This window comes from Rhipicephalus sanguineus, chromosome 1 (assembly GCF_013339695.2).
Source record: "Rhipicephalus sanguineus isolate Rsan-2018 chromosome 1, BIME_Rsan_1.4, whole genome shotgun sequence".
NCBI lineage: Eukaryota > Metazoa > Arthropoda > Arachnida > Ixodida > Ixodidae > Rhipicephalus > Rhipicephalus sanguineus.
In genome coordinates, this window is record NC_051176.1 from 262,960,291 (window position 1) to 263,032,379 (window position 72,089).

The 72,089-nt window shown below is 46.7% G+C and overlaps 3 protein-coding genes and 1 long non-coding RNA gene across 4 annotated transcripts; 3 read left to right on the plus strand and 1 right to left on the minus strand.

The window, feature by feature from the left end:
• Positions 1-26,434: 26,434 nt before the first annotated feature.
• On the plus strand, positions 26,435-26,947 carry LOC119382687 (transcription factor SOX-3-like). The gene has a single exon (XM_037650498.1). It carries the CDS (start codon positions 26,435-26,437, stop codon positions 26,945-26,947), a length of 513 nt encoding a protein of 170 aa, XP_037506426.1.
• Positions 26,948-35,917: 8,970 nt separating this feature from the next.
• On the plus strand, positions 35,918-40,182 carry LOC125757349 (transcription factor SOX-8-like). The gene is made up of 2 exons (XM_049412859.1): positions 35,918-36,364; positions 40,114-40,182. The coding sequence occupies exons 1-2, from the start codon at positions 35,918-35,920 to the stop codon at positions 40,180-40,182; spliced, it is 516 nt and encodes a 171-aa protein (XP_049268816.1).
• Positions 40,183-47,556: 7,374 nt separating this feature from the next.
• On the plus strand, positions 47,557-48,069 carry LOC119382694 (transcription factor SOX-3-like). Its single transcript, XM_037650512.1, has one exon. It carries the CDS (start codon positions 47,557-47,559, stop codon positions 48,067-48,069), a length of 513 nt encoding a protein of 170 aa, XP_037506440.1.
• Positions 48,070-62,274: 14,205 nt separating this feature from the next.
• Positions 62,275-67,322, minus strand: LOC125756702 (uncharacterized). Its single transcript, XR_007414694.1, has 3 exons — positions 66,189-67,322; positions 64,644-65,618; positions 62,275-63,802 (listed from the first exon to the last, which is right to left on the minus strand). It is a non-coding gene; the product is annotated as an uncharacterized LOC125756702 (long non-coding RNA).
• Between the last annotated feature and the right edge of the window lie 4,767 nt (positions 67,323-72,089).

The window sequence follows — 72,089 nt, forward strand, 5'->3', positions numbered from 1 at the left end:
GCACAACGGGTGCATTTAAAAGTCGTCGGCGCGCTCGCTCGCTTCTTCTCATTGCGCAGGGAGAACATTGCCCTTCCGCTGTCTACTCGCGCGGTTTTCTCGCGGTGAGGGGAAGAGTAATGTTTCAAGCTTTTTATAGCAGTCTAAGAAACATCGCATTTGTAATCCTATGATTCAGCAAGCTATATTGAAGTGTTGCTCGACCCTGGAGGAATACATTAACGAAAGTTACGTATGATATTCACATCATCGCACTGTAATGTGCACTTAGTCCGCAAGAACGACGCAGTGTCCTCTTCATTTCTTACGAGGCTGGGCGATGGCCTCATGCTCACCGAGGATGATGCCAGATTGATTGACAGCCGCTTTGCCAATCTACGTAGGCTATATACGCCCAGGTAGTCTACGAATACGACAAGCGCCATCCACTGATGTTGGTCTATGTCGCACTATCCAGGCCTGCGACCCTCGACAGCCTATATCGACAGACAATTTGTCGAAGAAATGACCAAGGCATTCACCATTTCCAACAGCTGTACTATACCTCATACTTCACTACACATGGACCCCTCGTCACCGCTATCACGACCGGATCCGATAACAAGTCGGATCCGATAACAAGTCATGACCAGCTGCTGGTGCTCACTGATCACGGTGATATTTACCTTGTTCAAGAACTGTCAAGAACCTCTTCCACACATGCACACGGGTTCGTGAAACGTGCATGCGTTCTCCATCATAGGGGACAAGTATAAGCACTACATATCAGGTTACCGCCATCTCGTAATACCCCCGTTGACGTTGGCAGCATTACCTAACTGTAAACAACTGGCTATATAACACACATGCGGCTCTTCAGCATATATGTGTGCGTATAATATTTATAGAGACCTTTAGCGTCATTTTGTAACGTTTTGCTCAGTAAAAAAAAAAAAATACGCCAGTCACCTTCCTGCCGCATGCTTCGAATAACATCGACTCCTACGGTACGTGGGATCTGCCGATTTTTTTTTATTTGAAACTTGGAGAGTCGGCTAGAGTTCAGGGATATTTTGGCTGCTGTGGAGAATCTTATTAGTGCTTTATTATTAGTTCACTGTCATTACGACATGCTTGTTTGCTTCCATTTCCGCATTTGTTGCTTTCCTTCTTCATTCCTTCTTATACAGGTTTATCTTCTTTTTCCTTTATTTATTCATTTTGCCTGTTCTTCTCACATCATAACATGGCTTTTGTAATTATTTTTGTTCACGTGTGACATTGAAATTATCCATTTCCTCAAGTCTTTGAAGCAGAAAATAAATTCTATATTCATTAATTTACCACCTATAGAATTTTCTTCAAACTCCGTGGTGGCTATGTGACAAGAGCTAGTGAGGAAAGAAGTAGAAAAAGAAGAAGCTCGTCGTTCGAACGGGGCGGTTTTTACCTCGTGCTCTGCTCTGTAATGGAGTGCACCTGTGAAAATCGGCCATCATCGTCTGCGGCTAATGTCGCTTCAACAGCGGACCACCGGCAAGTATTGGCCGAGTCTCCAGCGCCGTCTGTTACGGACAGCACGCCAGCTACAGCAGCAGGCGGCGACGGCGATGTCTGACGTGAGCTCCGATCCCGGCATGGCGGGTTCATCGATGAGCCGAGGCGTGCAGCCCTGCCAACCGCGGCAGCCGCTCAGTCCGCCACCTCGAAACTCCTTCATGCAGTTCGCTCAGGAGAAGAGGCGATCGCTGGCCGCCGAGAAGGCGAATGAAGCCAACCAGCGAATGTGCAGGCTGTGGCGTTCCCTCAGCGTCGCCGCCAAGAAATCCTACCATCGCAAAGCGGCTGAAGCTGCTGCCGTACACCGAAGGAGATACCCCGACTACGTCTACTGCCATCGTGGGGCCCGCCAGCGCCAGAAGCAGGAGCACAGGCAAGAGGGGCATCTCTGGAGGAAAGCACTGCAGCTGAATTTCCGCGGCCGCTTTGCAGGGTCGCTACATCTGGGAGTTGCAGGAGGCATCTGCCGCCATTTGCGCTGCCGATGTTCTACAAATGGCGTGCAAACTGTTCTGCGCACGGTAGAGCATCGTGCACTGGAAGTGAAACACCGTTTCTTACGCCGTTGTCCTCTGCCGCAAGAACAGCATCGCCTGTGCCTGCGTCGACGATTTGTCGGTGGGCAGTTCGCCATTTAACCAGGGCATAGTTCTAGAGATCCTGGCCACCATTGACGGTGCTGCTTGCTATGGTCAGCCATCATCGTCAGCCGATCGGTACCCCAGCAAGGAAGCAGCATCCGCATGGTGACTTTTGTTAGCGTTAGAATACTGTTTGGCCCAAGGGTTTTATAAGCTTTATTGATGCTATAAAGAGTGCTATGGTGATTCAACAGCTGTTTCGTGTTCTTTATTCATTGAGAAAAGCAGTTACCAGGGGCGTAGCCAGAAATTTTTTCGGGGGGGGGGGGGGGGGGGGTTCAACCATACTTTATGTATGTTCGTGCGTGCGTATGTGTGCGTGTATATATACGCAAGCAAAATTGAAAATTTTCGGGGGGGGGGAGGGTTCAACCCCCCACCCCTGGCTACGCCCCTGGCAGTTACTGCAACTCGAGTGTCACAGGACAGATCAATAACAGTAAGATATGACTCTGTCAGTTTCAGTGAACTGGTCGAGAAGAAACTCTAGTATAAATGCGTAGCTAGGTGAATACGACCCACAATTTGTGTAAACATAGGTGCTAGGCACGGTAAAAATCTCATGTTTCTGTGTCAAACTAGTTATTTGAGAGCCCGTTGCGTTGCCACAGGAAAGCTGATGAAAGAAAGCTATGCCTGGTTCGGTCTGTGCTGTCACCATGACAATAATGAGCAAATAATGAACCACATTTACGAAAGCTCCCCAGTCTTCAGAATTATCTCGTGGGGAGATAAAAAACGCCAGGCCTGCGCGGAAAGCGCAGCACAGTCACAGAAAGCTGGAAGAGCGGCATTTCTAGAGCCCGTTATAAACTCGCTTGGGGCTACTAATACAAGTACACTAGCAAGGTACCCGCTACGCCATAAACCATAATTTTTGTGAAGTTGCGAAGCATCCACCATGACGTTACTCGTCATTCTACGGAGAAGGGACGTACCAGCTACACATCTGTAAGGCATTATGTGCACTTTGTTGATGCGATAGCTGATGAAGATCAAGAATTATTTATGGCCGAGGCCTTTGTAATGGTTTGGAAGCTTTAAAGGATCCTTTAGCTACGTAATTCACATTGTGTAACGCTCGGTCGTTATTTCACTCTCCCACCACACTATATGACATACGGTAAGTGAGAAAGAGAGAGAGAGGGAAAGAACTTTATTGAGACCCTGATTAAATGGATCATGGGGGCGTTATGGGCTTCCTTGACAACCAATAGAAGTGCACTTGTGAGGAACCCATTGCGCTATAAATCATCATAATTACTGGTAGATTGGGCGTACGATTCGTCCGACGTATGAAAGCGTAATATGAGACTCTGATACTCAACTGGTTTTGTATCTGTGAACCGGAACCTGACATTTTTTTGTTAAACGCTTAAATTCATACTGAGGATTTTCTTAGCTAGAAATGGGGCGATGAATTTCATAGGGTACTTATCAGCAGTTTTGTCCTAGCACTTGCGAAAATCAGCGGTGCCCGTAAACATCGAGGTTATTAAATAGCCGTAGATAGATGGACTGGTATAGAAGGAGATGTACTGAGAGAAGTCGTAAGGGGAACACAGGGAGGATAAACAGGATTAACCCTGTTGGCTAGTCTGCATAGCGGAAACATATTTGAAGATGAGGAGGAATTGTGTTCACACTTTGCGCAAAGTTCCGCACACAAATAAAGGATCATCATTATGTTCATAACTAGCTGAGATCCTTGAGGTTGTGGATGTCAAAAGGCGCTTGATGGCTTTTAGTTGCAGTGAACTAGTAAAACTCAAAATATTCATGAAGGTTTTGGAGCCCGAACAGGACGCCTACGTGTCAAAAAACATCTTACTGTGCGCCCATACGCTAATTTTTGCCTCTCTTCCTGTTCCTATATATTTTTTTGCGATAACAATTATATGGATGCTCTCATCGGATTTTCGTCGTCGCCGTTGCCGTCGCCGTCATGTCCCGTAGATGTATATGTATGTATATATACATAAGAAGATCAAATTAAAATTATTCAGAAGAAACATTTTTTGAAGCGCGCAATTAGGGATTAGAACCTGCGACTTCGCGCTCCGCAGTGCGCGGCCTTTGACAATTGCGCCATGCACCATTCGTTATCCAGAATACTGGCGGCAGAATACAAACGCACGCGGGGTTGGGTCAAGCGCACGGGACGCCACACGAGGCGAAATTAAAATGATGCGAGACGCGAGCTATGCTGCATCGTTGCCCGCGTTGCGTTTGCGTCGTATCGCTGGCGACCGACGCTAGTTTTCGATTTTTGGGTTGTAGTGCCGCGCCACTCGTGGCCAGTCGGCCAGGGAAAAAGAAGCGCGTCACGTCGCTCGTGGTGGCGCGAGGTTGTGGGAACACTTTGGCTCTTGTAGGCCGATGCCACAGTAGGGAAGGAATGAAACGGCTGGAAGAGGAGGATAACAACTTTATTGACGCCATTAAATGGGTCAGGTGAGGGGTGGGGGGTTCAGGAAATAGGAAGACGATGGGCCCTCGGGCCGTTCTAGGTGGCCTAAAGTCCTTGCGCTTCAGCGACCCCCATGGCCCAGCACACGATCCGGAGCTGGTCGTCCGGTCGTGGGATGCACAAAACAGCCTCCCATCTCTCCTGTCTCTCAGCCCCCGCAAATGAGGCATTTGGCTTCTTTGGACAATGACGACACACGTGATTAAAGTCGGCTCGTGGACTCGAGCAGAGACGACAATGGGGTATCGCGTCAGCCTGATGAATTTGGGAATTGATGAAATGGTAAATCCAGGTGCCCGTTCGGAGTCTGCGCCAAACGATTTATGGGCTGGTGGGTAGATCATGCGGAAATTGCGGTAATGTAAAATATTTTCATGACAGGTGAGTAGGCATTCCCGCGCTCTGCGAAAGGAAGGCAGACCATTCACTGCCCGGTTGACGAGTGCTCGGGCTTGCTCATGGGCGGCTGTATTCCCCGGATGTCCAGAATGCCCTGGAATCCGCAAAATAGTGATTATTCGTTTAAGGGGTGGAAGGAATTGTAGGTTACTGTAGGCAGTTGCATGAATTCGACGCATAGCAAAATTACGAATGGCCGTTTTTGAGTGAGAATATATACTCCACCTGGGTGTGAGCAATATGTGTCAGTGACCAGAATCGACGCCAGCAGGGAACGCGAGCCATGGCTTCACGTGCCACTACCAAGCGCCATATTTCTTCTGTTGAGGTCGCGCGCTCTCCGGTTTTGTTCGCCGCCCAGAGGAGGGCGCTGCAGTCTTGGGACATAAGTATTGGGACAACGCGAGCGCAAGACTCCTATGGTGAATTCCATTGGAAGATTCGGAGCACTTCCGGTAGCAGATTTTCTGCTCCATTCGGAGCAAGTCTGTTCCATTGGCGGATTGAGAGTGCTCCCTCTATGTTTCATTGGCAGATCTGGAGCAGCTCCAGCGCCAGATTCACTCCACGGAGCAGCTCTCTCTACTCCGTGAAAAGCGGCGGATTCGACCGGAAGTCGCAAGCTCCCCGTGTGTGCGCAGAGCGTGGCGTAGCGCGTGTGCGATGAAATACGCTGTCCGACCGCGCCCGTTCTCTCCGCTCGCGCCCGTGAAAGCTAAAATTGCGCGAACCGCGAGGAATGCTGGGCAAGGGCGTCCGCAGAACTTATTGCAGGGGGGCGCAGGGGGGGGGGGGGAGATCCAGCACTGACAGCTTTCAATGCCGCGACATGACCTGCAAGATTAATCAGTAGTGTGCAACGTGCGAAATTGGTTGGAAATAGAGAAGGCCGGGACCTGAGTGTGCTAATCAAGCTGTGTAGCTCATTGCTACTGCATAGAAAAATATTATCCGAAATTCCAGGGAGGGGCAGCTGCCCCTCCCCCCCCCCTTGCACTCCCCTCCGGACGCCCATGATTCTGGGCGCTTGCGAAGCAGATGTGCGCTAGCGCCCCCTAACGTTTGCTCTGGCGATGGCGCTTGTGTTCCATTGGCAGATTTCCTTCGGATGCTCTCCACGGAGTGGAGTGCTCCGCCGTAGAGTTCGTCGGCCACTCCGAATCCGCCAATGGAATTCACCACTAGAGTGGCTTGCATTCTGCGCATGCGCCTTGGCGGATCGCAAATTCCTTGGGTCCCCTAGCTCATTGGGTTCCTAATTAATAGGCAGAGACTGCTGCGCCGCGCGGTGCACGAGCCGCTCCCACACAGAAACGACTCCTGCACTGCACGGAAGTGGCGTCATGCGTTTTCCGGTTAGGCGCGCCGTTTGAAGATGCCATGCATTCGCCGAGTCGGCAAGCGAGTATGCCTGAGTATGCCTCCCCATCGGCCTCCCGTCAGCCGGACTTTCTGCTGCTGTGCTGCTGATGGTCCTGTCTACAGTCCCTTTGAAATTGGATGTTTGATGACCGTCGCAGAATTGGCTCTATTTACTATAATACGCTGTTTTATGAATCCATGCACTTTCTCAGCGAGACGCAGGAGGACACGCAAAATTGAGATGTATCTGGCTGCATCGGTTTTTCCGGCATCTGCATCAAGAATGTTGATTTTCACGGTTTATCAAGGCCGTGATGACATGAAAGACGCACTGCAACAGACGTGGTCTCAGAACTGAGTCACTGGGCGCCTAGATTTCGCGAACGACTCGTGGTGATGTACTATCGCGATGAAAAGAAACGCGAACAGGTAAAGCGTGGCTTTCGGTACAGTCGAACGTCAACATGATTTGACTAACGCTGGGCGAATCTGTGCGTTCCGCCGGCATCACCTTAGCGCTAGAATTTTGCTCCGGCTGGCGCTATCGCATTGCGTGTGTGTTCTGAGTGCAAGGCCTGACTGGCAGATGATAACCATAACAAATAATTATGTGCAAGTTTCCCACTATCATTTTTTCAGCAGCTAGCAGTCACTGTTTCTTTTCGCCTCTTGTAGTCACGCCGAATATGCAACACGAAACCCTGTTATGAAGCTCAGTGTACCGTCACCGCCTCACGAAGTAATCGGCACACTAAGTCGCTTCAAAATACTGACGTGTCGCAGTGATGCTCTAGGCTACACTGTAACTAGACGATCAGCACTTGATAAACGATACCCAACGGCAACAGCCGACTGCGTTAACCCACCTACCTACAAAACAGTGCCGCACAGTTTGTTTGCCTTGCTGAACAACACAGCCGGTGACAGCACAGCATGATTTACCTAGCAATGGATGGTAACGGCCGATACGTGTTCGCACTTTGCGAAAAACCTGCAGTGCAGGAGCATTCGCCATCGGAGATCACAGGCTTAGTAACAACACTTCGCAGCCGCACTGGGATTTCTTGTGCGTCCTGACGTTCACACGAACTATGCAACAACATTTATTTCATCGTCAACCTTACCCTTCGCGACAAGCAAAATGAGGTACTCGGTTGCAAGGACACTCTCACCCTCGACAACACCACGTCTTTTGATCGCAAACTAGAAAATGCAGTAATTCCAACAGCAACGCAACAATCCGCACATCATAATGAGAAACTCTGCAACACAACGGTTTTCTCGCGGCTGCCATGTTTGCTACTGCTACATTTCGCAGCGCCCCCTGGATTGAAAGTGGTTGTGATATGTCATTAATTAACAAATGTACATTAACTACCCCGTCAAACACTTTTTGTTTAACATTTTGTAGGTTTAACACAATATAAAGTAATAATTTGTCTATTTGAGTTGTTATAAGTTTATTGCATTGACGTGACGTCACTTCCGTGCGGTGCAGGAGCCAGTTCTGTGGGATAAGTGTGGGATCGTCTCGTGCGCCGCGTGGTGCACGAGACGCTACCTAATTATTAAGCTCTTTAGTGATTCGCCGGAGTTGGGATGTGCGCCTCCGACTTGTACTTTGACATACAGGGCGTGGTCGACCGTGCTGGCACGCTTATCTCTTGAAGGCGAGGTTACTACGTCTTGTGCTTTCACAGCAAAGTTTGCGTTCAATCTATAGACTGCACGAAGGTCCCTTCGCTCGCTGCAGCGGCCGCGTTTGCGAAAGGAGTGAGCTGCTAGCTAGAAGAGCCAAAGTATAGGGGCTAGTTGAAGTAACAACTGTGACAGTTAGTTCGCACTCATCCTGTGTATACCTGTGCGTTCTTTTCGTGCGTCCTTCTTTGTGTTTGAGCAGCGTGCTGCAAGTGTCGAGCTTTGAGAATTGTTAGTACACGCTCGACCTGTGTGTGTTCTCCTGCGTCCATTGTGCTTGAAGAGCGCGCAAGTTTCGAGCTGCTTGCCGTTCTTCGCGTGTCATTCCATTTTGGTTGCTACTGCATTCATTGCTTCGCCCTTGAGGCGAAACTGTGACTTTTATTCTCAATTATTTCTGTGTTTGACTGTTCAATGAATGCTCTCTTAATTTATTTTAAGTTTAACCATCCGGTGGTCTCTCGGTACCACTTCGCATTTAGACAATTTTCTTTTATTGAAAGTTATAGATTTTAAAATGAGTTTTTCCCGAACTCATTCTATAGTATGCGCAACCAACAACCACTTGACTTTTCTCGCATCCAACATTCAGGGCATGTGGCAACTTTATAAGATTAATACTACCAGTACTGCTACTACTACTACTACTACTACTACTACTACTACTACTACTACTACTACTACTACTACTACTACTACTACTACTACTACTACTACTACTACTACTAATAATAATAATAATAATAATAATAATAATAATAACAATAACAATACCAACAACAACAACAACAATAATAATAATAATAATAATAATAATAATAATAATAATAATAATAATAATAATAATAATAATAATAATAATAATAATAATCACTATTTGGTCCTTCGATTGAACTTTTCTCTGCCTATATGAATGCTTATCTACTGTCGTGCCAGTGTATTTGGATCCGTCCCTTCTCGGCAACCATGCTGTTGCTACGATAGGGCAGCGTCGTACCCGGACTCCGTTTGGTAGCGTAGTCGAGTCTCCGGGTTGAGGAACTGATGCTATAGCAAGATGGGAAAACAATAACAAGTTTACTGGCACTTTTCGTACACTAAATTACATCGTGACAAGGTCAGAGTTCAGCGACAAGCGAATTGGATGAGCCTGTTACCGAGGGCTCAGCGCCCCATTTCTCACTCAACACCGTCGTTTTAACCCCTCAGTTTGGCTCCTCCTTCTTGATGACCACCAATCACACACACGACACCTCCCACCATGGCACAGTCCATTCCACTGTCGCGGAGGGGTCGTTGCACACTTGAAGCAGCAAGGGTCCGGCGGTTGACGGCACGCAGGTGGGGGAAGCAGGACAACAGGTTCCTCGTGCTTGCCCCTGCAGTTCTTTCCCCGAAGGCAGCAAAAGGTTTGCGGAGACTCCCGTCCAAACATACCCGTCAGGTGGCTTCGGCAGCGTACCAAGCCAAGCCCAGGTGGCCCATTGTCTCCGGCCTGGCCGTCCCAGACTTTGAGGCCGAGATTCTGCCCATTGTTGGTCACTCGCCGTCCCAGGAATTTCGTTTCCAGGAAGGATGCAGGTGTTCTAGCAGTGTGGAAACGCCTCGTCCGCCGATTCTCATGGTCAGCGCTTCGCCACCGACTGCCAGTCATAACACTACATAGTTGGTTGCTACGTTTCTCCAGGTGTACAAAAAGCACGGCGTCGAAGATTTACAGTGCTATGAACTACGTGCACCTATTTCTCATATCACCTTTATTCAACCTTCATCTTCAAGCTCTAATGCGAGTCGTAGGTGACGGCACATCTAACGCACCAGTCCTTTACACTGATGTGGCCCGATATCCAAAGAAACGGGCCATGTGTCTGGTCGTAGTGGACAACACCGATTCTGTAACGGTATCGGCTACGCTTAAAACTCTGGACAGCGGCACGGCAGAGGAGGCTGCTATCGCCCTGGCTATCATACACGCTTCACAAATACCAGCACCGGACGAACCAAACACCGAGGTTACTGATTCCCAAACTGCCTGTCGGAACATAGCGAAAGGAATGGTCACACCATACACACACCGTATCCTGACATCAATACACCCCACTTTGTTACACGAGGTGCGTATGGTCTGGACTCCTGGACACGCCTCTCTCCATGGCAATGAACGCCCTAATGCGGTAGCTCGAGAGCTCACAAACCGGGCGCCATCGGAAGAGCTGTCCAACCCAGACGATGCACCAACAGAACCACTCAACTACACTGAAACACTATAACGTTACCGACAAAGCCGTATATGCTTCCCACCACCACACAAATCACTCAACCGAGAGGACGCTGTTGCCTGGAGGCAGCTTCAGACTAATTCATTTCCCTACCATTACATCCTTCATCTCTTCCACCCCACACCATATCCCTCATACTGCCCCTATTGTGGAGCGAAGCCCAGGGTGTATCACTGCACCTGGGAATGTCCACAACCACCGGGCTGCCGCCCTATTCTGATCCAGCGGCTGATCCAGCGGGCACGCGGTGTGGCGCGAGCCAATGGGGACCTTAACTAAGGGCTCCACCCAACGATGATGATCATTGAGGCCTGCACAAATAAAAGTTTTTTGCTCTCTCTCTCTCTCTTGATCATCCCTCGTACCAATGCACTTGAGCAGGCCAGAGTTTGTTTGTTTGTTTGTCGCTTAAGAAGACTGGCGCATACCCACGAGGGGGATTGGCCACACTGAAAATGATAAAGGGAAATGTACACCTTATGACACTTCAAAAAGAAATAAGACCGAAACGCGATAAAATAAAAAGTGAAATAGTTACCTAGAGATCAGAACGGCTTCTTCTTTTTCTTCTTCGTCTTGACCTTATTATGAGTCATATGCAAAAAATAAGATTGGTCAAGCATGGGTGAATTTTTCTATTCGTTCTATAGGATGTCACTACTAGACTGCTGAAGATAAATAATATATTATGGCTTTCTGCAAATGAACTTCTACCTCTACTTATATTTTCGACGACACCGATTCAGTACGCTGTAACAATAATACTTTAATTTCCCAGTTTAAATTACGCCCTAAACCTGGCGGTTCCCTTGATATATTTTTATTTAGAAATTGGAGTATCTAGTAGGGCCGCTGAGATATTTTCGCTGCTGTCAAATAGTTAATTAGTAAATTATCATTTATTTGGTGTGATTGCCAAATCAAATATGCTTGTTTTCCTTTTCTTCCTGTTCTCTTCTTTCCCGTCTTTTCTTTTTCCTTCATTTTTTCCGCATGCGTGTCTTTAATACATTATCATTTGCATTTTTTAATTACGTTTTGTGCATGTGTGACATTGAAATTACCCATTTTCTGAAGTCTCTGGAATGTATTATATTTTATACTCATTATTTTATCCCCTACATTATTGTCCAGCCTTCGTAGTGGCTACGAGACAAGAGCTAGTGAGAAAAGAAGTAGAAGAAGAAGCTCGTCGTTCTAACGGGGCCGTTTTCACCGCGGGCTCCTCTCCGTAATCCAGTGTCCCGGCGAAACTTGGCCATCATCGTCGGCCGCAGTCGGCTTTTCAACAGAGGCCTACCGGCAAGTACCGACGGAGACTTCGGTGTCGTCTTTTACGGACAGCGCGTTAGCAGTAGAAGGCGGCGACGGCGGTTTCTGACGTGGGCTCCGATCCCGGCGTGGCAGGTCCATCTATGAGCCGAGAGGTGAACAGCTGCCATTACCGGCGGCCACTCATTCCGCCGCCTCGAAACGCCTTCATGCAGTTCGCTCAGGAGAAGAGGCGATCGCTGGCCGACGAGAAGGCGAATGAAGCCAACCAGCGAATGTGCAGGCTGTGGCGTTCCCTCAGCGTCGCCGCCAAGAAATCCTACCATCGCAAAGCGGCTGAAGCTGCTGCCGTCCACCGAAGGAGATACCCCGACTACGTCTACTGCCATCGCGGGGCCCGCCAGCGCAAGAAGCAGGAGCACAGGCAAAAGGGGCATCTCTGGAGGAAAGCACTGCAGCTGAATTTCCGCGGCCGCTTTGCAGGGTCGCGACTAATGGGAGTTCCAGGAGCCATCCGGTGCCCTCACCACGACCGCACAGGAACCTACGGCGTGCAACCGGTGCTGCTCGCGATAAAGTTTCGGGAGCAGGTGACTGAACGCCGTCGTAGAGAGACGCCAATGCCGCCGCCGCGGTGTTGCCTCGCTCGGCTATGCGGACCTACATCGGGGACTGCTTAGTTTCGCAGTTGTGCATGTAGCCAAGAGAGGAGGCGCGGCACCCGCAACTCATATACCGGCACAGCACACGCATGCAAAATGATGTGCTCTGAAATGTTTAACTGCTAGCACCTACGCTCATGGACCATGAGGACGAATGTCTTGTAGGTGGGCAGCTCGTCATTGAACCGAGGGGGATTCTGGACATCTTGGCCACCATTGATGGTCTTTCGGGTGAACATCAGCAGTCGTAGTCGGTAGCTGGCGGCTTCTGAGCCGAGGGATACCAGCACAACTTTTCGCATTTATTATCGTTAGGATTGCTGTATAGCGAAGTAGTTCATAGACGATATTGTTCATATAAAGAATGCAATAGTGATATGTCGTGTTCTTTATTGAATGTGGCAGGTGCGGTCGTTGGATGAGCCTCGTAAGGAAGGCATTAATGCGATCTCTGTTGAGTCTGTCAAGGAGTGAAAACTGAGTTCTACATAAATACGCAGAACGCTAAACGTCATGCACATGTTCATAAAATGCATGAACTCAGGTGTTATATAAACTGATAGATAGATTCATTCTTTTTCGTGGTTAAAACTTGTTTTTTTGGTAACCGCTCGTGGGTATGGAACACTTGATGTAACGGCACTATGCTTAGGAAGATTGCAGAGATGTTAACGTTGTATGGGGTTTAATTGGTCAGGCATTGAAATGTTGTGCGCCGAGCTAGTTCTTATTTGCTTGCTATTCTGATATTAATCTAAATTTTTTTACCATAAACTTCCCAATGAATTGGGCCTATATTTATTGGATAAGTTATGGTACACTTATCTTGTGGTAATGCAAATAAGGCAGAAGTTCAGAGAAAGACGGAAGCTTGAAGAGATGAAAAATTCTTGAACACGGAGTTTCGATGGAACAAACGTTTCGACAAGCGATCTTGTTTTCTTCAAAGAAGACTAGACCGCTTGTGCAAACGCTGGTTGCAGCGACATGCCGTCGCTGGAGCTGACTCGTTGTGTCACTTTCGTCGCTTGTGTTACTTTGTTCGTGGTGTCACTTCCGTCGCTGGAACCAACTCGTGGTGTCACTTTCGCAATTACACTATGCTTTATAAATCACGATTTTTTATACCTTCAAATTCGTTTTACTGATATGGCCATGCATGCGCAGAACAACCTCAGAACGAACACGCCCCTTATTGTGGGCATGTGCCATGTTTTTAAGCATCACCATCATCATAATCACAATCATTATCATCATCGGCGTCGGGTTTGCACTGTCGTCTTCGTCTTCCTCCGCGGGAGGAAGTGGTTCATAGTTCTTCGTTCTGCGGCACTTTTGCCCACGTACTTCAAATTTTATTTACAGTGGTCTTGCTAGCGCATTTATAATTGATGGTTTTTCTGTAATCGGGGGCCAACAACAAAACGAGCTTTTTTCCAGTCTCCGCTTAACTGCATATAGAAAAAAAACATGGCTGATCACTCCCTCATAGTAATTGGTATAACACGAAAATGAAACGTGTCTTCACAGAGGTACTTAAGACGTTTATTGTGCATTGATACAGGAGAGCTTGTACAATGTCTGTTGGTGTTTGGCAGCTATAGCACCGTGAAACAAAAAGAAGGACGCACGATACAAACGCAGAAGTATACTCAGGACGAGCGCGAACTACAACTGTCACAGTTGTTACTTTTTTGTTTGAGCAGCGCACTCCTTTCGCAAACGCGGCCGCTCAACCTTTGCGGTGAACGCACAAGGCGTAAAAACTGCCCTCATCCCGAGATAAGCGCGCGTGCACGGGCGACCACGCCCTCTAGGGCAAAGGACTGGTGGAAGGCACGCGCAAAGCAACGAGCCGGGCGACGACTTTTAAAGCGCGCCCTTCTAAAGGCCTTCGAGCCCCTTGCGCCATCTCGCTGGTGATAACGAGAACACGCTGAAGTGCCTCCTATCTCTGAGTACAGCCAGCGGTAAATGGTGTATATAAATAGCTCGCCGTTAGTGGGCTGGATAACGTGCGCCATGTGGCCGAGTGGTTTACCGCAATGCGGTGAGGAGCGAGGGGTCGTGGTTTCGATTCCCAGCGACGGAACTTTTCCTTCTAGTTTTTTCTTTGTCGTCGGTTAGTGTACATTTTTCAACTTCATATCTGTGACGGAAATACGTCAGTGAAGCCTAGGTGAACCTCGGTATAAAACAGTTTCGTGTTAAAAGGGACAAGATTTTCCTTATGGAGAGCAATTGCGATGGCTGCATCTCTCGAGGGGCACTGCGCAGCGTGTTGAAAGCACACGAAGAAAAAGCTTGGGCGACGCTCATGCTTCACAGCCACCCTAGATCAATTCCTTTTCCTTCGTCTAAATCCTAAATGTCTCCCTAATAATAACCGCCGGTTTCATGGCCAATCCCCCATGGTGGGTGAGAACCAAAATTAAAGGATCAAGCTAGCAAGCAAGCAAGCTTGATAATTAGCAGTGGAACTCGAGAGCGTTTCGGGCACCGTTCGCATCGCCTTCTCGGTGCGCATGTCAACCATTCCGGCAGCTTTAAACCACCCACTCGTTACGCAGCTCATATGGTGCCTGGTGCGATTGTACGCCTCTTCCACGCAACATTACAACTGTTAACGTGACTCATCGTCCTGCATAACACCTGAATGGGATCTTTCGACGAAGCAGTTTCAAGCACCGGCGTGGCTCTGTGGTAGAACACCTGACTGTCGCGCAGCATGCCTCGGTTCGATTTCACCTCCTGCTCTGATTTTTATTATTCATTGGGATTTTTCGGTCACGATTCATTTTCTTGGATACGGGCTCTTTATTATCGCGTTAAAAGCAGTGACTGGCAATATTGTTACTTATTTTCCTGTCCCTTTTCTTGTTTTTTTTTTTCTAGCTCTTCCGTACTATTGCTTTGCTTGTTTTTTCTAGCAATATAGTTTCCTTTCCCCTGTTTGTTGTTGATTTACCTCCTCTTTTTTTGTTTTTAAGGCTCTTTTACTTCTTCTATTTCTGCTTACGTTTCTTCCACTTATTTTCTGTCTTTTCCTTCGACTTCTTCTAACATTATCGTTCATTTTATATCATTCACATTTTAGCATTTGTCACATTGATTTTATGCATTGACTGACATTTTGGCATGGAATGTAATTTATTTGTTCGCTACTTTACCCACTCGAGCCTTAGCCAAACTGGTTGCGAGCCATAATCTAGGCAGAAAGGAAGCAGAAGAAGAAGGAGCTTGTCGTCTGAGCAGGATGTATTCATTATTCGTTTCTTGGCCAATCCCCCAGAGTGGGTGTGAGCCATTCATAAAGGTCATCATCATCATCATCATCGTATTCAGACTTTCCTGTCGAAAGCCGTCGGCGTTGGCGTCGCTGCAACAGAGGACCCCCAGGCTGCACCCACACGCGCCTGCGGAATATTCGGCGCATTTTGTTCCTGACAACACTTGATCAGCAGTGACGGTAACGGCGTGGTCTTATGAGGCCTCGGATCCTGGCATGACATTTCCATCAATGATCCTAGAGAGACAACACAACCTCCAGTTGCGGTGTCACATTCCGGGGCCTCCAAACAGTTTCATGCTGCTCGCAAAAAAGAAGAGGCGATCGGTGGCCGCCGGGAAGTTGAACGTAAACCAGCACGTAAGCAGCCGACTGCACAAACGGTGGCGTTCCCTCAGCACTATCGACAATGAGCCTTGCCAGTCCGAGGCCGCTGAAGCTGCTGCCGTCCACCGAAGGAGATACCCTGACTGCGTCTACTGTGAGCGTGGAAGCCGCCAGTGCAAGGGGTCGGCACGCAAGGGAGGTTCAAGAATCACAGTTCAGGTTAAAAGAAGCAGAAGCAGAGCAATACCACGGCCTCTGTCCAGTGAAGAGGCAGTTTATAGTTCCAGCAGACATCTGCCGCCATCGCCGATACCGCTGAAGAATAAGCACCGTGCACTCATTCCTGCCCATGGTGTTACATCGGGCGTTGGATGGGAAACGTCGTTCCTTATGTCGATGAACACCACCATGGCCATCGCCTCCCTGGCCATTGCATCGTGGCATCGCCTCTCTCGGCTACGGCGTGCACCGCTTCCTTGGTCTCGCCTGGAACGAAGAGAACTTTTGCTTCACCCACCGCGTGTGGAGCACTAAATCTCGCTTTCTAAAGGGCATATTCCGATGTTTTATTGTGAGCCATCATCCGCGGTCCTGGGCGACGACGTTGATGATTCATTGGTGGTAGCTCACCATTCAATCGGGCCAAATTTCTGGACATCCAGGCCATCATTCATGGTGTTCCCAGCGAAGGTCAGCCATCGCAGTCGGTAGCAGGCAGTCCCAAAGCAGACGGTCACCAACAGAATTTCTCCTGGCTACTATTCCTTAGGACGCGTTATCTTGAAGTAATTCATAGTCCTTATTGAACATATAAAGTAAACAAAAATGATCCAATGTGTTTGGCGCTCTTTATTGAGTAAGAGAGTTACGCCCATTTGGGGCGTCACCTGTCTAAGGCATTATTTCGACGTCTGTTGCGTAGTCTGTCAATTGGTGAAACAATCAGTGAAACTATAGTGAAGGTGTTATAGAAACTGCGTAGTTTCATTCTCTTTCAGGGTATATGACACCTAATATGTAAGGACAACGCTCATGATGATCATAGGCTGTTCACATTATGTGCGATTTCACTGCACGTGCAGCACCACGTTTTATGTTGAGCTAATTCTTTCTTGCTCACTTAATTCCTTTATATTTTTCTGAATTTCTTCCACTCTTAACTGACATCGATTGCTCTTTATATGTATTTAAAAGATCTGGTGCTATCATTTCGCACTTATATTAGCTGCTTCCATTAGCAATTTTTGCCGGTGATATTTGTTTTCTGAAGTCGTTATACGTGCATGCAGCCAACAACCACTCGATTTTTCCTATCCTTCATTGTGGGTTCGTGCCCTGGTTTGAAATATGGTTATCACCATTGTCGCCTTCATATTCCCCGCGGGTGGAAGCCTTTCGTGCTTCAGCGGTTACCTGTGTCTGCAAACACCAATTCTTCATTTGGACATGTGTTGCTGGTGCATTTATTTTCCGAATTTCTTTAATGAGGAGAAAACAGCGAAACAGCGGAGGAATCCTTTTGCCGTGCCGCCAATTCATTAAACACCGAAAAAGAGCATTTGAAGTTCCCTTTCGCTATATGGTCTGAATTTGGAGCTTATAGCGACGGGCACTTTCACAGAGATGTTTTCGACGCCATCGACAGCATTATTATTAAAGCGAAAGCCTTAGATGCCTCATCAAACACGAAAACTGACCGTCGGCGTCACCTTCGGCGGTGTCAACATGGGGGATACAAGAAATAAACCGCACGTGATGACTTAACCTGATGACGTCATCATGACGTCACACAACGTGCCTTCGCATCACGATGTCGTCACACGACGTCGCCGCCTGGTCGAACGCGGGCCGATGCCGGAAGCATTGCAAAATCAGATTAGGTGCAGAAAGCTTGCATTGCTTCCGATCCTGGATCTTGTGCAAAACCACGTAAAGTGCAGAAAGCTTTCCGTGGGGGCCGGGGGAGGATCAATACATCGATCGAGGAAAAAAAATTACACCATCTCCCACTCAAGAGAACCATGAGGGGATGCGAAGCAGCATTGGGGGCGCACACCAAGTTTCCGTTACGTTCACTCGGCGTTTCCGTTAGTGTGTGAGATTTGTATTTAGTGTTTGTGTTATCATTACGTTGTGTTTGTGCGTTGCCTTCCGTTAGCGTCGAATGAACGAGTGGCGCCGACGTTGACGTTACAACTCATCTGAAAGGGAGCGAAGCGAGAATGACGGAACCGACCGAGCGCACGCGCTTATACACATGAAATGGGGTAGGGAGAGGAGAGAGTGGGTTACAGGCTGTATTTGGCTTCGGCGCAGCTGCATCACGTGGGAGGAGAGAAAGAGGTTCTTGATGGAAAATAGAAAGGTGGGGGAGTGACACACTAACTGTCTCTCAGTCGAGGACACTACAACCGCGTCACTTTAAGGGAAGGGGGTAAAAGGGAAGGAGGAGATAGATGGTGGGAGGGAAGGGAAGATCACAACAGGGCACAACAGGGCGCAGCGAAGGGGTAGAGCCCTCGTTGTCATCGCTGATCAGGCGTTGAACACGGCCTTGAGACGGTCTGCGAGTTGCGCGGCATCAATGTACTCGCGCACCGCGCGTAGGGCACCGCGAACACGGGCCATGGCTCCGGCCGGGTGCAGCAGATTGTTCATGGTCGCGCAGGGTAACCCTTGCCCCCTGAAGGCGCGGGCGAGGAGCTCCCGTTGCGGAGCCAGGGCGGTACAGGATATTAGGAGATGCTGGAGCGTTTCTTCCTCACCGTAGTCGCCGCATAGGGGTGAGGGAGCACTGCGAAGGCGGTGCCGGCGCTCGGCGGGCCAGACAGAGCCGGTCCGCAGTGCGAGCAGGAGGGAGCGCTCCTTTCGGTTTAGCATTCCCTCCGGTAGATAACGCGGGGGGCAGCCGGCGGCTACGCACGCATCAGGGTGGTTGCGAGCGAGCTCTCGCCGGATGTTCTGGCGTGCTGAATCTACGGAGTCCGCGTACGTTGTCAGTGGAACCGCAGGGTCGTGTGCAGTCCTCGCCAGGTCGTCAGCAGCTTCGTTCCCCGCGACTCCAACGTGTGACGGTGTCCATTGGAGAGCCACATCGCAACAGTGTTCTCGCACATCTGCGTAAATGATGAGAGTGGGAGAGAGAGAGTAGGCGCATGCGCAGTGGAGTTCGCACGCAACCACCGACAACGGACACAGCCCCGAGCAAAAGCTGCATCGCATCTAAAAAAAAAGGTGGTTTGCGCTTTCGAGTCGTTTTAAGCGAATGCACAAGAGACTCTGTTGGTTTTTGAGTCCAAGTTATTAATTAATTATATTTATTTCATATACTCACCATCATCATCATAGCTATCATATTCATTTGTTGTTTTTGTTAGTGGTATGATAGTACATTCAAATTTCGCTAGGCCCTTTATTTTCTTGCGCAGTGTAATCAACAATTTTCTCACATTTCCAAATCAAATATCATTTCTGTATTCATTGAATTCAGCAACTCGAGTTTTCGCCAATTACGTAGTGATAATTACCCGTGCGTTACGGAGGAAAGAGGTAGAAGAAGAAGAAGACCGTCGTTCGAGCAACGTGGATTTTACCCTTGCTCGGGGGACGACTCTCTTGTCAAAGTTCAACCATCGTTGTTGAAGGTTTCAATAGAGGACCACCAGCACGCACCTGGGAGTTTTCAGCGTCTTCCATTACGGGCAGCACAACAGCAGCAGAAGTGGCGACGGTGGGGATTGGCGTGGCCTCGGATCCTGGCATGGCGGGTCCGTCGATGAGCCGAGCGGCGCAGCAAACCGATCAGCTGCGGTCGCGCGTTCAGCTGCCTACGAACGAGTTCGTGCTGTTGACAAAGGAGATGAGGCGATGGGTGGCCGCAGAGCAGCTGAATGGAAACAACCAGCGCTTGACCCGTCGTCTTAAAAAGCTTTGTCGTTTCCTCAGTGTCGCCGAGACGAAACCATATCAGCGCAAGGCGGCTGAAGCTGCTGCCGTCAACCGAATGAGATACCTTGACGACGTCTTAAATCACCGTGTGACCTGCCAGCTCGAGCAGCAGGAGCAGAGGAGATGCTCAAGGATGACAGTTTCAGGGGAAAGGAGCAGCAGCCGAGCACTGCCACGATCTCTGTACGTGCAGGAGGTAGATTGGATTTCCAGCATCCTTCTGCGGCCGTCGTCACCGCCGCCGATGTACAAATGCCGTGGAACCCACTCTGTTCATGCTAATGCTTCGGGCGGTGGTCAAGGAAGGAAAATATCAGGGCTGAGGGCCATCGTCCGAGCCAAGGCGTGGGCTCTCTCGGCTACACGTCCTTAGAATGTGTACACTTCCTCGGTGCGGCGTGGAGAGAAGAGAGGAGGCGCCGCCCTCACTGCCACCATAGCGGTAGACGCAGCCCCTTTAGGGAGATATTGTGAAATGTTTGATATTCAGCCATCACTAACAATCCTGTAGGCTGACTATGATGACGATTCGTCGTTGGGAAGCTCGCCATTCCACTAGGATGGCCTTCTGGACGCTCTAGGACACCTTTGGTTCCGTTGACGGTGTTCCCAGTGAACCTCAGCCATCGTAGTCGGTAGCTGGCGGCCCTGATGCAGATGGCCATCAGCATAGGTCGTCCCGCTTTTTAGCGGGAGTGTACTGTAACGCCAGGTAATTCATAGACCCTATTGATCATAAAAAGAATGCAAAAGTGACTCAAAGTGTGTGGCGTTCTTTATTGAGTGAGGCACTTACGGCCATCTACGGTGTTACGTGTTGAAGACATCGACTGGATGAGATGTCTGTTGCAAATGCTGTCAATTAGTCAGACCAAATTGTCACCGCATTATTGGGGGGAAAGTGAAAGTAGTCCAAGTTTTTAGGAGACGATGTGAGGTTTTTTGTTCAAGTTATGGATTGTATTCTGTTTGCTGGTCAAACCAGTTTAATGAGGTCGCCCCTTGTGATTGTATGAAATGCATTAGCGTCTTTAATTGGGCTGGTTGGTACATCCTGTGTTTGAACGATGAAAGACGACTTGAACAGGACGAAGATGTGTGGGCCGAGTTTGTGTCCTCTCGTCTTTGTCCCGTTCTAACGTTGTTTCATCGTGTCTATGAAACCTTACCAAACAAGACCACGCTCAGGCTTACTATAGCGGGTATGATCGCCCTGAGTTTTAATAGCCTATAAGGATTCAATATATGAAGGTTTTCAAAGTGGTCAATGTTCGCCAGTCTGAACTCTCTCCGCCTAAGGCGCAGACGTTCTCGTATCTAAAGCCACACCACAGAATCACCGTGCATATAAGGCGTGTCATTCGTCTGATGAGGAAGAACGTAACATAAGAGGTTTGATAAAGGTGTCGTCTTATTCGACGTGAGTCTCACAAACTCTTTCCTTCGACGCAGGTATGTATTTCGACATCGTGCTAGAACTGTTGTGAGAAATTGTGTCGCGCACTTAATGACACTTAGATCTTGGAAACAATTTTTATTGATTCAGCGTCGACCTATACCAGAGCGTTTAGGTAACACAAATTTTTCATAGTCCTTCGTTTCATTGAATCGGCAATAACATGCTGGACAGGCGTCAAGCAGTTGAAGGTGAAATGAACTTTATTTGGTCCTGGAGGACCCCGATTAGACAACCCCCGAAGGGGGTTCCGCCGGTCCGCCGCAGTTGCTGGCCGCGTCCACGCCGGTACTGGAAGACCGTGGCCCCCCGCCCGTTCACAGGCCTCCTGGCCTACCGACAGCTGGACTGAGACCTTGCGGCTTTTAAGAGCCCTCTCCCAGTCCTGTTCTGTGCCGAACTTTGCGCTAAGTAACGCCGGGCACTGCCACAGCATGTGAGCCAGTGTGCAGTTATCTGCCCCACAGCTAGGGCATCCTGGATTTATGCCTTCAGCAAAGTGACTAAACGTGCTACGAGACGGGAAGGAACCTGCCTGCAGCACCTGGAGAGCCGACGACGCGGCCTAGTAAGCTTGTAATGTGGGAGGGTGTATCTCCGCTTTGGCAGTTGATTGTGAGACGTAATCTCGCGGAAGTTCCCAAGTGGACCGCTGAAGCTCTCCGTGAACCCGCCTCCGGATCCGCCCGGACATCCGCAGCACGTGATTTCTAGCGCAGGGTTATTGGGAAGTTCGTTGACGTTAGGAACTCTTGGATGAAACCCTGAGCCCATGTGGGCCGGGAACCAGGCAATTGTGTGAAAGCCTACTACACTCCTCGAACTGAGAATAGCGGCAGCCTCTCTTGAGATCACCCCCGAAGCGAAGGCCCGGACGGCAGCCCTGGAGTGAGTGAATATATCAGGACGCGAAGGGTCCTTCATCGCTGGAACTATCACTACCAGCTCTTCACCAGAGGCAGACACCTTCCTAACGGAAGCTCGGTTCAGTACGCGACCGCGAAGATCAACATCCACGGCCGCAAAGCTGTCGGAGCGGCCATACAGCGCCGCATGTACGAGAGCCACCTTTCCCGGGAATTTAGCTACGGAGTCAAGCAGAGACTTGGCCCGTGCCCTTCGCCGGCCAAGTTTTTCCAAGCAAATCAGTGGTAAGCAGGCAGCGATGAAATAAGCTGGGAGATAGATAGATAGATAGATAGATAGATAGATAGATAGATAGATAGATAGATAGATAGATAGATAGATAGATAGATAGATAGATAGATAGATAGATAGATAGATAGATAGATAGATAGATAGATAGATAGATAGATAGATAGATAGATAGATAGATAGATAGATAGATAGATAGCACTGCGAGTAAGGCCATCTGTAACGAAACTACAAAGCCATGACAAAAAGCGACAAACACACCCCAATGGTTAAAATCCAGAGCCCAGGCCACAAGAGAAAATAGTAGACGAACACTTCAATCGAGCAGTTCTAAGCGGCACTTCCGGAACACTTTCTAAAACAGCGCAGATATGAGTAAAATTAGTTATTAAACTTTCGGCAAAAATGGGCATACTGCGTAATCACTAAACCCGGCCTATCGAAATCAATATTAAGCGACGGAATTCAGTAACATACCAGAGTATTTCTCATACCAGAGTATTTATTCGTGCGACGTTCAGGTTCGGCTTCGGGAAATGCATAAGCCTGTATGTCCAATTGTGCGGGATAAATAAACTAGCGCTTCCTTGTGTTCAGGCTACGTGCAAAGTCTCAGCTTGTCTTCCTCATCTTTCAGTAGCCTTTCATAGCAAAGTGTAGCCAATCGGTCTGAACCTCAGCAACCTCCCTTGCTTTTCTTCACGACTCATCTATCCATGGGGAATTCCGAAGATTATTTTCTTCCATAAAACAATAATTGTAATGATAAAACTTCCAATATAAAAAGAACTATTTATTTCCTTTTGTTTGAGGCATAAAGCTGATTTTTGATTGGAGCACAACGTGGTGTAAATTGCGTCTCAAGGTGGACCAAAATGACGATTTTCTCAAATTTGTGATTTTTGTCTTGAAATTTAGAAACATAAGTGGTCTGAAAATATTTTTAACGTAAACTATACCTTCTGTAGAGTAAGTATTCCTTACTGACATATTCACACCAAGCGCTACATTATAAGGGAAAAAATGCAAACATGGAAGATTTTGAGGAAATTTATGGAGGCGTATATGGCAGAAAAATTGCACTAATATTATTGAGCTTCGAGCACTTTACAAAAACGCCTTTACTTAATATATAAACCAAACTTCGTATTGAAACAAAAAACGGTACTCCCAGAATAATTTTTCTGACAAACCACACTCAGACGACAATCTGCGAATTCCGAAGGCTCCCACGTGACCAAAAATTTTTTCTCTACGAAATATTCTAGCGATTCACTGTTTTCAATGCTTTTGGGACGTAAAACCCCAGATATTATTATATACTGTTTTCAATGCACTAAATGAGCTCAATTTTTTTTAGTACATTTGAGAGGGTCCGGAATGGCGGGGATGTTCGGCGTGGAATGAAGCTATACCGTTTTTTTATTAAATGCGAAGCATTTCTTAGCGAACGTTTGGCACTTTGAGCGTTTCTATCTATCTATCTATCTATCTATCTATCTATCTATCTATCTATCTATCTAGCCGCCTACATCTGGGTGTTCTCATGATCTCCACCTTAGCTTGGTGTAGACCAAAATTGGCACGGGAGGGTAAGAGGATTTGACGAATATGAATGTCGGGTCATGACATGAATAACATGAAAATCCTGTAGCGTACGTCGTCAAATCCTTTCCTCCAGACACGTGTGGCACATACCCGTTTACCACGGGCCGCAGTGTACGGGTATGCGCCACAGGTGATTGACACTTTATATCTACCCAGGAACGGCGAGAACAGATATTGGTAACTTAAATGCGAGAGCGTTAAGAAAAACCGACATCGGTAGCGTTGACCCGACGAATGGAAAGAATGAAAATTAGGATCCCAGCAGGAATCGAACCCAAGCATTCTGCGTGGCAGTCAGGTATTCTACCAGAGAGCCACGCCAGGTCTATAAACTGGTTCGGAAGAACAGCCTATCCAGGCGTAAAGCCGGTGAAACGTCAACTGTGGTTGTGGTGCTGGCGATCTAATTTTGCAAGAAAGCAATAAACACTACTTGATACTCCTACGATGTGTACTACTGCGATACAGGCGTCATATCAGATTAACATCGGTGGTTCAAGTGTTGGCTCCGCTTTTATAGCAGTCTAATAAACATTGCATTTGTAATGCTATGATTCAGCAAGCTATATTGAAGTGTTGGTCGACCCTGGAGGAATACGTTAACGAAAGTTACGTATGATATTCACATCATCGCACCGTATTCTGATCTTAGTCCGCAAGAACGACGCAGTGTCCTGTTCATTTCTTACGAGGCTGGGTGATGGCCTCATGCTCACCGACGATGATGCCAGATTGATTGACAGCCGCTTTGTCAGTCTATGTACGCTACGTAGGCTACATACGCCCAGGTAGTCTACGAATACGACAAGCGCCATCCACTGATGTTGGTCTACGTCGCACTATCCAGGCCTACGAGCCTCGACAGCCTATATCGACAGACAATTTGTCGACGAAATGACCGAGGCATTCACAATTTCCAACAGCTGTACTATACCTCATACTTCACTACACATGGACCCCTCGTCACCGCTATCACGACCGGATCCGATAACAAGTCGGATCCGATAACAAGTCATGACCAGCTGCTGGTGCTCACTGATCACGGTGATATTTACCTTGTTCAAGAACTGTCAAGAACCTCTTCCACACATGCACACGGGTTCGCTAAACGTGCATGCGTTCTCCATCATAGGGGACAAGTATAAGCAGTACATATCAGGTTACCGCCATCTCGTAATACCCCCGTTGCCGTTGGCAGCATTACCTAACTGTAAACAACTGGCTATATAACACACATGCGGCTCTTCAGCATATATGTGTGCGTATAATATTTATACAGATCTTTAGCGTCATTTTTTAACGTTTTGCTCAGTAAAAAAAAATACGCCACAGTCACCTTCCGGCTGCATCCTTCGCATAACATCGACTCCCACGGTACGTGGGATCTGCCGAATTTTTTTTATTTGAAACTTGGAGAGTCGACTAAAGTTACAGGGATATTTTGGCTGCTATCGAGAATCTTATTAGTGCTTTATTATTCGTTTGCTGTCATTACCACATGCTTGTTTGCTGTCATTTCCTCATTTGTTGCTTTCCTTCTTCTTTCCTTGTCTTGTCTTGTCGCCTAGATCTTGGCACATACCCACAAGGGGGATTGGCCACACTGTACTTTATAATGTAAATTGTTTACACAACGCTGGCTAAAAAATAAAAAGGAGAGAAATTAGATAAGAACTATAATAACATTCCTTAAAGAAAAAAAAAAGGTGAAAGGGGCAGAAGCTTTCGATAAACCATAATATAAAAACAAATTAGCAAAAATAAAGAAGGGGATCAAAGAATTGGATGTAACTGGTGGTACCACTAGCAGCGTATCCTTCCAGTTGCCTGAATGAATTTATGTAGCGTTGACAGAATAACACTGCGGCCCGCACCCAACTGATTGGCTCCAAACGATAAAAGGGTGGGTGTATCAACTGCCAATCCGAGCATGCCAATCGGTCTCTCAAGAATTCTCACATCATAATATCGCTTTTGTAATTAATTTTTGTTCACGTGTGACATTGAAATTATCCATTTTGTCAAGTCTTTGAAGCAGAAAATAAATTCTATATTCATTATTTTACCACCTATAGAATTTTCTTCAATCTCTCTGGTGGCTATGTGACAAGAGCTAGTGAGAAAAGAAGTAGAAAAAGAAGAAGCTCGTCGTTCGAACGGGGCGGTTTTTACCTCGTGCTCTGCTCTGTAATCGAGTGTCCCGGTGAAAATCGGCCATCATCGTCAGCGGCTAATGTCGCTTCAAAAGCAAACCACCGGCAAGTACTGACGGAGTCTCCAGCGTCGTCTGTTACGGACAGCACACCAGCAGCAGCAGGCGGCGACGGCGATGTCTGACGTGAGCTCCGATCCCGGCATGGCGGGTCCATCGTTGAGCCGAGACATGCAGCACTGCCAACAGCGGCAGCCGCTCATTCCGCCGCCTCGAAACGCCTTCACGCAGTTCGCTCAGGAGAAGAGGCGATCGCTGGCCGCTGATAAGGCGAATGAAGCCAACCAGCGAATGTGCTGGCTGTGGCGTTCCCTCAGCGTCGCCGCCAAGAAATCCTACCATCGCAAAGCGGCTGAAGTTGCTGCCGTCCACCGAAGGAGATACCCCGACTACGTCCATCGCGGGGCCCGCCAGCGCAAGATGCACGAGCACGAGCAAGAGGGGCATCTCTGGAGGAAAGCACTGCAGCTGAATTTTCGCGGCCGCTTTGCAGGGTCGCGACATCTGGGAGTTGCAGGAGCCATCTGCCGCCATTTGCACTGCCGATGTTCTACAAATGGCGTGCAAACTGGTCTGCGCACGGTAGAGCATCGTGCACTGGAAGTGAAACACCGTTTCTTACGCCGTTGACCTCTGCCGCAAGAACAGCATCGCCTGTGCCTGCGTCGACGATATGTCGGTGGGCAGTTCGCCATTTAACCAGGGCATAGTTTTAGAGATCCTGGCCACCATTGACGGTGCTGCTTGCTATGGTCAGCCATCATCGTCAGCCGATCGGTACCCCAGCAAGGAAGCAGCATCCGCATGGTGACTTTTGTTAGCGTTAGAATACTGTTTGGCCCAAGGGTTTGATAAGCTTCATTGATGCTATAAAGAGTACTATGGTGATCCAACAGCTGTTTCGTGTTCTTTATTCATTGAGAAAAGCAGTTACCAGGGGCGTAGCCAGAAATTTTTTCGGGGGGGGGGGGGGGGGTCAACCACACTTTATGTATGTTCGTGCGTGCGTATGTATGTGTGCGTGTATATATACGCAAGCAAAATTGAAAAAATTCGGCAGATCCCACGTACCGTGGGAGTCGATGTTATGCGAAGCATGTGGTGGGTAGGTGACTGTGGCGTAACTTTTTTTACTGAGCGACACGTTACAAAATGACGCTATAGATTTGTATAAATTTTATACGCACACAGATATGTTGAAGAGCCGCATATGTGTTATATAACCAGTTGTTTACGGTTGGGTAACGCTGCCAATGGCAACGTGGGTATTACCAACACCAGAAGCGGTAAGCTGATATGTAGTGCTTATACGTGTCCTGAGAACGCACGCACGTTTCAAGAACACGTGCGCATGTGTGCAAGAAGTTCTTGACAGTTCTTGAACAAGGGCATCATCACCGTGATCAGTGAGCACCAGCAGCCATGGGCGTCCGGAGGGGGGTGCAAGGGGGGGCAGCTGCCCCTCCCTGGAATTTCGGAAAATATTTTTCTATCCGGTAGCAATGAGCTACACAGCTTGATTAGCACACTGAGGTCCCGGCCTTCTCTATTTCCAACCAATTTCGCATGTTGCACACTATTGATTAATCTTGCAGGTCATGTCACGGCAGTGTAAAAAAAGCTGTCAATGCTGGATCTCACCCCCCCCCCTTTTTGCACCCCCCTGCAATAAGTTCTGCGGACGCCCTTGCCATCAGGTCATGAGTTGTTATGGGATCCGGTCGTGATCGTGGTGACGAGAGGTCCATGTGTAGTGAAGTATGTGGTATAGTAGAGCTGTTGGAATTCGTGGATGCCTTGGTCATATCGTCGACAAATTGTCTGTAGACAGAGCCGGCGACATGTCGGAACCTGAAGCCACCTTTCGCGTTGATGAGGTATAGGCCGTCGAGGCTAGTAGGCCAGGATAGTGCTACGTAGACCAACATCAGTGGATGGTGTTTGTCGTATTCGTACACTACCTGGGCGTATGTGGCCTACGTAGCCTAGTCTACAAAGCGGCTGTCAATCAATCTGGCATCATCCTCGGTCAGCATGAGGCCATCGCCCAGCCTCGTAAGAAATGAAAAGGACACTGCGTCGTTCTGGTGGACGAAGTTCACGTTACAGTGCGGTGATGTGGATATCATATGTAACTTTCGTTAATGTATTCCTCCGGGGTCGAGCAATGCTTCAATATAGCTTGCTGAATCATAGGAATACAAACGTAATGTTTATTAGACTGCTATGAAAGCGGAGCCAACACTGGAACTACAGGCGTTAATCTGATATGGCGCCTGTATAGTAGGAGTACACATCGTAGGAGTATCATGTACTGTTTATTGGTTTCTTGTAAAATTAGATAGCCAGCACCCCAACCAAAATTGACGTTGCACTGATATTACGCCTGTGTAGGCTGTTTTTCCAAACCAGTGTATAGACCTGGCGTGGCTCTGTGGTTGAATACCTGATTGCCACGCAGAATGCTTGGGTTCGATTCCTGTTGGGATCCTAATTTTTATTCTTTCCATTCGTTGAGTCAATGCTGCCGATGTTGGTTTTCCTTAACGCTCTAGCGTTTGTGTTACCAATGTCTGTTCTCGCCGTTCCTGGGTAGATATAAACTGTCAATCCCCTGTGGCGCATACCCGTAAACCGCGGCCCGTAGTAAACGGGTATGTTCCACACGTGTCTAGTGGAAAGGGTTTGACGACGTACGCGACAGAATTTTAACGTTATTCATGTCATGACCCGGCAATCATATTCGTCAAATACTCTTACCCTCCCATGCAAAAATCGGTCTACACCAAGTTAAGGGGGTGATCATGACAGCACCCAGACGTAGGCGGCTAGATAGATAGATAGATAGATAGATAGATAGATACGTAGATAGAAACGCTCAAAGTGCCAGAGGTTCGCTAAGAAATGCTTCGTATTTAAAATTTCGGGTGGGGGGGTTGAACCCCCCACCCCTGGCTACGCCCCTGGCAGTTACTGCAACTCGAGTGTCACGGGACAGACGTCAATAACAGTAAGATATGACTTACTTAGAAGAAACTCTAGTATAAATGCGTAGCTAGGTGAATACGACCCACAATTTATGTAAACATAGGTGCTAGGCACGGTAAAAATCTCATGTTTCTGTGTCAAACTAGTTATTTGAGAGCCCGTTGCGTTGCCACAGGAAAGCTGATGAAAGAAGGCTATGCCTGGTTCGGTCTATGTTTTCGCCATGATAATAATGAGCAAATAATGATCCACATGTTAGGACTTTCCGATTTACGAAAGCTCCCCAGTCTTCAGAATTATCTCGTGTGGAGATAAAAAACGCCAGGCCTGCGCAGAAAGCGCAGCACAGTCAAAGTGAAAGCTGGAAGAGCGGCATTTCTAGAGCCCGTTATAAACTCGCTTGGGGCTACTAATACCAGTACACTAGCAAGGTACCCGCTACGCCATAAACCATAATTTTTGTGAAGTTGCGAAGCTTCCACCATGACGTTACTCGTCATTCTACGGAGAAGGGACGTACCAGCTACACACCTGTAAGGCATTATGTGCACTTTGTTGATGCGATAGCTGATGAAGATCAAGAATTATTTATGGCTGAGCCCTTTGTAATGGGTTGGAAGCTTTAAACGACCCTTTAGCTACGTAATTCACATTGTGTAACGCTCGGTCGTTATTTCACTCTCCCACCACGCTATATGACATACGGTAAGTGAGAAAGAGAGACAGAGAGAGGGAAAGAACTTTAGTGAGACACTGAGGAAATGGATCATGGGGGCGTTATGGGCTTCCTTGACAACCAATAGAAGTGCACTTGTGAGGAACCCATTGCGCTATAAATCATCATAATTAGTGGTAGATTGGGCGTACGATTCGTCCGACGTGTGAAAGCATAATATGAGAAACTGATACTCTACTGGTTTTGTATCTGCGAACCCGAACTTGACATTCTTTTGTTAAACGCTTAAATTTATATTGAGGATTTTCTTAGCTAGACGTGGGGCGATGAATTTCATAGGGTACTTATCAGCAGTTTTGTCCCAGCACTTGCGAAAATCAGCGGTGCCCGTAAACATCGAGGTTATTAAATAGCCGTAGATAGATGGACTGGTATACAAGGAGATGTACTGAGAGAAGTCGTAAGGGGAACACAGGGAGGATATACAGGATTAACCCGGTTGGCTAGTCTGCATAGCGGAAACATATTTGAAGATGAGGAGGAATTGTGTTCACACTTTGCGCAAAGTTCCGCACACAAATAAAGGATCATCATTATGTTCATAACTAGCTGAGATCCATGAGGTTGTGGATGTCAAAAGGTGCTTGATGGCTTTTAGTTGCAGTGAACTAGTAAAATCAACTCAAAATATTCATGAATGTTTTGGAGCCCGAACAGGAAGCCTACGTGTCAGAAAACATCTTACTGTGCGCCCATACGCTAATTTTTGCCTCTCTTCCTGTTCCTATATATTTTTATTGCGATAACAATTATATGGACTCTCTCATCGGATTTTCGTCGTCGCCGTTGCCGTCGCCGTCATGTCCCGGAGATGTATATGTATGTATATATACATAAGAAGGTCAAATTAAAATTACTCAGAAGAAAAATTTTTTGAAGCGCGTGGCCTTAGACAATTGCGCCATGCACCATTCGTTATCCAGAATACTGGCGGCAGAACACAAACGCACGCGGGTTTGGGTCAAGCGCACGGAACGCCACACGAGGCGAAATTAAAATGATGCGAGACGCGAGCTATGCTGCATCGTTGCCCGCGTTGCGTTTGCGTCGTATCGCTGCCGACCGACGCTAGTTTTCGATTTTTGGGTTGTAGTGCCGCGCCACTCGTGGCCAGTCGGCCAGGGAAAAAGAAGCGCGTCACGTCGCTCGTGGTGGCGCGAGATTGTGGGAACACTTTGGCTCTTGTAGGCCTATGCACAGTAGGGAAGGAATGAGACGGCTGGAAGGGGAGGATAAGAACTTTATTAACGTCATTAAATGGTTCAGGTGAGGGAGGTGGGGATGGGTTCAGGGAACAGGAAGAGGATAGGCCCTCGGGCTGCTCTAGGCGGCCTGAAGTCCTTGCTGTTCAGCGACCCCCATCGCTCAGCACACGATCCGGAGCTGGTCGTCCGGTCGTGAGCTGCAAAAAACAGCCTCCCATCTCTCCTGTCTCTCAGCCCCCGCAAATGGGGCATTTGACAATGACGACACACATGATTAAAGTCGGCTCGTGGACTCGAGCAGAGACGACAATGGGGTATGGCGTCACCATGATGAATTTGGAAATTGATGAAATGGTAAATCCAGGTGCCCGTTCGGAGTCGGCGCCAAACGATTTGCTCAGCCTGGGACAGCGATTTATGGGCTGGTAGGTAGATCATGCGGAAATTGCGGTAAGGTAAAATATTTTCATGATAGGTGAGTAGGCATTCCCACGCTCTGCCAAAGGAAGGCAGAGCATTCACTGCCCGGTTGACGAGTGCTCGGGATTGCTCATGGGCGGCTGTATTACCGGGATATCCAGAATGCGCTGGAATCCACAAAATAGTGATTATTCGTTTAAGGGGTGGAAGGAATTGTAGGATACAGTAGGCAGTTGCATGAATTCGACGCATAGCAAAATTTCAAATGACCGTTTTTGAGTCTGAGAATGCATACTTCACCTGGATGTGAGCAATATGTGTCAGTGACTAGAATCGACGCCAGCAGGGAACGCGAGCTGTAGCTTCACGTGCCACTACCAAGCGCCATCTTTCTTCTGTTGAGGTCGCGCGCTCTCCGGTTTTGTTCGGCGCCCAGTGGAGGGCGCTGCAGTCTTGGGACATAAGTATTGGGACACCTCGAGCGCAAGACTTACAGTGGCTTGCATTCTGCGCATGCACCTTGGCGGCTCGCAAATTCCTTGGGTCCCCTAGCTCATTCGGTTCCCAATTATTAAGCTCTTTAGTGATTCGCCGGAGTTGGGATGAGCGCCTCCGACTTGTACTTTGACATATAGGGCGTAGTCGCCCGTGCTGGCACGCTTATCTCTTGAAGGCGAGGTTACTACGTCTTGTGCTTTCACAGCAAAGTTTGCGTTCAATTTATAGACTGCACGAAGGTCCCTTCGCTCGCTGAAGCGGCCGCGTTTGCGAAAGGAGTGAGCTGCTAGCTAGAAGAGCCAAAGTATAGGGGCTAGTTGAAGTAACAACTGTGACAGTTAGTTCGCACTCATCCTGTGTATACCTGTGCGTTCTTTTCGTGCGTCCTTCTTTGTGTTTGATCAGCGTGCTGCAAGTGTCGACCTTTGATTATTGTTAGTTCACGCTCGACCTGTGTGTGTTCTCCTGCGTCCATTGTGCTTGAAGAGCGCGCAAGTTTCGAGCTGGTTGCCGTTCTTCGCGTGTCATTCCATTTTGGTTGCTATCGCATTCATTGCTTCGCCCTTGAAGCGTAACTGTGACTTTTATTCTCAATTATTTCCGTGTTTGACTGTTCAATGAATGCTCTCTTTAATTTATCTTAAGTTTAACCATCCGGTGGTCTCTCGGTACCACTTCGCATTTAGACAATTTTCTTTTATTGAAAGTTTTAGATTTTAAAATGAGTTTTTCCCGAACTCATTCTATAGTATGCGCAACCAACAACCACGCGACTTTTGGCGCATCCAACATTCAGGGCATGTGGCAACTTTATAAGATTAATACTACTAGTACTGCTACTACTACTAATAATAAAAATGTTAATAATAATAATAATAATAATAATAATAATAATAATAATAATAATAATAATAATAATAATAATAATAATAATCACTATTTGGTCCTTCGATTGAGCTTTCCTCTGCCTACATGAATGCTTATCTACATAGTTGGTTGCTACGTTTCTCCAGGTGTACAAAAATTGGGGGACACTTAAGCTTCGCCTTTAAGAGTTGAACGCGATAGCGATATCCTGCCCCTAGTGCGCCCTTTGAACACTACGAGTGTTTAGAAGAATGCGTGCACTAAATTGTGTGCCTTATGTAATGGGTAGCATGTTTTAAACCAGGAGCAGTTATGCGCGAGAATCTTGTTCGAGGTTGCGATGACCCCACTACGTGGTCTTAAGGGAATACGCGCAGTAATATGTGTGCTTTTTGTAATGGGTGGCTGTTTTTAAACCACCAAGTCGGTATGATATTGACATGGCAATGACATGGCAATGACCGATGGCAATGTACGCTTGTATCACGCAATATTACTGCGATATTACATCTCGTACTGTGACATCTGCATACAGGACGCGTATTTTTGGGAAGCATGAAAGTTACTTTTAGTTCAGCTCCAAGCAGAGGCGTGGCTGTGTGGTAGAACACCTGCTTGCCACGCAGACGGCGTGGGTTCGATTCTCACTCGGACCCAACATTTTTATTATTTATTTTATTTGCAGCTTTTTCGATTTTTCGGTCGCGGACAAGATGATGATTTTTCGCTCACAACCAACGGCGTCGACACCGATGCTGACGGCGGAATTTCTGCGGTACGAGCTCTTTAACGCTATCGCGTTAAAAGCACGGCGTCGAAGATTTACAATGCTATGAACTGCGTGCACCTACTTCTCATGTCACCTTTCTTCACCCTTCACCTTCAAGCTCTAATGCGAGTCGGAGGTGACGGCACATCTAACGCACCAGTCCTTTACACTGATGTGGCCCGATATCCAAAGAAACGGGCCATGTGTCTGGTCGTAGTGGACAATACCGATTCTGTAACGGTATCGGCTACGCCTAAAACTCTGGACATCGGCACGGCAGAGGAGGCTGCTATCGCCCTGGCTATCATAAATGCTTCACAAATACCAGCACCGGACGAAACAATCACCGTGGTTACTGATTCACAAACTGCCTGTCGGAACATAACGAAAGGAATGGTCACACCCTACACACACCGTATCCTGACATCAATACACCCCACTTTGTTACACAGGGTGCGCATCGTCTGGACTCCTGGACACGCCTCTCTCCATGGCAATGAACGCGCTAATGCGGTAGCTCGAGAGCTCGCAAACCGGGCGCCATCGGAAGAGCTGTCCAACCCAGACGATGCACCAACAGAACCACTCAACTACACTGAAACGCTACAACGTTACCGACAAAACCGTATATGCTTCCCACCACCACACAAATCACTCAACCGAGAGGACGCTGTTGCCTGGCGGCAGCTTCAGACTAATTCATTTCCCTGCCTTTACATCCTTCATCTCTTCCACCCCACAGAATATCCCTCATACTGTCCCTATTGTGGAGCGAAGCCCATGGTGTATCACTGCACCTGGGAATGTCCACAACCACCGGGCTGCCGCCCTATTCCTTTACCATCACAGTAATCCTGGGAGACTGCGCTGACTAGCTCAGGGCCGCAGGAGCAGCGTCGGCTGATCCAGCGGGCACGCGGTGTGGCGCGAGCCAATGGGACCCTTAACTAAGGGCTCCACCCAACGATGATGATCCTTGAGGCCTGCACAAATAAAAGTTTTTTTCTCTCTCTCTCTCTCTTGCTCATCCCTCGTACCAATGCACTTGAGCAGGCCAGAGTTTGTTTGTTTGTTTGTCACCTTAAGGAGACTGGCGCATACCCACGAGGAGGATTGGCCACACTGAAAATTATAAAGGGAAATGTACACCCTATGACACTTCAAAAAGAAATAAGACCGAAACGCGATCTAAATAAAAAGTGAAATAGTTACCTAGAGATCAGAACGGCTTCTTCTTCTTCTTCTTCTTCTTCTTCTTCTTCTTCTTCTTCTTCGTCTTGACCTTATTATGATTCATATGCAAAACATAAGATTGGTCAAGCATGGGTGAATTATTCTATTACGTTCTATAGGATGTCACTACTAGACTGCTGAAGATAAGTAACATATTATGGCTTTCTGCAAATTAACTTCTCCCTCTGCTTATTTTTTCGATGACACCGATTCAGTACGCTGTAACAATAATAATTTAATTCTCCAGTTTAAATTACACGCTAAACCTGGCGGTTCCCGTGGTATATTTTTTTTTGGAAATTGGAGTATCGAGTAGGGCCGCTGAGATAATTTCGCCGCTGTGAAATAGTTTATTAGTATATTATCATGCATTTGTTGTGATTACCAAATCAAATATGCTTCTTTTCCTTTTCTTCCTTTTCTCTTCTTTCCCGTCTTTTCTTTTTCCTTCATTTTTTCGCCCTGCGTGTCTTTAATACATTATAATTTGGATTTTTAAATTACGTTTTATGCATGTGTGACATTGAAATTACCCATTTTCTGAAGTCTCTGGAATGTATTATATTTTATACTCATTATTTTATCCCCTACATTATTGTCCAGCCTCCGTAGTGGCTACGAGACAAGAGCTAGTGAGAAAAGAAGTAGAAGAAGAAGCTCGTCGTTCTAACGGGGCCGTTTTCACCGCGGGCTCCTCTCCGTAATCCAGTGTCCCGGCGAAACTTGGCCATCATCGTCGGCCGCAGTCGGCTTTTCAACAGAGGCCTACCGGCAAGTACCGACGGAGACTTCGGTGTCATCTTTTACGGACAGCGCGTTAGCAGTAGAAGGCGGCGACGGCGGTTTTTGACGTGGGCTCCGATCCCGGTGTGGCAGGTCCATCGATGAGCCGAGAGGTGAAGAACTGCCAACACTGGCGGCCACTCATTCCGCCGCCTCGAAACGCCTTCATGCAGTTCGCTCAGGAGAAGAGGCGATCGCTGGCCGACGAGAAGGCGAATGAAGCCAATCAGCGAGTGTGCAGGCTGTGGTGTTCCCTCAGCGTCGCCGCCAAGAAATCCTACCATCGTAAAGCGGCTAAAGCTGCTGCCGTCCACCGAAGGAGATACCCCGACTACGTCTACTGCCATCGCGGGGCCCGCCAGCGCAAGAAGCAGGAGCCCGGGCAAGAGGGGCATCTCTGGAGGAAAGCACTGCAGCTGAATTTCCGCGGCCGCTTTGCAGGGTCGCGACTAATGGGAGTTCCAGGAGCCATCCGGTGCCCTCACCACGACCGCACAGGAACCTACGGCGTGCAACCGGTGCTGCTCGCGATAGAGTTTCGGGAGCAGGTGACTGAACGCCGTCGTAGAGAGACGCCAATGCCACCGCCGCGGTGTTGCCTCGCTCTGCTATGCGGACCTACATCGGGGACTGCTTAGTTTCGCGGTTGTGCATGTAGCCAAGAGAGGAGGCGTGGCACCCGCCACTCATATACCGGCACAGCACACGCATGCAAAACGATGTGCTCTGAAATGTTTAACTGCCAGCACCTACGCTCATGGACCATGAGGACGATGTCTTGTAGGTGGGCAGCTCGTCATTGAACCGAGGGCGATTTTGGCCATCTTGGCCACCATTGATGGTTTTTCGGGTGAACATCAGCAATCGTAGTCGGTAGCTGGCGGCTCCTTAGCCGAGGGATAGGAGCAGAACTTTTCGCATTTATTATCGTTAGGATTGCTGTATAGCGAAGTAGTTCATAGACGATATTGTTCATATAAAGAATGCAATAGTGATATGTCGTGTTCTTTATTGAATGTGGCAGGTGCGGTCGTTGGATGAGCCTCGTAAAAAAGGCATTAATGCGTTCTCTGTTGTTGAATATGTCAAGGAGTGATAACTGAGTTCTACATAAATACGCAGAACGCTAAACGTCATGCACATGTTGATAAAATGAACTCAGGTGTTATATAAACTGATAGATACATTCATTCTTTTTCTTGGTTAAAACTTGTTTTTTTGGTAACCGCTCGTGGGTATGGAACACTTGATGTAACGGCACTATGCTTAGGAAGATTGCAGAGATGTTAACGTTGTATGGGGTTTAATTGGTCAGGCATTGAAATGTTGTGCGCCGAGCTAGTTCTTATTTGCTTGCTATTCTGATATTAATCTACATTTTTTTACCATAAACTTCCCAATGAATTGGCCCTATATTTATTGGATAAATTATGGTACACTTATCTTGTGGTAATGCAAATAAGGCAGAAGTTCAGAGAAAGACGGAAGCTTAAGAGATGAAAAATTCTTGAACACGGAGTTTCGATGGAACAAACGTTTCGACAAGCGATCTTGTTTTCTTCGAAGAAGACTAGGCCGCTTGCGCAAACGCTGGTTGCAGCGACATCCCGTCGCTGGAGCCGACTCGTGGTGTCACTTTCGTCGCTTGTGTTACTTTGTTCGTGGTGTCACTTCCGTCGCTGTAACCAACTCGTGGTGTCACTTTCGCAGTTACACTATGCTTTATAAGTCACGATTTTTTTATACCTTCGAATTCGTTTTACTGAAGTGGCCATACATGCGCAGAACAACCTCAGAACGAACCCGCCCCTTATCGTGGGCATGTGCCATGTTCTTAAGCATCACCATCATCATAATCACAATCATTATCATCATCGGCGTCGGGTTTGCACTGTCGTCTTCGTCTTCCTCCGCGGGAGGATGTGATTCATAGTTCTTCGCTCTGCGGTACTCTTGCCCACGTACTTCAAATTTTATTTACAGTGGTCTTGCTACCGCATTTATAATTGATGGTTTTTCTGTAAACGGGGGCCAACAACAAAACGAGCTTTTTTCCAGTCTCCGCTTAACTGCATATAAAAAAAAAACATAGTAATCGGTATAACACGAAAATGAAACATGTCTTCACAGAGGTACTTAAGACGATTATTGTGCATTGATACAAGAGAGCTTGTACAGTGTCTATTGGTGTTTGGCAGCTATAGCACCGTGAAATACAAAGAAGGACGCACGATACAAGCGTAGAAGTATGCTCAGGACGAGCGTGAACTACAGCTGTCACAGTTGTTACTTTTTTGTTTGAGCAGCGCACTCCTTTCGCAAACGCGGCCGCTCCAGCGAGCGAATTGACCTTCGCGTACTCTGTAACTTCAACGCAACCTTTGCGGTGAACGCACAAGACGTAAAAACTACCCTCATCCCGAGATAAGCGCGCGTGCACGGGTGACCACGCCCTCTAGGGCAAAGTACTGGTGGAAGGCACGCGCAGCGCAACGAGCGGAGCGACTACTTTTAAAGCGCGCCCTTCGAAAGCCCTTCGCGCCATCTCGCTGGTGATAACGAAAACACGTTGAAGTGCCACCTAGCTCTGAGTACCGCCAGCGGTAAATAGTGTATATAAATAGCTCGCCGTTAGTGGGCTGGATAACGTGCGCTCTGTGGCCAGTGGTTTACCCTCGTGCGGTGTGGAGCGAGGGGTCGTGGGTTCGAGTCCCAACGACGGAACTTGTCCTTCTAGTTTTTTTCATTGTCATCGGTTAACATACATTTTCGACGTCATATCCGTGACGGAAATACGTTAGTGAAGCCGTGGTGGACCCCGGCATGAAACAGTTTCGTGTTAAAAGAGAGAAGATTTTTCTTAGGGAGAGCACTTGCGATGGGTGCATCTGCGCAGTGCCCCTCGAGAAAGCACACGAAGAAGAAAAAGCTCGGACGACGCTCATGCTTCGCAGCCACCCTAGATAAATCCCTTTTCCTTCGTCTCAATCCTATATTTCCCCCTTCAATTAACCGCCGGTTGCATGGCCGATCCCCCACAGTGGGTGAGAACCAAAATTAAAGGATCAAGCTAGCATGCAAGCAAGCTTGACAATTAGCAGCGGAACTCGAGAGCGTTTCGGGCCCCGTTCGCATCGCCTTCTCACTCGCTTGTCATGCTTCACTTCTCGGTGAGCATTTCAACCATTCCGGCAACTTTAAAGCACTCACTCGTTACGCAGGTCGTATGGTGTGGTGCCTGGTGCGATTTTAGGCTTCTTCCACGCAACATTACGACTGTTAACGTGACTCATCGTCATACATTACACGTGTATTGGGTCTTTAGACAAAACAGTTTCAAGCACATTTCAAGCACCGGCGTGGCTTTGTGGTAGAACATCTGACTGTCACGCAGAATGTCTCGGTTCGATTTCGCCTCCTGCTCTGATTTTTAATCTTAATTGGGATTTTTCGCTCAAGGAAAACGCCTACGAAGCCACATTTTCTTGGATACGGGCTCTTTATTATCGCGTTACAAGCAGTGACTGGCAATATTGTTACTTATTCTCCTGTCCCTTTTCTTGTTTTTTTTTTCTACCTCTTCCTTACTATTGTTTTGCTTGTTTTTTCTAGTAGTATATTTTATTTTCCCCTGTTTGTTGCTGATTTACCTCCTCTTTTTTTGTTTTTAAGGCTCTTTTACTTCTTCTATTTCTGCTTACGTTTCTTCCACTTATTTTCTGTCTTTTCCTTCGACTTCTTCTAACATTATCGTTCATTTTATATCATTCACATTTTAGCATTCGTCACATTGATTTTATGCATTGACTGACATTTTGGCATGGAATGTAATTTATTTGTTCGCTACTTTACCCACTTGAGCCTTAGCCAAACTGGTTGCGAGCCATAATCTAGGCAGAAAGGAAGCAGAAGAAGAAGGAGCTTGTCGTCTCAGCAGGATGTATTCATTATTCGTTTCTTGGCCAATCCCCCAGAGTGGGTGTGAGCCATTCATAAAGGTCATCATCATCATCATCATCATCATCATATTCAGACTTTCCTGTCGAAAGCCGTCGGCGTTGAAGTCGCTGCAACTAAACGTTGGCTGCAACAGAGGACCCCCAGGCTGCACTCGCACGCACCTGCGGAATATTCGACGCATTTTGTTCCTGACAGCACTTCATCTGCAGTGACAGTAACGGCGCGGTCTGACGAGGCCTCGGATCCTGGCATGACATTTCCATCAATGATCCTAGAGGGACAGCACAGCCTCCAGGTGCGGTGTCACATTCCGGGGCCTCCAAACGGTTTCATGCAGCTCGCAAAGGAGAAGAGGCGATCGGTGGCCGCCGGGAAGCTGAACGTAAACCAGCACGTAAGCAGCTGACTATACAAACTGTGGCGTTCCCTCAGCACTACCGACAATGAACCTTGCCAGTCCGAGCACGCTGGAGCTGCTGCCGTCCACCGAAGGAGATACCCTGACTGCGTCTACTGTGAGCGTGGAAGCCGCCAGTGCAAGGGGCCGGCACGCAAGGGAGGTTCAAGCATCGCAGTTCAGGGGAAAAGGAGCACCAGCAGAGCAATACCAAGGCCTCTGCCCAGTGAAAAGGCAGCTTATTTTTCATATTCATAGTCCTTATTGAACATATAAAGTAAACAAAAGTGATGCAATGTGTTTTGCGCTCTTTATTGAGTAAGAGAGTTACGCCCATTTGAGGCGTCACCTGTCTAAGGCATTTTTTCGACGTCTGTTGCGTAGTCTATCAATTGGTGAAACAATCAGTGAAACTATAGTGAAGGTGTTATAGAAACTGCGTAGTTTCATACTCTTTCGGGGTATATGACACCTAATATGTAAGGACAAATCTCAGGATTTTCATAGGCTGTTCACATTATGTGCGATTTCACTGCACGTGCAACACCACGTTTTATGTAGAGCTAGTTCTTTCTTGCTCACTTACTTCCTTTATATTTTTCTGAATTTCTTCCACTTTTAACTGACATCTATTTCTCTTTATATGTATTTAAAAGATAGACATATATTAATCTGGTGGTATCATTTCGCACTTATATTAGCTGCTTCCATTAGCAATTTTTGCCGGTGATATTTGTTTTCTGAACTCGTTATACGTGCATGCAGCCAACAACCACTTGATTTTTCCTATCCTTCATTGTGGGTTCATGCCCTGGTTTGAAATATGGTTATCACCATTGTCGCCTTCATATTCCCCGCGGGTGGAAGCCTTTCGTGCTTCAGCGTTTACCTGTATCTGCAAACACCAATTCTTCATCTGGACATGTGTTGCTGGTCCATTTATTTTCCGAATTTCTTTAATGAGGAGAAAACAGCGAAAAAACCGAGTAATCCTTTTGCCGTGCCGCCACTTCATTAAACACCGAAAAACAGCATTTCAAGTTCCCTTTCGCTATATGGTATGAATTTGGAGCTTGTAGCGACGGGAACTTTCACAGAGATGTTTTCGGCGCCATCAAGAGCATTATTATTAAAGCGAAAGCCTTAGATGCCTCATCAAACACGAAAACTGACCGTCGGCGTCGGCTTCGGCGGCGTCAACACGAGGGATACAAGAAATCAACCGCACGTGATGATTTAACCTGATGGCGTCATCATGATCTCACACAACGTGCCTTCACATCACGATGTCGTCACATGACGTCGTCGCCTGGTCGAACGCGGGCCGATGCCGGAGGCATTGCAAAATCAGGTTAGGTGCAGAAAGCTTGCATTGCTTCCGATCCTGGAGCTTGTGCAAAACCACGTGAAGTGCAGAAAGCTTTCGATGGGGGCCGGGGGAGGATCAATACATCGATCGAGGGAAAAAAATTACACCGTCTCCCACTCAAGAGAACCATGACGCGTTACGAAGCAGCATTGGGGGCGCACACCAAGTTTCCGTTACGTTCACTCGGCGTTTCCGTTAGTGTGTGAGGTTTGTATTTAGTGTTTGTGTTATCATTACGTTGTGTTTGTGCGTTGCTTTCCGTTAGCGTCGAATGAACGAGTGGCGCCGATATTGACGTTACAACTCATCTGAAAGGGAGCGAAGCGAAAATGACGGAAGCCGACCGAGCGCACGCGCTTATACACATGAAATGGGGGAGGGAGAGGAGAGAATGGCTTACAGGCTGTATTTGGCTGCGGCGCGGCTGCGTCACGTGGGAGGAGAGCAGAGAGGGCGACCGAACACCTGCGTAAAGGAGGAGAGTGGGACAGACAGAAGGCGCATGCGCAGTGGAGCGCGGACGCCACCACCCACGATGGACACAGCCCCGAGCAAAAGCTGCTTCGAATCTAAAAAATAGGGGATTTTACCCTTCGAGTCATTTTAAGCGAATGCACAAGAGACTCTGTGGGTTTTTGAGTCCAAGGCATTAGTTAATTATATTTATTTCATATAGTCACCATCATCATCATAGCTACCATATTCATTTGTGGTTTTTGTTAGTGGTATGGTAATACATTCAAATTTCGCTAGGCCCTTTATTTTCTTGCGCAGTGAAATCAACCATTTTCTCACATTTCGAAATCAAATACCATTTCTATATTCATTGAATTCAGCAACTCGAGTTTTGGCCAATTACGTAGTGAGAATTACTCGTGCGTTACGGAGAAAAGAGGTAGAAGAAGAAGACCGTCATTCGAGCTACGTGGATTTTATCCTTGCTCAGGGGACGACTCTCCTGTCAAAGTTCAGCCATCGTTGTTGAAGGTTTCAACAGAGGACCACCAGCACGCACCTGGGAGTTTTCAGCGTCTTCCATTACGGGCAGCACAACAGCAGAAGTGGCGACGGTGGTGACTGGAGTGGCCCCGGATCCTGGCATGGCAGCTCCGCCGATGAGCCGAGCGGCGCAGCAAACCATTCAGCTGCGGTCGCGCGTTCCGCTGCCTACGAACAAGTTCGTGCTGTTGACACAGGAGATGAGGCGATGGGTGGCCGCAGAGCAGCTGAATGGAAACAACCAGCACTTGAGCCGTCGTTTTAAAAAGCGTTGTCCTTTCTTCAGCGCCGCCGAGACGAAACCATATCAGCGCAAGGCGGCTGAAGCTGCTGCCGTCAACCGAATGAGATACCTTGACGACGTCTTAAATCACCGTGTGACCTGCCAGCTCAAGCAACAGGAGCAGAGGAGATGCTCAAGGATGACAGTTTCAGGGGAAAGGAGCAGCAGCCGAGCACTGCCATGATCTCTGTCCGTGCAGGAGGTAGATTGGATTTCCAGCATCCTTCTGCGGCCGTCGTCACCGCCGCCGATGTACAAATGCCGTGGTACCCGCTCTGTTCATGCTAATGCTTCGGGCGGTGGTCAAGGAAGGAAAAGATCAGGGCTGAGGGCCATCGTCCGAGCCACGGCGTGGGCTCTCTTGGCTACATAGCCTTTGAATGTGTACACTTCCCCGGTGCGGCGTGGAGAGAAGTGAGGAGGCGGCGCCCTCACCGCCAACATAGCGGTAGACGCAGCCCTTTTCGGGATATATTGTGAAATGTTTGATATTCAGCCATCACTAACGATCCTGTAGGCTGACTATGATGATGATTCGTCGTTGGGCAGCTCGCCATTCGACTAGGATGGCCTTCTGGATGCTCTAGGGCACCTTTGGTTCCGGTGGCGGTGTTCCCAGGGAACCTCAGTCATCGTAGTCGGTAGCTGGCGGCCCTGATGCAGATGGCCATCAGCACAGGTCGTCCCGTTTATTAGCGTGAGTGTACTGTAACGCCAAGTAATTCACAGAACCTATTGATCATAAAAAGAATGCAAAAGTGATTCAAAGTGTGTGGTGTTCTTTATTTATTGAGTGAGGCACTTACGGCCATCTGCGGTGTTAAGTCTTGAAGACATCGAATGGATGAGATATCTGTTGCAAATGCTGTCAAATAGCCTAGACCAAATTGTCACCGCATTATCGGGTGGGAAAGTGAAAGTAATCCACGTTTTTAGGAGACGATGAGAGGTTTTTTGTTGAGTTTATGGATTGTATTCAGTTTGCTGGTCAAGCCAGTTTAATGAGATCGCCTCTTGTGAGTGTATGAAATGTATTAGCGTCTTTAATTGGGCTGGTTGGTAGATCCTGTGTTTGAACGATGAAAGAGGACTAGAACAGGACGAAGACGTTGTTTCATCGTGCATATGAAACCTTACGAAACAAGACCATGCTCAGGCTTACTATAGCTGGCATGATCACTCTGAGTTTTATTATCCTATAAGGATTCAGCATGTGAATTTTTTAGAGCGGTAAATGTTCGCCACTCTCAACTCTCTCCACCTAAGGCGCAGACGTTCTCGTATCTAAAGCCACACCAAAGAATCACCATGCATATAAGGCGTGTCATTCGTCTGATGAGGAAGAAGGTAACATAAGTTTGATAAATATGTCGTCTTATTCGAACGTGAGTCGCACAAATTCTTTCCTTGGACGCAGGTATGTATTTAGACATCGTACTGGAAGTGTTGTGAGAAATTGTGTCGCGCACTCAACGACACTTAGATCTTGGAAATAATTTTTATTCCTTGAGCGTCGCCCTATACCAGAGCGTTTAGATAACACAAATTTTCCATAGTCCATCTTTTCATTGAATCACCAATAACATGCTGCGACAGACGTCAAGGAGGTGAAGGTAAAAGAAACTTTATTTGTTCCTGGAGAACCCCGATCAGACAACCTCCGAAGGGGGGTCCGCCGCAGTTGCTGGCCGCGCCCACGCCGGTACTGGAGGACCGTGGCCCTCCGCCCGTTCGCAGGCCTCCTGGACTGCCGACAGCTGGACTAAGAGCTCGCGGCTTTTAAGAGCCCTCTCCCAGTCCTGTTCTGTGCTGAACTTTGCGCTAAATAACGCCGGGCATTGCCAGAGCCTGTGAGCAAGTGTGCAGTTTTCCGCCCCATAGCTAGGGCATCCTGGGTTTTTGCCTTCAGCAAAGTGACTAAACGTGCTTCGAGACGGGAAGGAACCTGCCTGCAGCATCTGTAGAGCCGACGACTGCGGCATATAGTAAGCTTGGAATGCGGGAGGGGGTGTCTCCGCCTTGACAGTTGACAGTGAGACGTAACTTCGTGGAAGGTGCCAAGAGGACCCCTGAAGCGCTCCGGGAACCCGCCTCCGGACCGTCACCCGGACTGCCGCGGCACGTGATTTCTCGCGCAGGGTTATTGGCAAGTTTGTTGACGTTAGGAACTGTTAGATGAAGCCCTGGGCCCATGTGGGCCGGGAACCAGGCAATTGTGTAAAAGCCTACTTCACCCCTCGAACCGAGAATAGCGGCAGCCTCTCTCGAGACTACCCCCGAAGCAAACGCCCGGACGGCAGCCCTGGAGTCAGTGAATATCTCAGGAGGCGAAGGGTCCTTCATCGCTGGAACTATCCCTACCAGCTCTTGACCAGAGGCAGACACTTTCCTAACGGAAGCTGAGTTGAGTACGGTACCGCGACATCAACAACCACGGCCGCAAAGCTGTGGGAGCGGCCATACTGCGCCGCATGGACGAAAGCCAACTTTCCCGGGAATTTAGCTACGAAGTCAAGCAGAGACTTGGCCCGTGCCCTACGCCGGCCAAGTTTTTCCAAGCAAATCAGTGGTAGGCAGGCAGCGATGAAATAAGCTGGGAGATAGATAGATAGATAGATAGATAGATAGATAGATAGATAGATAGATAGATAGATAGATAGATAGATAGATAGATAGATAGATAGATAGATAGATAGATAATGATAATATCTGGGGTTTAACGTCCCAAAACCACGATTTGATTATGAGAGACGCCGTAGTGGAGGGCTCCGGAAATTTCGACCACCTGGGGTTCTTTAACGTGCACCTAAATCTAAGTACACGGGCCTCAAACATTTTCGCCTCCATCGAAAATGCAGCCGCCGCGGCCGGGATTCGATCCCGCGACCTTCGGGTCAGCAGTCGAGCGCCATAACCACTAGACCACCGTGGCGGGGCAATAGATAGATAGATAGATAGATAGATAGATAGATAGATAGATAGATAGATAGATAGATAGATAGATAGATAGATAGATAGATAGATAGATAGATAGATAGATAGATAGATAGATAGATAGATAGATAGATAGATAGATAGATAGCACTGCGAGTAAGGGCATCTGTAATGATACTACAAAGCCATGACAAAAAGCGACAAGCACATCCCAATGGTTATAATCAAGAGCCCAGGCCAGACGAGAAAATAGTGGACCAACACTTCAATACAACAGTTCTAAGCGGCACTTCCGGAACACTTTCTGCTCATCTAACACAGCGCCGATCTGAGTAAAATTAGTTATCGATAAATTAAACTTTCTGAAAAATATGGGCATACGGCGTAATCACTATTCCCGGCCTATCGAAATCAATATTAAGCGAGGGAATTCAGTAACATACCGGAGTATTCCTAACCGCCATTATTCGTGCGACGTTCAGGTTCGGCTTCGGGAAATGCATAAGCCTGTATGTCCAATTGTGCGGGATTAATAAACTAGCGCTTCTTTGTGTTCAAGCTACATGCAAAGTCTCAGCTTCTCTTCCTCATCTTTCACTAGCCTTTCATAGCAAAGTGTAGCCAATCGGTCTGAACCTCAACCTCCCTTCGTTTTCCTCACGACTCATCTATCCATCGGGAATTCCAAAAATTATTTTCTTCCTTAAAACAAAAATTGTAATGATAGAACTTGCCACATAAAAATAACCATTTGTTTCCATTCATTTGAAGTATAAAACTGATTTTTAATTGGAGCACAACATGGTGTAAATTGCGTCTCAGGGTGGACCAAAATGACGACTTTCTCAAATTTGTGATTTTTGTGGTGAAATTTAGAAGCATGAGTGGTCTGAAAATATTTTTAACGTAAGCTATACCTTCTGTACAGTAAGTATTCCTTACTGAGATATACACACCAAGCGCTACATTATAAGGGAAAAAAAATGCAAACATCGAACATTTTGAAGAAATTTATGGAGGCGTATGTGGCAGAAAAATTATTGAGCTTCGAACACTTTACAAAAACGCCTTTGCTTAATATATAAACCAAACTTGGTATTGAAACAAAAAACGGTACTCTCAGAATAATTTTCCTGACAAACCACACTCAGACGACATCCTGCGAATTCCGAAGGCTCCCACGGGACCAAAAATTTTTTCCCTATTCTAGCAATTCACTGTTTTCAATGCACTAAATGAGCACAATTTTTTCGAGTACATTTGAGAGGGCCGCCGGAATGGCTGGGATGTTTGGCGTGGAATGAGCTATACCGTTTTTTATTTTTATTTGAAACGTGGAGAGTCGGCTAAAATCATAGGGTTATTTTGGCTGCTATCGAGAATCTTATTAGTGCTTTATTATTAGTTCGCTGTCATTACCACATGCTTGTTTCCTTCCATTTCCGCATTTGTTGCTTTCCATCTTCTCTCCTTCTTATCCAGGTTTATCTTCTTTTTCCCGGAAGCAGAAAATAAATTCTATATTCGTTATTTTACCACCTATAGAACTATAGAATTTTCTTCAAACTTCGTCTCACAATAGCTAGTGAGAAAAGAAGTAGAAAAAGAAGAAGCTCGTCGTTCGAACGGGGCGGTTTTTACCTCGTGCTCTGCTCTGTAATCGAGTGTCCCGGTGAAAATCGGCCATCATCGTCAGCGGCTAATGTCGCTTCAAAAGCAAACCACCGGCAAGTACTGACGGAGTCTCCAGCGTCGTCTGTTACGGACAGCACACCAGCAGCAGCAGGCGGCGACGGCGATGTCTGACGTGAGCTCCGATCCCGGCATGGCGGGTCCATCGTTGAGCCGAGACATGCAGCACTGCCAACAGCGGCAGCCGCTCATTCCGCCGCCTCGAAACGCCTTCATGCAGTTCGCTCAGGAGAAGAGGCGATCGCTGGCCGCCGAGAAGGTGAATGAAGCCAACCAGCCAATGTGCTGGCTGTGGCGTTCCCTCAGCGTCGCCGCCAAGAAATCCTACCATCGCAAAGCGGCTGAAGTTGCTGCCGTCCACCGAAGGAGATACCCCGACTACGTCCATCGCGGGGCCCGCCAGCGCAAGATGCACGAGCACGAGCAAGAGGGGCATCTCTGGAGGAAAGCACTGCAGCTGAATTTTCGCGGCCGCTTTGCAGGGTCGCGACATCTGGGAGTTGCAGGAGCCATCTGCCGCCATTTCCACTGCCGATGTTCTACAAATGGCGTGCAAACAGTTCTGCGCACGGTAGAGCATCGTGCACTGGAAGTGAAACACCGTTCCTTACGCCGTTGACCTCTGCCGCAAGAACAGCATCGCCTGTGCCTGCGTCGACGATTTGTCGGTGGGCAGTTCGCCATTTAACTGAGGCGTAGTTCTAGAGACCCTGGCCACCATTGACGCTGCTGCTTGCTATGGTCAGCCATCGTCGTCAGCCGTTCGGTACCCTAGCAAGGAAGCAGCATCCGCATGGTGACTTTTGTTAGCGTGAAAATACTGTTTGGCCCAAGTATTTTATAAGATTTATTGATGATATAAAGAGTGCAATGGTGATTCAACAGCTGTTTCGTGTTCTCTATTCATTGAGAAAAGCAGTTAGTGCCACTCGAGTGTCACGAGGGGCAGGCATCAATAACGATAAGATATGCCTCTGTCAGTTATAGTGAACTGGTCGAGAAGAAACTCTAGTATAAATGTGTAGTTAGGTGAATACGACCCACAATATTTTTAAACATAGGTGCTAGGCACGGAAAAAAACTCTCATGTTTGTTTGTCAAACTAGTTATTTGAGAGCCCATTGCGTTGCCACAGGAAAGCTGATGAAAGGAAGCTATGCCTGGTTCGGTCTATGTTGTCGCCATGACATCTATGAGCAAATAATGATCCACATGTGACGACTTTCCAGTTTACGAAAGCTCCCCAGTCTTCAGAATTATCTTGTGGGGAGATAAAAAACGCCAGGACTGCGCGGAAAGCGCAGCACAGTCACAGTGAAAACTGGAAGAGCGGCATTTCTAGAGCCCGTTATAAATTCTCTTGGGGCTACTAATACAAGTACACTACCAAGGTACCCACTACGCCATAAATCATCATAATTTTTGTGAAGTAGGAAAACACCCACTACGACATTATTCGTCATTCTGCGGAGAAGGGACGTACCAGCTACACATCTGTAAGGCATTATGTGCACTTTGTTGATGTGATAGCTGATGACGATCAAGAATTATTTATGGCTCAGCCCTTTGTAATGGGTCGGAAGCTTTAAACGACCCTTTAGCTACGTAATTCGCATTGTGTAACGCTCGGTCGTTATTTCATTCCATCACCACGCTATATAACATAAGGTAACGGGAGAAAGAGAGAGAGAGAGAGAGGGAAAGAAATTTAATGACACCCTGAGGAAATGGATCATGGGGGCGTTATGGGCTTCCTTGGCGTATGATTGGTCCGACGTGTGAAATCATAATGTGAGAAACTGATACTCCACTGGTCTTGTATCTGCGAGCCCGAACCTGACATTCTTTTGTTAAACGCTAAAATTCATATTGAGGATTTTCTTCGGTAGACGTAGGGCGATGAATATCATAGGGCATGACATGACAAGAACTTTATTGGAGTCCTGAGGAACTCGAATCTGGGGAGCCAGAGGCCCCCAGATCAAGTTGGTGGCTCCGCGCACGATGGCACTGGAAGTCGAAGTTCCGTCGCGCAGTGCCGTAGCCAGGGGTGTGGGGATGGGGGGTCACATCGGGCCCGTGCCCCCCCCCCCCCCCGAAATTTCTTTTTGCTATGGAATACGGAGCTCAAATGACACTTGACCACATCTGCCTGACGGCCCCCACTTCAAATCAAGGAGGTGCCCCCCCTGAAAAAAATTCCTGCCTACGCACCTGCCGTCTCGCGATGTCGTGGGCCCTCTGGACGGCCTGGAGTTGGGTGTGGAGATCGCTGCTCTTCAGGGATTCCTCCCATTGCTCCTTCGTGAAGGGCGGAGAGGCATTAAGTGTTGGGCACAGCCAGAGCATGTGGTCACTTATCAGCATTTTTGTCCTTGCACTTGCGAAAATCAGCGGTGCCCGTAAACATCGAGGTTATTAAAGAGCCGTAGATAAATAGACTGGTATAGAACGAGATGTACTGAGAGAAGTCGTAAGGGGAACCAGAGAGGATAAACAGGATTAACCCGGTTGGCTAGTCTGCATAGCGGAAAGAGACTTGAAGATGAGGAGGAATTGTGTTCACACTTTGCGCAATGTTCCGCACACAAATAAAGGATCATCATTATGTACATAACTAGATCAAATCCTTGAGGTCGTGGATGCCAGAAGGCGCTTGATGGCTTTTAGTTGTAGTGAAGTTGTCAAATCAACTCAAAATATTCATGAATGTTTTGGAGCCCGAACAGGAACCCTATATACGTGTCAAAAAAATCTTACTGTGCGTCCATGCGCGAATTTTTGCCTTTCTTACAGTTCCTATCAATTTTTATTGCGATAGCAATTATGTGGGCACTCTTATCGGATTTTTGTCGTCGCCGTTGCCGTCGCCGTCATGTACCGTACATGTATATGTATGTATATGTACATAAAAAGATCAAATTAAAATTATTCAGAAGAAAAATTTTTTGAAGCGCGCGACCAGGGATTAGCACCTGCGACCCCTCGCTCCGCGCAGCGCGCCGCCTTAGACAATTGCGTCATGCACCGTTCGTTATCCAGAATACTAGCGGCAGAACACAAACGCACGCGGGGTTGGATTAACGCACGGGATGCCACACGTGGCGAAGTTAAAATGATGCGAGACGCGAGCTATGCTGCATCGTTGCCCACGTTGCGTTTGCGTCTTATCGCTGGCGACCGACGCTATAGTTTTTGATTTTTGGGTTGTAGTGCCGCGCCACTCGTGGCCAGTCGGTCAGAGAAAAAGAAGCGCGTCACGTCGCTCGTGGTGGCGCGAGGTTGTGAGAACACTTTGGCTCTTGTAGGCCTATGCCACAGTAGGGAAGGAATGAGACGGCTGCAAGATGAGGATAACAACTTTATTGACGCCATTAAATGGGTCAAGTGAGGGGGGGTGGGGATGGGTTCAGGGAATAGGAAGACGATGGGCCCTCGGGCCGCTCTAGGTGGCCTAAAGTCCTTACGCTGCGGCGACCCCCGTGCCCCCGCACACGATCCGGAGTTGTTCGTCCGGTCGTGGGCTGCGCAAAACAGCCTCCCATCTGTCCTGTCTCTCAGCCCCCGCAAATGGGGATTTGGCTTCTTTGGACAATGACGACACACGTGATTAAAGTCGGCTCATGGACTCGAGCAGAGACGACAATGGGGTAAGGCGTCACCGTGATGAAATGGGAAATCCAGGTGCCCGTTTGGAGTCGGCGCCAAACGATTTGCTCAGCCTGGGACAGCGATTTATGGGCTGGTGGGTAGATCATGCGGAAATTGCGGTAATGTAAAATAATTTCATGATAGGTGAGTAAGCATTCTCGCGCTCTGCGAAAGGAAGGCAGACCATTCATTACCCGATTGACGAGTGCTTGGGCTTGCCCATGGGCGGCTGTATTCCCGGGATGTCCAGAATGCGCTGGAACCCACAAAATAGTGATTATTCGTTTAAGGGGTGGAAGGAATTGTAGGATGCCGTAGGCAGGTGCATGAATTCGACGCATAGCAAAATTACGAATGGCCGTCTTTGAGTCTGAGAATATATACGCTGCCTGGATGTGAGCATTACGTGTCAGTGACGAGAATCGACGCAAGCAGGGAACGCGAGCCGTGGCTTCACGTGCCACTACCAAGCGCCACCTTTCTTTTTTTCTGTTGTGGTCGCGCGCTCTCCTGTATTGTTCGCCGCCCAGAGGAGGGCGCTGCAGTCGTGGGACATAAGTATTGGGACAACGCGAGCGCAAGACTCCTAGAGTGGCTTGCATTCTGCGCATGCGCCTTGGCGGCTCGCAAATTCCTTGGGTCCCCTAGCTCATTGGGTTCCCAGTTATTAAGCTTTCTAGTGTTTCGCCGGAGTTCGGATGTGCGCCTCCGACTTGTACTTTGACATACAGGGCGTGGTCGACCGTGCTGGCACGCTTATCTCTTGAAGGCGAGGTTACTACGTCTTGTGCTTTCACAGCAAAGTTTGCGTTCAATCTATAGACTGCACGAAGGTCCCTTCGCTCGCTGCAGCGGCCGCGTTTGCGAAAGGAGTGAGCTGCTAGCTAGAAGAGCCAAAGTATAGGGGCTAGTTGAAGTAACAACTGTGACAGTTAGTTCGCACTCATCCTGTGTATACCTGTGCGTTCTTTTCGTGCGTCCTTCTTTGTGTTTGAGCAGCGTGCTGCAAGTGTCGAGCTTTGAGAATTGTTAGTTCACGCTCGACCTGTGTGTGTTCTCCTGCGTCCATTGTGCTTGAAGAGCGCGCAAGTTTCGAGCTGCTTGCCGTTCTTCCCGTGACATTCCAATTTGTTGCTAACACATTCATTGCTTCGCCCTTGAGGTGAAGCTGTGACATTTTTTCTGAATTACTTCTGTGTTTGACTGTTCAGTGAATGCTCTCTTAATTTATTTTAAGTTTAACCATCCGGTGGTCTCTCGGTACCACTTCGCATTTAACAATTTTCTTTTATTGAAAGTTATAGATTTTAAAATTAGTTTTTCCCGAAATCATTCTATCGCAACCAACAACCACTCGACTTTTCGCGCATCCAACATTGAGGGCATGTGGCAACTTTATAAGATTACTACTACTACTACTACTACTACTACTACTACTACTACTACTACTACTACTACTACTACTACAACTACTACTACTACTACTACTACTACTACTACTACTATACTAATAATAATAATAATAATAATAATAATAATAATAATAATAATAATAATAATAATAATAATAACTATTTGGTCCTTCGATTCAACTTTCCTCTGCCTACATGAATGCTTATCTACATAGTTGGTTGCTGCCTTTCTCCAGGTGTACAAAAAGCACGGTGTCGAAGATTTACAGTGCTATGAACTACGTGCACCTACTTCTCATATAACCTTTATTCACCCTTCATCTTCTTGCTCATCCCTCGTACCAATGCACTTGAGCAGGCCAGAGTTACCTAGAGATCAGAACGGCTTCTCCTTCTTCTTCTTCTATTTGACCTTATTATGAGTCATATCCAAAACATGGGATTGGTCAAGTATGGGTGAATTTTTCTATTACGTTCTATAGGATGTCACCATGGATGTTACTACTAGACTGCTGAAGATAAATAATATATTATGGCTTTCTGCTAAAGAACTTCTCCCTCTACTTCTCTTTTCGATGACACCGATTCAGTACGCTGTAACAATAATACTTTAATTTCCCTTTTTAAATTATGCCCTAAACCTGGCGGTTCCCGTGGTATATTTTTATTTGGAAATTGGAGTGTCGGGTAGAGGCACAGAGATATTTTCGCCAAATCAAATATGCTTGTTTTCTTTTGTTCCTTTTCTATTCTTTCCCGTCTTTTCTTCTCCCTTCATTTTTACGGCATGCGTGTCTTTAATATATTATAATTTGGATTTTTTCAATTACGTTTTCTGCATGTGTGACATTGAAATCACCAATTTTCTCAAGTCTCTGGAGTGTATTATATTTTATACTCATTATTTTATCCCCTACATTATTGTCCAACCTCCGTAGTGGCTACGAGACAAGAGCTAGTGAGAAAAGAAGTAGAAGAAGAAGCTCGTCGTTCGAACGGGGCGGTTTTCGCCGCGGGATCCTCTCCGTAATCCAGTGTCCCGGCGAAACTAGGCCATCATCGTCGGCCGCAGTCGGCGTTTCAACAGAGGCCTACCGGCAAGTACCGACGGAGACTTCGGTGTCGTCTTTTACGGACAGCGCGTTAGCAGCAGAAGGCGGCGACGGCGGTTTCTGACGTGGGCTCCGATCCTAGCGTGGCAGGTCCATCGATGAGCCGAGAGGTGAAGAACTGCCAACACCGGCGGCTACTCATTCCGCCGCCTCGAAACGCCTTCATGCAGTTCGCTCAGGAGAAGAGGCGATCGCTGGCCGACGAGAAGGCGAATGAAGCCAATCAGCGAATGTGCAGGCTGTGGTGTTCCCTCAGCGTCGCCGCCAAGAAATCCTACCATCGCAAAGCGGCTGAAGCTGCTGCCGTCCACCGAAGGAGATACCCCGACTACGTCTACTGCCATCGCGGGGCCCGCCAGCGCAAGAAGCAGGAGCCCGGGCAAGAGGGGCATCTCTGGAGGAAAGCACTGCAGCTGAATTTCCGCGGCCGCTTTGCAGGGTCGCGACTAATGGGAGTTCCAGGAGCCATCCGGTGCCCTCACCACGACCGCACAGGAACCTACGGCGTGCAACCGGTGCTGCTCGCGATAGAGTTTCGGGAGCAGGTGACTGAACGCCGTCGTAGAGAGACGCCAATGCCACCGCCGCGGTGTTGCCTCGCTCGGCTATGCGGCCCTACATCGGGGACTGCTTAATTTCGCTGTTGTGCATGTAGCCAAGGGAGGAGGCGTGGCACCCGCCACTCATATACCGGCACAGCACACGCATGCAAAACGATGTGATCTGAAATGTTTAACTGCCAGCACCTACGCTCATGGGCCATGAGGACGATGTCTTGTAGGTGGGCAGCTCGTCATTGAACCGAGGGGGATTCTGGCCATCTTGGCCACCATTGATGGTGTTTCGGGTCAACATCAGAAATCGTAGTCGGTAGCTGGCGGCTCCTTAGCCGAGGGATAGCAGCACAACTTTTCGCATTTATTATCGTTAGGATTGCTGTATAGCGAAGTAGTTCATAGACGATATTGTTCATATAAAGAATGCAATAGTGATATGTCGTGTTCTTTATTGAATGTGGCAGGTGCGGTCGTTGGATGAGCCTCGTAAGGAAGGCATTAATGCGATCTCTGTTGTTGAATCTGTCAAGGAGTGAAAACTGAGTTCTACATAAATACGCAGAACGCTAAACGTCATGCACATGTTCATAAAATGAACTCATGTGTTATATAAACTAGATAGATTCATTCTTTTTCGTGGTTAAAACTTGTTTTTTTGGTAACCGCTCGTGGGTATGGAACACTTGATGTAACGGTACTATGCTTAGGAAGATTGCAGAGGTGTTAACGTTGTATGAGGTTTAATTGGTCAGGCATTGAAATGTTGTGCGCCGAGCTAGTTCTTATTTGCTTGCTATTCTGATATTAATCTAAAATTTTTTACCATAAACTTCCCAATGAATTGGCCCTATATTTATTGGATAAATTATGGTACACTTATCTTGTGGTAATGCAAATAAGGCAGAAGTTCAGAGAAAGACGGAAGCTTGAAGAGATAAAAAATTCTTGTACACGGGGTTTCGATAGAACAAGCGTTTCGACAAGCGACCTTGTTTTCTTCGAAGAAGAGAAGTCCGCTTGTGCAAACGCTGGTTGCAGCGACATCCCGTCGCTGGAGCCGACTCGTGATGTCACTTTCGTCGCTTGTGTTACTTTGTTCGTGGTGTCACTTTCGCAGTTACGCTATGCTTTATAAGTCACGATTTTTTTATACCTTCAAATTCGTTTTACTGAAGTGGCCATACATGCGCAGAAAAACCTCAGAACGAACCCACCCCTTATTGTGGGCATGTGCCATGTTTTTTAAGCATCACGATCATCATAATCACAATCATTATCATTATCGGCGTTGGGTTTGCACTGTCGTCTTCGTCTTCCTCCGCGGGAGGAATATTAATGAGAACTAACAGACAATAACGCCAAGGAAAGTACAGGGGGTGTTATCTGTAGTATTTAGAATGTAAATGTGAAGAAAGTAAAGTGGACGAAAAGATGACTTGCCGCCGGCAGGGACCGAACCTGCGACCTTCGAATAACGCGTCCGATGCTCTACCACTGAGCTACGGCGGCGGTCGTGGTTGCGGGAGGAAGTGGTTCATAGTTCTTCGCTCTGCGATACTTTTGCCCACGTACTTCAAATTTTATTTACAGTGGTCTTGCTACCGCATTTATAATTGATGGTTTTTCTGTAATCGGGGGCCAACAACAAAACGAGCTTTTTTCCAGTCTCCGCTTAACTGCATATAGAAAAAAAAAACATGGCTGATCCCTCCGTCATAGTAATCGGTATAACGCGAAAATGAAACATGTCTTAACAGAGGTACTTAAGACGATTATTGTGCATTGATACAGGAGAGCTTGTACAATGTCTATTGGTGTTTGGCAGCTATAGCACCGTGAAACACAAAGAAGGACGCACGATACAAGCGCAGAAGTATACTCAGGACGAGCGCGAACTACAGCTGTCACAGTTGTTACTTTTTTGTTTGAGCAGCGCACTCCTTTCGCAACGCGGCCGCTCCAGCGAGCGAATTGACCTTCGCGCACTCTGTAACTTCAACGCAACCTTTGCGGTGAACGCACAAGACGTAAAAACTACCCTCATCCCGAGATAAGCGCGCGTGCATGGGTGACCAGGCCCTCTAGGGCAAAGTACTGGTGGAAGGCACGCGCAGCGCAAAGAGCGGAGCGACGACTTTTAAAGCGCGCCCTTCGAAAGCCCTTCGCGCCCTTCGCGCCATCTCGCTGGTGATAACGAAAGCACGTTGAAGTGCCACCTAACTCTGAGTACCGCCAGCGGTAAATGGTGTATATAAATAGGTCGCCGTTAGAGGGCTGGATAACGTGCGCTCTGTGGCCCAGTGGTTTACCCTCGTCCGGTGTGGAGCGAGGGGTCGTGGGTTCGAGTCCCAACGACGGAACTTTTCCTTCTAGTTTTTTTCTTTGTCATCGGTTAACGTACATTTTCAACGTCATATCCGTGACGGAAATACGTCAGTGAAGCCGTGGTGGACCCCGGCATGAAACAGTTTCGTGTTAAAAGAGAGAATATTTTTCTTAGGGAGAGCACTTGCGATGGGTGCATCTGCGCAGTGCCCCTCGAGAAAGCACACGAAGAAGAAAAAGCATGGACGACGCTCATGCTTCGCAGCCACCCTAGATCAATTCCTTTTCCTTCGTCTAAATCCTATATTTCCCCCTTCAATTAACCGCCGGTTGCATGGCCGATCCCCCACAGTGGGTGAGAACCAAAATTAAAGGATCAAGCTAGCATGCAAGCAAGCTTGACAATTAGCAGCGGAACTCGAGAGCGTTTCGGGCCCCGTTCGCATCGCCTTCTCACTCGCTTGTCATGCTTCACTTCTCGGTGAGCATTTCAACCATTCCTGCAGCTTTAAAGCACTCACTCGTTACGCAGGTCGTATGGTGTGGTGCCTGGTGCGAATGTAGGCTTCTTCCACGCAACATTACGACTGTTAACGTGACTCATCGTCATACATTACACGTGTATTGGGTCTTTTGACAAAGCAGTTTCAAGCCCATTTCAAGCACCGGCGTGGCTCTGTGGTAGAACATCTGACTGTCACGCAGAATGTCTCGGTTCGATTTCGCCTCCTGCTCTGATTTTTAGTCTTAAGTGGGATTTTTCGCTCAAGGAAAACGCCTACGAAGCCACATTTTCTTGGATACGGGCTCTTTATTATCGCGTTACAAGCAGTGACTGGCAATATTGTTACTTATTCTCCTGTCCCTTTTCTTGTTTTTTTTTCTACCTCTTCCTTACTATTGTTTTGCTTGTTTTTTCTAGTAGTATATTTTATTTTCCCCTGTTTGTTGCTGATTTACCTCCTCTTTTTTTGTTGTTAATGCTCTTTTACTTCTTCTATTTCTGCTTACATTTCTTCCACTTATTTTCTGTATTTTTTCCTTCGACTTCTAACATTATCGTTCAATTTATATCATTCACATTTTAGCATTTGTCACATTGATTTTATGCATTGACTGACATTTTTGCATGGAATGTAATTTATCTGTTCGCTACTTTACCCACTCGAGCCTTAGCTAAACTGGTTACGAGCCATAATCTAAGAAAGGAAGCAGAAGAAGAAGGAGCTTGTCGTCTGAGCAGGATGTATTCATTATTCGTTTCTTGGCCAATCCCCCAGAGTGGGTGTGAGCCATTCATAAAGGTCATCATCATCATCATCATCATCATCATATTCAGGCTTTCCTGTCGAAAGCCGTCGGCGTTGAAGTCGCTGCAACTAAACGTTGCCTGCAACAGAGGACCCCCAGGCTGCACTCGCACGCACCTGCGGAATATTCGACGCATTTTGTTCTTGACAGCACTTCATCTGCAGTGACAGTAACGACGCGGTCTGACGAGGCCTCGGTTCCTGGCATGACATTTCCATCAATGATCCTAGAGGGACAGCACAGCCTCCAGGTGCGGTGTCACATTCCGGGGCCTCCAAACGGTTTCATGCAGCTCGCAAAGGAGAAGAGGCGATCGGTGGCCGCCGGGAAGCTGAACGTAAACCAGCACGTAAGCAGCGGACTATACAAACTTTGGCGTTCCCTCAGCGCTACCGACAATGAACCTTGCCAGTCCGAGCACGCTGGAGCTGCTGCCGTCCACCGAAGGAGATACCCTGACTGCGTCTACTGTGAGCGTGGAAGCCGCCAGTGCAAGGGGCCGGCACGCAAGGGAGGTTCAAGCATCGCAGTTCAGGGGAAAAGGAGCACCAGCAGAGCAATACCAAGGCCTCTGTCCAGTGAAAAGGCAGCTTATTGTTCATATTCATAGTCCTTATTGAACATATAAAGTAAACAAAAGTGATTGCAATGTGTTTTGCGCTCTTTATTGAGTAAGAGAGTTACGCCCATTTGAGGCGTCACCTAAGGCATTATTTTATTTATTTATTTATTTATTTATTTACAGGTTCTGCAGGCCTATACTTAGGCCCAAGCAGGAGGGGCAACAACAACAAAAAAAGTACAATGTCACAGCACTTAATTAGTCAACTTATAGTGCACTTGCACAACAGTGTTACGGCACATAAACAGTGATCAGAACACTCATGCGCAGCAGAAGTCAACTAACTACATTACTCGGGCACTGCGAATACACACCATATGGATACATCATTCAGAACTAAACAAAAAAAGTTTCAAGCTGTTTTTCAATATCTTCGGACTGAAAAGCACTTATTGGCAAAGAGTTCCAGTCAGCAATAGTCCTAGGGAAAAAACTGTTTTTAAAAGCAGTGGTAGGGGCAAAAACTGGCGCCAATGAATATTTATGCTTATGTCTTGTTTTTCTAGAAGACAGAGGTTTCACACAGTTGGGCAGACTTGTTGTAACTTTACCGGAAAGAATTTTGTGTAGGAACGTTAACCGATTAATTTTTCTGCGAGTTTCCAGTGTTTGGATGTCGTTCAGTTGCATAAGTTGTGTTGGCGAATCATATCTTTTATATTTGCTAAATATAAATCTGACAGCCTTCCGCTGAACTTTTTCAATCACGGCAATATCTTTTTTACATTGAGGGTCCCAAACAACCGAGGCATATTCAAGTTTTGATGGAATGCAGGTGTTATATGCCAATAATCTGGGGCCGAATTCACAAAGCTTTCTCTTGCCTGCGCAATTTCTTAGCCACTAATTCTCGTATCTCGAGGGAATGCGATAGCAATGGTACGAATTTAACTTACTCGCCACTTTTGAGGGCAAGGAGGCAACGCGAAAGCCGATGAAACGACAAGGAAAGAAAGAAGTGCGCGCAGGTGATAGCAAGGCAGCACGCGAAGCGTCTAGCATCGAGGGTACACGATGATAGCGAATGTATTTTGCCTGATTTTCGCTGTATCTCAGCTGCCAGTTCCGGGCGTCTGCTACAGCGCTTACGTGTTGCAGCAGACGTCCTGGGGTCTTGCGCGAAGCCAAGTGCTCGCGTTTCATGGATGACCATAGCTAACCAAAATCTAGTTGCTCGATGGCGTAATAGTCCGTGTGCTATCTCGTCAAGTGCAGGCGAACAACGCTCCAGATGCACCGCGTCTACAAACCACGCATAAATTGAAACATTGAAGGTTTGAAGGTGTGAGCGAAACGCCCCCCCCCCCCTTGTTTTCCACAACCAGTTTAGTTACATTTTCATGAAGCTGCGCTGCCACTCAACTAATTAGGCATGTTCGAGCACGGTATGGTGGTTGCCATTAGGGTGTTTTGTAGCTAGACGTGAAATGTTGCATTTCTTACAAAGATCTCAGTACAAGACATAGGAGCGGCTTTAGAGCCTACGGAGAACGTTTGTACAGAAATATAAAGCAGCAGTAACAAAGGCATGATGCGCGTAATGCCGCAAGTTCAATTAACCGCAGCATTTTGACAGGGCCGGAATGCCAGAGGGATCGTATACGCTTAAATATGTGAACACATAAAACGAGGAAGATTCGTCGGGAGGTTTCTACGAGCTAATGCTTTTCAGAAAACACGGCGCAGTCACTTCGTCCTTGCGGAGTTTGCGTGAGCAAACATAAAAGAAGTGGCGTTCAGTTGTCTCGGCCTGAAGTAACATCACTACACGTGCGCCTAGATTCACAGGGCGCGCGTGCTGCGCGTTTGCACGATTAACAAAAAGAAAAAAAAAAGAGACGGCGGTCGCGTTACTTACTAACGTCTATGGGAGCGAAAGCCATAGAAAAGCGAGCGAAAGTGTGATTGTGCTTATATATAAGAATCGAAGCAAATTAAGTGAGCAGTGATTTGTTTAGGGAAAGTTTATTTAAATGACGATAATCGAATCAAATGGAATATTCAATTAGTGAAAGTGACATTAGTGACACTCAATTAGCGATAGTTGATTAGTGATGTCGCACTCGATACAAAGTGCACGGCAATATAACCACACGTAATGGCTTTAACCTTCGAGTCACCTTAGGCAAATGCACTCGGATCCCGAGCTTTTTTTTTCTCCTTTTGATGGACTTTCGCCGGACATTTTGCATTAGGTGTCTTTCGAGGGAAAGATAATATATATACAATGAAGTAAGTGTGACAGTGGCAAGCTCTCTTGCGAAACACTGCAGCGGTGGTCGAGTCGTTACAGCGTCCGGCTGCAATGCGGGAGGTACTGGGTTCGATTCGCAGTGTCGCCAAGCACTCACGGATTTTTTTTTTTATGGAAAAACAGATAGTAGTGCCTGAGGGTATGTGTTTCTGGCACTCTTTTTCTGATAACCTGGCCTTTCAGCTCTCTTCTTTCACTCCCCTTTAGACCCAAAAACGCTGCGCCGTGCTCCCTCACGGATCACAGAAATAAGATTACTTTTTTTTTCTCTAACCACTACTATCGCAAGAGCACCCAGTCCCGAAACCCAATTATCATACCTGGGCATTACTTTTCACGACTCTGGCTATTCGAGCGCCGGTCAGACATCACGGTGTTTTCAAGAACATCAATAGACACGCGGCGGCCAAACTGCTTGCGGCCAAGATGACTGCCTTTGTCGGGACATGTTTCCGTGCTAGTTGGGTGGCATTCATTCCACGCAGCAGCGCAAAACGACAGGAACAGCGAGAAAAGACAAACACACAGTGATGTGTTTTCTCTCTCGGTCTCTGTCGTGTTGCGCAGCTCCGTGTAATGCCTCTGTCAATGGTTCTAAATAACTCCAGCAGGCTATCGAGTTCTTAGGAGAGGGCAAAGCAGTAGGCCTGCGGAAAAATTGCGGCAAATTCATTTGCGTAATTAAGGGCTACTCTTCCCTTTGTAAGTACTTGAAAATTTTAAACCCGAGTTTATTCTTTATCAACAGCAGTTAAAGTATAGATGACAGGTGGACAGACAAAAATCCGCATATTCAGCTTGACTAGTTTTGTGCCCTAAATAGTAATTGGCAACAGGTATGACAATACGTAGAAATACCACGCACATATGTAAAAGTATGTACAGCCACGAGCGAAAGCTTGGTTATGCTGGTTTGAAGTCGACTACTCTATTCTACATATTCGACAAACGCAATCTTAGAAGCAATGTTACACGGAGGAACTGTCCTATAAACTCATTTTTGCTGGTTGGTTGCATAGTTTTCAACTTCTTGCTCAGAACTGTACGTTGGAAAATGAAACATCTTGTTTGAATGCACACATTTTATGTAAGGTTACATTCATTTTTGCACAGTAGGAAACATACTGGAGTAATGAAAATGAGATTGAAAAAGGAGAACTAGAAAGCAAATAGCAAAATTCTTATAAAAGTTACAGTAAACAAAATAACGTAAGCTTTTGTTTCAGATACATGCATACACATACATACATACATACATACATACATACATACATACACACATACATACATACATACATACGTTGAGGTGTAGTTAATAGGATGAACTGCTATAAAACAACAATGCTGATACACTCAGTCTTGAGCATATGAGGTTTCAAGGCAGTAACCTACGAGAGAAATCTCTCACCACTTTTATGTGCCAACTCGGCATTTCTCGAACCCTCCTGGAACAATTTGATGCATAGTTCCTGCTGCTGCCCACTCACAAGCAATTTTTATACATTTGGTGGGCGGCAGCCCACGACGATATATAAGAAAAGAGCCCCTGACAATGTGATGCCAAGGAAAAGCGCAATGCATCACATTTTGGTACATGTCTGCAATATGACACATAGTTTATTTACATAGTCGGGCACATTGACAACACTATAACAAGCCATGTTAGGTGACGTGGGCTGAAAAATTGGCACAGGTCGGACAAATTCTGGACGAATACATAAATAAAACAATTCGCTGTTACTAAGCTCCTGGGTACAAAAAATGCTGTTGTTGACATGTCAAGACCCTATTGCTTCTCCTGAAAACACTCCTCAAAAAGGTTTAGAAGTGTGCACATTGAGAGACTGCTGTATAGCAGTCTCTCATTCCGCTCGAAAAAAAATTTCAGTGCACTTCTAGACAAGGCATGTGATGTGAAGCTTCAGTGTCTTGCATGTATATCTTGCTGCTGGCCTCAGCTGCAATGTTTATCAGCAGAAATGTGCATAATAACATTTTATAATGTACCACGATGAAGTAATTATGTTTCAGGCGTATAAACCATGGACAACAATAAAATAATTTAAAAACGTTTACCTGGCACAGTTTACAGAATCTTAAATACATTTTCATGGAGCAGTCACAGCTTATCTGATGATAGTAGTAATGGTTATCAGCCTAGAAATTTGTTTGATGTCGCCAGTTTCAAGATTAGAGTATACCAACAGCCTTCTTCAGGCTAAACCATTGTACAGACGCAACAAAAGGCATAAGTAAATGCATGCTATAATCACCCTACAAAAAGCAATAAATACTTTCAGCAGTAAAATGAGCAAAGCTGCATAGATGATAAACTATTTGCAGAGTATACAATTACATAATGGAGAAACCTGTGGCAAGAAACACTATATGAAAAAAAAAATTAAAACTTGCACAGTACATGCAGAGAGGGTGACTGTTGAAGAGGACAGACAGGCGACGGGATAACATTACACAGGTGCTAAAACTTGTTGGACGTACTAGGAATAGTGACGCTCCTCTTGCATCTAAATAATCCGTGGAGAAGGACTTTCCAGAGCTTATATAAACAGAAAATCATTTGTTCTATACTAATGCGCGTATCCTGAACGACTATATCGACCAAGTGCAAAATTACCCGCTTCAATGGTTTCATTCTTGCACTACCAAACATGAAAACACGGTTTTGGTTGCCGACGATGGCTGCTGTTTCTAATGGCAGTGAAATGCAGAGACACACATGCACTTTGATTTACGAGCATGTTAAAAATTCAAGGTAGCCGAAATTAATTTGCACACTACTACTACAGTGTGCTGTACATTAATGTCAAGGTTTTGTATATTAAATGCAGAATTTAATTAATTTTGAATCCTCAAGTGCAAGGAATTGCTGAATGATGCACTGCTCCACAATTAAACTGCAGCTTAGCAGATTCTCACCATACGATTCAAACTGTTCCAGATATCACAATGCATTCTGTCTGTTGACGTGCACATTGAACAGCAGGACACAGTCACAGGTAGTCGCTGTCTACTTGTTAGCCTTGTGCGTTTTGTCCGATATACACTGTACAATTAGATGACAGTGAGGCACCTGATCCCGTGGTACTGCTGGAACATAGAAAAATGCAGATGATTGTTACAACCATGCTATGTGTAAAACTGGACAACTGATATGTGCTAGAAACTCCAGCTCTCGTATTTTCAGAAGCCGATGACAAGTATTAAGAAATATTAAAAACTAAAAAAAGGTCTGAACATAGAGCCACCAACAATGAAGTCTTTGAAAAAATATTGTATAAATGTATAACTACAATGTTCATTTTGAAGGCAACAAATTTCTGCCTAATAGTGAGACATAAGCCAATAAAGTATCTTCTATTTCTACTTTACACTAGGTGCAAGAAGCCGACCACAAATGAGTTCACTGTGCTACATTCTAAGAAAAAATGAAGTATTTGGGGAGTATTGCCACCCCACAACGACAATCGTCATCCATCTCACGTACTTTCCTCGCGTTACCACCGCGCGTCATTAGAGTGACAACATTCTTGATAGGGAAGTGCCAAGAGCCAGGTTTTCAAAAAAGAAAACCCGAGCAAGCTAGATTACGTTATTGGTGTGTGGCAGAAATACTAAAAAATACTCTATTTTTTCTTAGAGTGTAGTCATGTATTGCTAAGTTACAAGACAACAGCTATTGTTCATCACTTTAACGTTATCTAACATAGCCACGTCATCATACAGTGTGCAGGAACAATTTTGAAGACTAGAAAGCACAAAGCACTTGCGGATTATGTGTGTTTTTGTTTCTCAAAGCCGTTTTTCCTACCAAAAGTACACTTTGAAAAAAAAAATGCACTTGATTAGGAGAAATGATTGTGAGCAACAAACGCACTCATAATCCACAAATGCATGTTAATAGGCTCTTATGGTTTCCAAAAACACTCACCATCATCACTATTGCTGTCAATGCAATGCTGGACGGATATGCTGTGTCGTGCTCAGAACACCAAAGGTGCACTGTATGACTTGTCTTGCATGGGTGGGGGCTGCACTGCACTGCTGCTCAGCTGGGCCAGCCACGGACAGGAGGGTGAGCACCCATGGCTCTCAGGCATAGGGAGAGTCACCTTCAGAGATCAACAAGCGTGTATTCAGGTCAAATACGATTTGTAGAAATAACCGTGCGACTATGCAATTGTGCTGAGAACATGTACGACGGAAATGCAACATATGCAACAACATTGAAAAAAAGATGAGCTTTTTAAAAAAATGCGCATTTACTGCTCCTGTGTTGCCTGAGCTCTTTCTCCCTGCATGTTGCGAACAGCCAGGCGATTTTCACCCACTTGCTATTTCCATACAGAGCACTTGATACAGTGAGTGTGTCACAAGCACAAGAGCTCAATAAGCAATAAAAGTATTTGCGCTATTTCAAAAGCACAACTTTCCAGTCTCACATGTATGAAGTAAAATTCATAAGCTGCAGACTTTACACTTGCGACATTGTCAATTCCATCATAGTTTGCTTCTCCTTAAGTGTCCAATTAGCATTGGTGTGCGAAAATAATGCAAGCATCCACTGTTACTAACAATGTTTGGGTTGTGAAGGTGTGTACATTAACCGGTGTTTACTGTACCATCTGTACTTTAAAAAAAGCTAATGTAGCAACCAGCCATTAGGCAGTTTTCTGCCCTTGAAGCTCCCAGGCAGAGCACAGTCCATCCAGATGAGGCTGCCATGCGTGCTTCCAGGCCCCTTTGAGATCGGCTGGACGATGACACCCCTACCGTTGCAAAAGACTTGTACATTTAGGGAGCACAAGTCCTTCCTATTTCTGTACATGTGCTCCAAGTCATAAGGTGGCTTGATTTGCCAGTGCTTGCAATCGAGGGATTCCAGGACCTTACGAAAGTCTGCGATCTGTGAAGAGGCCAAACAGGATATATTAAAAAACCACCACTGAAAGCGCTCTTAATACATATTTGGCAGTAGCACAAAAACTATCACGTAGTCAAAGCTATCAAATATGCCATATTCAATCTGCAACAAACTGAAGCCCCATGTAAGCTTTACATACCGTAAGATATATATGTCCTGGTAAAGTATAGTGCTGCCACAGCAGTAATCTTCTATGCAAGTAATTTTGAAATATAAAGGGAATCCCTGAAGAAGTGCTACATGGCTCCTGGAGAATAAATTCGCATCAAATATTTTTCTCTCAACTATCAAGCGTGGTAAACAGACAGCCTCCTCTTAATGACCAGATAATAACCTGCTTAACCCAAATCATAAACGCTGCTGGTGTACTTGCTCATATTCGAATATATGTATATTGGCCATATATACGTATGTACAAAGTGGTAGTAGTACATTTTTCGTACTGGAACTTAACATGGGGTGACATTACATCTGCTGGGATGAAAAACTTACAAACGTACGTTATAGCGCTACACGAATAACAACGAAATTAGTTGCGCAAGTTCAACTCACCGATGGCACAACGATATTAGCAGCCGTCAGCGTCATCGGGAATCGAATGTGCTCTGCACTGCAGCCACAGGCAAAAGACGTCTGTGGACTGGAAATGCCGTTGACGTAGAAATGCAAGGCTAGCAAGACGTGTACGTCCACTGGTGAAGCGTGACCAATCGTCGTGGGCCGCTGTAGTCAAGGCTCCAGTGCCGTGCAGAACGACAGGACAGATGGACTCGAAAACCTGTAGTTAGCCGGTGCTGGTCTACGACTTCATCCAAGGCAAGGCACCAGTGAGAAGTGTGTTCTGTCCGAAGCGAAGCGTGACGTCCATGTGCTTTCGCTGCCAGGTACAAGTCCAAGTTTTCACCGGAGAACAGTCAAGGCGTACTGCCAAAGCAGCCACATTTACAGCAGAATGTCTCGGCGCGCGACTTCGGTTCGACACGCTATGATGTTCGGATTACAGTTATCACAACAAGGAGAAGAAACGAGTTAAAAAAGAAAGCGCCAAGCCCAGCGCCAAATCCTTAAAGCCCTCATAAAGCACCATCGCAACTTCGTAGGGCGAAACACGGTTATCAACGCTTTTAATCTTCTGTCACACGGGCACAGCCTCTTCACAAGTCTTGGAAATGTCAACACAGCACCACTGTTCACAACGCACATCGTTTCACTCCCGAACACTGCATTTGCCTGGACTGCTTACAAGAAAATAGAAGCGCACGGGCTAACCCGTGGCGATGCAAGAACCAAATACAGAGCGTAGTCGTAGTTCATGCGTTACCGTGCGGGCGCGGAATCCCTCAAGTAACGTGCCGAAATGTTGTCAATTCGAAATGCCGCACTGCACCTTACTGAGACACTGGAAAGCGAAGCAAACGAACTGTTACCAACACTCAAACACGCACTGCAGGCTCCTCGAGTGCTAGTTACCGTCGGTACACAGGCGCCGATCCCCGCTTCATAAACACACCGAGGCACAGGCTTCGATACGCTTCACCGCACACCAAGAGGCACTACCGTCGGTCTTCACACGGCTTGCGCGCACCGAAAAAGCAGCGGTATTCACAGCACATCCAGTTGAACGCTGAAGGAACCCTAGAGTTTGCGAAAATCGGCACCGACACACACAGCTTACGGCGCCATGTTGTTTTCGCGAACTGCGCAGCAGGGGCAAGCGCTAAGAGAGCTCACAAAAAGCTCTTGCGCGTTTTTGACGTCGAGATAAAAATTCCTCTTATGTGCGAGGGGGAAGATATGACGAACACGACAGGAGCGCGCGATGAAAGAAGTGTTTTGTCAACGTCATAAGATGACCTGATGTGGAGAGTACTGCTTCCCAACCAATCACAAGCTGCGCCTCTCGCTCAAGCCGTCGTCTGCTAGCGTTTGTCGTCTGCTACGATAGGAGCCTGCAGCGGGGGTTTCGCCTTGTCTACGCGATGATTTCCAGGTCGCGCTGACGCTTCTGAGAACAAAATACATATATGAGTGGGTGAATACACCTTTAATTGATATTCTCACGCCAAGTTAAATGGCAGTTAATAATCAAAGGGACATGAATTCGGCAAAGGTTTGTTTATACTCGAGAATCGTGAGCATTCGCACTTATTTTCGATGTCATTTCAAATTACTGGAGCCATTTCTTTCTGACTACTTGCCATATAAACGCGTTCCGTTTCGGTTTCCGAACAATGAAGGTCGAAAAGCTCGATTTGTTTGTGATTTGATGCATAATCACGCACATCTATAATATGCTGTGATTTGCAATGTACGAGCTCGCTCTGGATCGGCCCAAAGTGCATAGCGACAGCGGCATTTTGGAGATCGTGCCTATTGGTCAGTTAAAGCAAATCCAACTAGACAAGTTATGGAATCACATAATAGGCTTTAATAACGGCTAACTGAAATGCTCCGCTCAATTTTATTTCCAATAACGTGCAGCTGATGTGCTCCTCTGAACCTCTTTGGTGGTAATTTCGACCAATGCTGCGTACATCATCATAAGTTGGACGTCTCATTGGAGGAAGTAGGACGCAACACAACAACATAACAAAAAAATGTTGACCAAATACCGCGCCGCTTTCGACTTCATCGACCTTTCATGTAGAACTTTGGTTTTAATCCAATCACAAGCCTTTGCATGCACACTTTTTCGCCATTGACACCCAATAGGCTTCTTTAATTACTGCGAGTCTCAGGTTATTGGACGACTGCGAGTGCCAATACTGTCCATAGCGTACAAGCGAAAGAACACACGAAACTCAAAGCGCCGAAATAAATTAAAACGTACCAGCAATCATCAAGTAGCCTTACATGGCCGTGAATTAGCTTAAAATCAGCCGCGGCACCCAGCTACCCGCCGCACTTGCACGTTCTAAACAGCCATATTGTTCGTAAGAGTGGTCCGGACCACTCTTGGGATTTTCTCGTAGCCACGCTGTTTCTGCGCATTTTTTTTGCTTCGTGAATCCACTTACGAGCCTTTTTCAGTGACGTCACCAAATATAGCAACTGCATCACCATCGCTGGCATGCTCCTTGACAGTCGCAGCGCGCTTTACCGCAGCGGCCGATGTGATAACGACGGCTCTTACGACGTTTTTTTCGCTTCGTGAATCGACTTACGCGACAAAATTTCTCTTACGCGACAATTTGCTCGTAAGTGAGCTTTGTGAATTCGGCCCCTGGTCTCCTTCGTGGAGGATTTAAGTTTCCTCTTAAGAAATTACAGTTTCCTAAGTGCAGCCGTGCATATGCTTGTAATGGGGTCTGACCACGTAAGTGACTTTGTCAAAGTGACTCCTAGATATTTGTATTTTTCTACGTCTTTGAGTGGGTTATTGCGGAGAAAATAAGTATAAAGGCTGGGAGTTCGTTTTCTTGTTATTCTCAAGAGAACTGTTTTGTCACTATTAAGTTCCATGCCCCAGTTTTGACACCACTCATCTATACTTGTAAGAGACTGTTGAAGTAATATGTGGTCATTTACACAACATATTTCTTTAAAAACAACACAATCATCCGCGTATAATCGGACGGCTATGTCCTTATGTACGACATCAACTAAATCATTAACAAAAATTAAGAATAACAAGGGGCCTAACACACTACCTTGTGGCACACCAGAAGAAACATTTAGCGAAGAAGAAGAACAACCCCTGACCTCAACAAATTGAGTTTTGTTATTTAAGTACATATGAATCCATTTAACGATACCCGAAGGTAGCTCAATATTTTCGAGTTTAAACAAAAGTTTTCCATGAGGCACCTTATCAAAGGCTTTGCCAAAATCTAAAAAGAACACATCAGTCTGCCCAGATATATCTAGAACCCGTGCGAATTCATGCACTGTAGACACAAGCTGTGTTACCGTAGACATATTTTTTCGGAAACCATGTTGATTAGGCGACAAAATATTATTTTCTGATAAAAATGTGTTAATGTAATTTGCAACAACATGCTCTAACATTTTACAGCAGCTACTAGTGATAGAAACAGGACGGTAGTTTGTCAAGGAATAGCGGTTACCCTTTTTAAAGATCGGCACAACACGAGCTTTACGCCAATCGGCTGGTATCTGACCATATTTGAGTGATACATTGAAAATGGCAGTAAGGAAGTCAGTGATTTGTTCAGCATAGCGTCGTAGGAATGAATTACCAATGCCGTCAGGGCCTGACGATTTCTTAGGAATAACCTTAAGTAACATTTGTAAAACACCTTCACGAGTTATCAGAACATCATCCGTGATTATGGGCATCGGGTCTCGCAGTTCATAATACTGTGGTTCGGAAAAGACGCTCTGAAAGTATTTATTAAAATGATCAGCAATTAGTGCCGGATCTGTTATCGTGACCTCATCAACTTGTATTTCAGAAACGCCTTCTTTAGTTTGCTTAAGATAGCGCCAAAATTTATCAGGATCTGTCTTGATGAATTCAGGTAGTGTGTCGTTAAAAAATTGATGCCTAGCCTTACTAACACTCTCTAATAATTTTTCTTTGAGATCGGAAAAATGTTGCGTACTAGTCTTGTGTTTTTTTCGTAACCTTTTTATCTTTCTCTTGATCTGTATAATCTCACGGTTTATCCATGGGTTATGTGAACGCCTGCGTATTCTCCTAAGCGGTACAAAGTTCTTTGTACAGAAGTCCACATTACCACGGAAGAGTTGCCAGGCTCTATCAAGATCACTTACAGATGTGGGGAGATGTGTTTCTAAATAATCAATTACTGCAACATCATCCGCTCGATTGAAATCTCTTACAACACTTTTCACTGGCGTTTTCACTGATTTACAACGTCCATGCCTGTCCCAAACAAATGATATTAATCTATGGTCAGAAATACCGGTTTCAACTGTGATAGTCGCTTCGGTAAAGAGTTCCGTTGTAAATAGCAGATCAAGTATCGAACTCCCCCTTGTGGGGTGTCCTACCATTTGCTCAAGGCCTAGAGAAAACATTATGTCTAAGAGTGTGTCAGCTGAAGAAGAAGTACCATAATTTATATCATCCCAATTAATGACTGGCAGATTGAAGTCACCCGTTAAAATAAGATTTTTGCTTCGTAGACATAGTAGTTCATCGTACAAACCGCTCATAAAAGAATCATCAGCATTAGGACATCGATAAACCGCACAGAGAAAAAATGACATATCAGCAAATGAAAGTTTTAAAAGCAGACTCTCTCTCACTGGAAAACACTCAGCAATAGATACATCAATGCCATACTTGATAATGACAGCCACTCCACCGCCCCGAGAACCACGATCACATCGAAAAAGTTGGTAGTTCGGCGGAACTATCTCGCTATCGCCAATGGCTTCATGTAACCAAGACTCTGTTATCACACAGACATGTGGATCGTGCGTGAGCAAAATATTTTCCAGCTTTTCAATTTTATTTGTTATACTCCGTGCATTGAAGCAAAGCAAACGAAGTTGGTGCTCCCCTAAGTGCTAGCTGGGATTCCCTACGGCACTCTCATGTGACACTTTCCTACGCGCATTAAGCGAGTCGTCCCAACAGAAAAAGGTGTGATCAATACGAAGCTTATCGTGAACAAGAGCAACCTTGCTACCGCTTTCTCTGTCTGCTTTTGCAGTTGCCCATAGTAGTTTTCTTTTGCGGAGTGTGTCAGGACAGTAGTCGTTTTGAAGATAAATTTTGGTTCCCTTCAGCTTATGTGCTTGACGCAACACAGCTTGCTTTTCCGTATAATCTTCGACGTCTGTTGCGTAGTCTGTCAATAGGTGAAACAATCAGTGAAACTATAGTGAAGGTGTTATAGAAACTGCGTAGTTTCATACTCTTTTGGGGTATATGACACCTAATATGTAAGGACAAATCTCAGGATGATCATAGGCTGTTCACATTATGTGCGATTTCACTGCACGTGCAACACCACGTTTTATGTAGAGCTAATTCTTTCTTGCTCACTTAATTCCTTTATATTTTTCTGAATTTCTTCCACTTTTAACTACATCTATTGCTCTTTATATGTATTTAAAAGATAGACATCCATTAATCTGGTGGTATCATTTCGCACTTATATTAGCTGCTTCCATTAGCAATTTTTGCCGGTGATATTTGTTTTCTGAACTCGTTATACGTGCATGCAGCCAACAACCACTCGATTTTTCCTATCCTTCATTGTGGGTTCGTGCCCTGGTTTGAAATATGGTTATCACCATTGTCGCCTTCATATTCCCCGCGGGTGGAAGCCTTTCGTGCTTCAGCGGTTACCTGTGTCTGCAAACACCAATTCTTCATTTGGACATGTGTTGCTGGTGCATTTATTTTCCGAATTTCTTTAATGAGGAGAAAACAGCGAAAAAACCGAGTAATCCTTTTGCCGTGCCGCCACTTCATTAAACACCGAAAAACAGCATTTCAAGTTCCCTTTCGCTATA

Excerpts from the sequence above, each read along its gene's own strand:
- LOC119382694 (XM_037650512.1), top strand. The coding sequence starts at position 47,557 with ATGTCTGACGTGAGCTCCGATCCCGGCATGGCGGGTCCATCGTTGAGC.
- LOC125757349 (XM_049412859.1), top strand. The coding sequence starts at position 35,918 with ATGAGCCGAGAGGTGAAGAACTGCCAACACTGGCGGCCACTCATTCCG. Across the intron at positions 36,365-40,113 it reads CGATAGAGTTTCGGGAGCAG|CTCGCAAAGGAGAAGAGGCG; the intron begins GTGACTGAACGC and ends GGTTTCATGCAG.
- LOC119382687 (XM_037650498.1), top strand. The coding sequence starts at position 26,435 with ATGTCTGACGTGAGCTCCGATCCCGGCATGGCGGGTCCATCGTTGAGC.